The 72,089-nt window shown below is 35.6% G+C and overlaps 1 protein-coding gene and 1 non-coding gene across 3 annotated transcripts; one reads left to right on the top strand and one right to left on the bottom strand.

Annotated features, from left to right (window-relative positions):
* Positions 1–37,527: 37,527 nt before the first annotated feature.
* Positions 37,528–37,634, bottom strand: LOC141688345 (small nucleolar RNA R71). Its single transcript, XR_012561792.1, has one exon. It is a non-coding gene; the product is annotated as a small nucleolar RNA R71 (small nucleolar RNA).
* A 5,549-nt stretch (positions 37,635–43,183) lies between these two features.
* On the top strand, positions 43,184–46,971 carry LOC141686887 (uncharacterized). 2 transcript variants are annotated; one of them, XR_012560841.1, is made up of 11 exons: positions 43,184–43,310; positions 43,747–43,893; positions 44,348–44,420; positions 44,504–44,579; positions 45,058–45,488; positions 45,568–45,733; positions 45,817–45,921; positions 46,005–46,077; positions 46,162–46,266; positions 46,350–46,440; positions 46,671–46,971. XR_012560841.1 is itself a non-coding variant. In XM_074491980.1 (7 exons), the coding sequence occupies exons 2-6, from the start codon at positions 45,681–45,683 to the stop codon at positions 46,423–46,425; spliced, it is 309 nt and encodes a 102-aa protein (XP_074348081.1). In that variant the 5' UTR covers positions 44,818–45,488; positions 45,568–45,680; the 3' UTR covers positions 46,426–46,440; positions 46,671–46,971. The 2 variants fall into 2 exon arrangements, 1 of the variants encoding a protein (XP_074348081.1); XM_074491980.1 differs by lacking the exons at positions 43,184–43,310; positions 43,747–43,893; positions 44,348–44,420; positions 44,504–44,579 and having other exon boundaries at positions 44,818–45,488; positions 45,568–45,688; positions 46,162–46,208.
* The last annotated feature ends 25,118 nt before the right edge of the window (positions 46,972–72,089 follow it).

Below are 72,089 nucleotides of genomic sequence, written 5' to 3'. Positions count from 1 at the left end.
GATAAAGGCCAATTTTACAAGTATGCCGGACCCAGCCAAGCTTGGGTTCCGAAGAAGTTCTAATCCATTTGTATTGCAGGGCATTAAACAGGTACAACCGGTAGTGTGGATTCTTGACAGTGGATCGTCAAGACATATGACCGGAGATAGAGCCCTGCTATCAAATGTGGTTGAGAAAGCTGGCCCAGTGGTTACCTTTGGAGATAACAGCAAAGGTTTAACGGAGGGATATGGCTGTTTGCAAGCTGGAAATGTTATCATTGAAAATGTATCTCTTGTGCAAGGACTTGAACACAATCTGCTTAGCATTAGTCAGTTCTGTGACAACGGCTACAATGTTTTATTCGACAAGCTGAAGTGTCAGATTCTGCACAAGAAAAGTGAAAAACCCTCCTTAATGGGAATACGGAAAGGAAATCTGTTCGTAGCTGACATGAACTCTGGAAGCAATCTTGAAGTCAATTGTTTCTATGCAAAAGCATCGTCAAATGAGAGTTGGCTATGGCACAAGAGACTTTCCCATCTCAATTTCAAGACAATGAATTCTCTTGTCAAAAGAGAATTGGTAAGAGGTCTGCCTCAGCTGGAATTCTCTCCAGAAGGACTATGTGAGGCTTGCCAGAAAGGAAAGTCAAAGAAAGCAAGTCACAAAGGCACTGACACATCTTCCATAACTGGTGTTCTGCAATTATTGCACATGGATTTATTTGGTCCAGTTAATATCCTTTCTATGTCAAAGAAGTGTTACTGTCTTGTGATAGTTGATGACTATTCCAAGTATACGTGGGTTTTATTTCTTCACTCTAAGGATGAAACACCACAAGTTGTGATTGATCATATCAAGATGATTGAGTTAGATTCTAACGTCCCTGTTAGAGCAATAAGGTCAGATAATGGAACAGAATTCAAGAATGCACTTCTAAATGGATTCTGTACAGACAAAGGGATTACCAGACAATTTTCAGCTCCTAGAACCCCTCAGCAAAATGGAGTGGTAGAAAGGAAGAATCGTACATTGATTGAAGCTGCAAGAACGATGTTAAATGAATCAGGTCTTCCAATGTACTTTTGGGCTGAAGCTGTCAATACTGCATGTTATACTCAGAATCGAACTCTAATCAACAAAGACTTCATGAAAACTCCTTATGAGATTTTGAATGAACAGAAACCTTCTATCAAATACTTTCATGTATTTGGTGCCAGATGCTTCGTGCTCAAGGATGGAGATGATTGTCGTGGTAAGTTCGAGGCAAAGGCCCTATACTAAGGGTATATGGAAATTACCGCTATCCTCTAGCATAGGTATTATCAACAATTATATATGGAAAGAATACGAAACAGGCATGGATATATATATACCATAGCAGCATGCTTCAATATATAACAACATTTGCTAATTAACCAACATGCATCTATCGCAAGATAATGCAAATACATATATTCATCACAACAACAGTTATAACGGGTAGAAAACTTGCCTGAGCGACTTGGGGTGATAAAAGGCTCGGGACGAGTCTGGTAACCTATAAACAACAAGCAAGTTGAAATTAAACCAAAGTCACTTGTAAATCTATACTTTAACTAACTTAGACTCTAACGCTTGTTTTGCGCTTACTGGTTCGCTTAAGTCACTCGAGTACGCTCGGCTCCATCATTTTTAATAATTTAACCTTTATGAGTTTTAAGACGATTCCTTCGCGAGTGTCTTACCAACTGCCTAACACACTTACCATAAATGTTTCATACATTAATTAACCCTTTTTGGTCTTTAACCTATGTTTCAAAGTAAGGCGAGGGGAAAAGTTTCGTTCGCGAAACGCCGTTACTTGAAACGGTCGTTTCTCCTAAACCGTGCATCGGAATCGAACGAACTACATATCAAAACGAAGCTCGTAACATGAGATATCTAAACATGGCAATGGTCATAATCTAGCAGGGGGTTCTCGGGTCCTAATGTTATGCACAAAAACAGTCTAAAGAAAATCGGACGTTACGACGGCTATGTTTACGCGATTTCCCAATTTTAAACCATTCAAAACCATCCCAATTCAACCTCAAATCCAACATACAACCAACATCCATCCTTATCACATCATAACAACCCCAACCAATTAAATTTAATCATTCATACTTATGCCTAAGCTTAACTTTAACCATACTTAAGTTCTTTTAATCAAAACAACAACATTTACCATTCCATTTCAATACCAATTCAATTCCAAACTCTAAATCACCAACATCAAGCTACAATATCATCCTACTAATCAAAATCATCTTATAATACATAGGAATCTAGGGTTTGGAGATGGTATACCTTCCTTGAAGTGGTGGGAGGAGCTAGGAAGCCTTAAGAAGCTTTGAGAAGTCTTAGGAATGCTTGGATCTTCAAGGAAAACAAGAAAAACTTCAAGTTAAAAACTTGAAAACACTATTCATAGTCTTCTTCTTTGATTAAATGAAGAAGATGGAGAAGGAATTGATGGCTTAAACTCATGTTATAGCCCTAACTAAGCATGAAGATGATTAGGGAATTAACTCACCAATTTAGGAAGCTTGGATCTTTGATTTTGAAATTCTTGCTCTTTTGAATAGTAAAAAGCCGAGAGCTTCTCAAGAACAAAGCCTTGGTTCTTTTTGATTTTGATGAAAAATGATTTTGCTTGGCTTGGTTGCTTTGTTTTTGTGTTTGATTTAGTTAATTACCTTGTTGCCCTTGAATTTGTGTGGTTAAAAAGCCACCACACCTCCTTCCTTCCCATGTCATGCTTGTGTCATCCTCATGATGTCATCCTCCCCTCCTTGTCCCCTTCTCATTGGTTGGGTGACATCACTCCCTCTAATCCCTTTGCTTAACTTCCTAATCATTTGCCTAATGACCGCTGATCTGTTATACGGTTCGCTTAACTTTCGTTCTCGTTTATCGTTTGAAGGATCATATCCGGGATCTTATTACTTAGGTTCCCTTAACCTTTCTCAATACATTATATTCCTTTTTATGATCCTCTATTATAATCCTTTACTTTAAATCCTTTTTAGCTTGTTACCTTATACTCAATCCTTTCCGTATCTAGTGGATTTCCGGGAAAAACCAAAGTGTTCGGAAATTGGATTCTGACGATCTTTACATACACTTATATACCACATAGAGTACTAATAATACCCCAGAATATCCATAACAGAACCCCTACATAGTGTGGCATGAAAAGTTTTCTCATTCAGCTAAAACACTATTCACAAGGGTTACAAAAAGTTGAAAATTTTGGGGGTTATTACAAATTAGTCATTTAAGGGCCTTAACCAAGGTTTCAAAGTAAGGCGAGGGGTAATGGTTCGTTCGCGAAATGCTGTTACTTAAAACGATCGTTTCTCCTAAACCGTACATCGGATTCAAGCGAACCACATATCAAAACGAAGCTTACGACATAATCTAACTAAACATGGAAAAGTCACAGATTCAATAGTTAGCTCTGTGTCCCGAACATTAAGAACAAGCAGTTGTATGAAATTGGGCATTACGACGGCTATGTTTACGCGATTACCAAGTTTTAAACCACTCCAAACAACCACCATTCAACTCACAACCAACAATACAACCAACCCTTATCCAAACCTTACTACATCAGTCCCCAAACCTCAAGATTTTCCAATTTATACAACCCCACACATGAACTACTAGCTATACTTAAGTTTCATTAACTATAAACAAGATTTCAACATCCAAATCACTACAAATCCAATCCAAACTCTAAACACACAAGCATCATGCTTCTCATTTACTATAACCATCAAAACCATCTTAATACTCAAAGTAAAGTTAGGGTTTGGAGGTGTTATACCTTCTTTGGAGTGATAGAGTAGCTAGGAAGTCTTAGGGAGGCTCCTACAAGCTTGATCTTTCCAAAGAAATCAAGAACACAAAGTTAGGTTTTGAAGTTTCTAAAAGTCAGATTGAAAGAACTGTCAAAACGAGGGTCTTACCATGCTTATTTGGACGAGACTTGCGAACAAGAGTTGTAGACCATCTCAATACCTTTCCAAAGAGCTATAGAACATACTATTTGAGTGAGTATTGAAGGAGATATGGTAGTTTGAAGTTGCTGATCTGGTTTTTGGACGAGAGCTTCTTGTGGAAAAACAAAGTCAACTTCTCAATTTTTGTGTTATGATTTCTTTTGGCTTGGTTGCTTCTCTTGTTTGCTAATTAAATTTACCATGGTAAAAATTACATGGCTCACAATCAACCGACTAACCTTTCTATTTGTCATGCTTATGTCGCCATGCATATGTCATCTTTCTTATGTCATCTTCTTACACTTGTTTTCTTCTTATTGGTATGATGACATCATCACCCACTAACCTCTTTTATTAACCCCTAATTACTTGGCTAATGACCGCTTATCTGTTATACGGTTCGCTTAACTTTCGTTCTCGTTTATCGTTTGAGGGATCATACCTGGGATCTCATTACTTAGGTTCCCCCTTAAACCTTTCTCAATATTTTATATTCCTTTTATGATCCTCTCTTATAATCCTTGAATTAAAATCCTTTTAATCATGTTACCTTATACTCAATTCTTTCTGTATCTGGTGGGTTTTCAGGAAAAATCAAAGTGTTCGAATTTGGATTCTGACGATCTTTACGTACACTTATATACCATATAGAGTACTAATAAGATCTCAGAATATCAATAAAAGAACCCCTACATAGTGTGGCATGAAAAGTTTTCTTATTCAGCATAATTAGCAAAATCACTATTCATAAGGGTTACAAAAAGTTCAATTTTTTTTTGGGGGTTATTACACGTTATTTCTAAAAACTCCACAGTCCAATTACCATTGCTTCATCTCCACTTATGTTCCCGTATTAAACTTTCGTCACTGACCGGGTTGTCGGTGTATCCATTCTTCTTTGCTTGCAAATGTCCCTCCTTTAGTGACTTGCAATCACATTCTCCTTTGACACGTAATTCTATCTGTTGCACAGAGCTACTTTATTTCTTTTGTAATCGTCAACGAACAGACTCGATGTCAGAGGAGAGTTCATGAACATGATTTTGATTGAAAAATGGAATAAGGAATAACAATGCAGCAACTGATTGGAAGAATTTGTAACTCAGAAAATTGAAGGAAGAAAAATGAGTGAAGAATGAGACAACCACATTCGTACTTAAGATGGCCAGTCTTTCATACTATATGGCATACGACACATGATTAGGTGGCGTACCACCCGACTTTTCATCATTTCGACAAAGCGTCATACCATAACACTGTTGTCTCAATCAGGAATCAAGAAATTGGTGAATGGAAACAATTCAGAAGGGATACAAGAATGTTCTTTCGTTTCCGCCTCATATGATTTATCAACAGAAGAAGCTCATACATATTCAAAATTCGAGAAGAACATATGCTATCGTATTGGAAGAAAAGATATCAGTGTCGATCACCTTCCACCCTTCGCCTACATCTGCCTTCAGGATCGTTCGGATACAGGTTTACAATTTAGGTTACCTCATTGCTTCGAAATGATGCCTGGAAATACCTTTACACCAAATGCTTCAATAATTTGATCTTAATCGCGTCGTTCCGAAATTTAAAATTACGACTCCAGATTTCATCTATGTCGTGTAAAATACCCATCGATCATGCAATGCCTCAATTTCGTCGATAAAAATACGATTCTTCTCCAATCATCTGGAAGATTCTGCCATTTCCTTCAATCATCCTCCGACCATTCGAATCACAAATCTCGTTAACTTTTAATAATTTTATAAATTGGGTAAATAATATTTTAATATGTTGATTCAATTATTGATTTTATTAAATAACGTTTACTTCATTTTTCACAGCAAACTTTAAACCTTCTCCCTGCTGGGATTTACTTGGCCCTTCGAATTAACAACACTGAGCCTAATTATATTCTTCTTTTTAGGTCATTTTATGTTTATAATAACAAGAACATAAATAGTAATTTAACAACCAATTTGTAAAACTCATTTTATGCCAAAAATCTTCTGAAAGTTGATTAAGAAATCTCATTTCGAAAGTTTTAGAAGTCAAATATTTGGTCATCATTACTATATGAGTTACTTGTTATTTTCCTAATTTACCAATGAAATGTCTAATTAAAAGACAACTCATATAAGGGTCTCTCCACTTTGGTACCTTTTCCATTTTTCCTTGGATTATGCTCGCACTTATTGATTGATGAAACTTCATTTACCGTCGTATATCATTTTATTCCTAACTCAAACACAATGCTAACGCCTGCCATTTTCTTTCATATTCTCGTCGTCGTCCTTGATGTTATGCTTACAATCACGTATGTGATTCGATGTTCTGTCGGTAGATAGGGTCACCTCTTTTTGCTAATCTTACCTATCTCTAAAAAGGTAGATATCATTCCTTGCTCAGCGTCCGGTATGTGATAAAAATCTTCATGCAACGATAATGCCTTTGAAATATGCAATGTTGGTGCTTCATCAGCTTCCATCAACTGGTTGCCTCCGGCGTGAAGCTCGTCCTACTCCCCAATTCTAAGTTATATCATACCGAAATTCACCTAACATGCCTTTCACAAGTTCTCACAAGAATCAATCGCATTTTTCTCAAACCCGCATGAACAGTTGGGTAACATACCCAATCTTCGTCGATCTGTCGATCCTTCATTACTGTAAGATCTAAGAATTCAATATACCTATAGCGTTGCGACATTCGCCTTACACTTTCTCAGCAATCCTATCTTAGCAACTCCATCTCGGATCTACTAACCCTAATTCACACTCAACTCAATTTATCCTGAATATACCTAGGGTCTTTCCTATCCTGTATGACCTATCATTCCTATCTTACCCTCGCCTATTCTTATTTCAGTGACCAATAACCTGCAGCTCTGATACCAAACTGTAACATCCCAAATCCGGGGTCAAGATTTGGTGTCACGAAACAATCTTTACATAAAATAAAAGAATATTCAATTAACCCCATTTTATCCTGATCGTTTACAGGTTATGGTATAAAACAAGAATCTAATCTTCTACAACTTTCGACAACTAAAATACAAATGTAAATACCTCTGAACTAATGCTCGTATCATGTTCTTTTAACTTCTTTAACCTCTCGCAGCGGAGATTTCTTGAACTTCTGATGTCTATCTAAGCTATTCATTTCTATCCTCAGTTATTTCTGGCAGAAATAAGAATTGACAAAGCAAGAATGAGCCAAAAATGCCCAGCAAGTATATAATTTAAATTTCAAACATTAATTTAAAAGAAAACTTCCGGACAAAATCTTAAAATAATTTTAAACAATTCTCTTTATCAGAATGAGTGGAGCGAATAAACGTTGGCTGTCACCAGCCTTTAAATATAAATTCAAAAATGACATGCGATTTCCCGATTCATCTCCTGAATCAGGGTTCTGTCCGGTTTTGGAATCATGAAAACCTTTCGAGAGAGAATGTCGTTAATGGCGATCAACAACAAATTAGACTGGACACTAGTTCGCATCTATATTCTGCTGATCAGTCATAATATAATGCAGACCTATATCTCAATATATAGATCTAGTCGGGTCCCCAGGCACTACGACCCATCTCGAGGCACCAGTCATCCCGGTCCTCAGGATTAAGTAAAACTCAATCCCCAAAATATCACTATCCAGCCCGTAGAGTGTTTTGATGTCAAACCATTTTGAATTCAAAACATCCCAATTCAGGGTTCGTAAATAACCCGAAAGAATGGGTATTTGCTCACGAAAGCAATCGAATTATAGGAACAATAATGAAAGGAACATGCATAATCAGAGTAATTGCAGCGAAATGTAAAACAGTTAATTATTCTGAACTTAGAATAGGAGCGAATAAATATTTGCAGTATTTAAAAGAAAATTCAAGAATATTTGTAGTATTTAAAGAAAATCACGAATACTTGCAGTATTTCAAAGGAAAATCCAGAATACTTGCAGTATTTGAAAGAAAATTCGGGAATACTTGCCTCAATAAGCTTTAACCGTTATTACTGGTTGACTTTAGTTCGACTTCGATCGTTCGGCTTTATCGTCCACCTACTATCCTATTCTGGATACAATACCAATATTCAGACCCTTCTGTTGGAACTTCGTTGATCTCGACGTCTAATCACTAGATCGTTCCTAGTCCGATGTCACGTCTCGGGTTTTCCATCTAAACCTACGCGGTTGAAATACCCTAATTCAGATAACCGCTTAAGCTTAACATCAAATCATTATCCTATTCTACCCATATGATTTTATCACCGTATTCATATTTATATGCATTATCGAAATACACATAGCAATTATGGTTCACGTCTTCGAAATTCGGTTCGGTATTTATTTTCAGAAAATACGTATACTCGTCGTTTTGAAAAATAGGGTAATCGATCATTCACGAAATATCTTGTCACGTTACGTAAATAGGTTTCATAAAGTTCAATCATATCTTCGTTCGACGTTTCCGATAATTACACGTTACGTCCCCGTATTTTCGGAATTAATTTTCCCGAAAATCGGGCAGCGTTTCCTCTATTTATCGGCCTACCCGTCGAATCATTTCGACGTCAAATCACAACCACAACACAATCCACAATTCAATAAACAATCCCAACCACCGATAGGTATTCAATTATTATGTATTGTTATTCGTATTTTATTTCTCATTTCGAAATTTATTTCACAAAATAATTTTAATTTTTATTGAGTTATAATTGAGGACTCAGATAGAAATCATCATCGCCCACCGTCGGCTCGCCGAGGCTCATCGCCGACGGCGGTAAAATTTTGCGGGTACCCGAAAAAATTTCGGGTTTCCAACGCAAAATTCCACCGATTAATTTAATTTCTTTTCCACACGAATTTATTTATTTCACGAATATTATTCAATTATTTCCTGTAGAAAACAAATTTAAAATAATAAAAATTCTGGAATCAAACAGGCCACACGCGTATATGCGCGTATAACCCAAAAACAGAACACAGGAACAGAGCACCACCACACTTGCCAACCACGCGCCATCGCGCACACCAAACACACACATAATTACACGCACGCACACATAGTTACACACACAACTATACATACACATATATACTTATATGTATATATAATTTTGAAGAAACCAAGCTGACGACAGTATACCGAAGAGAACCCGGTGGAAAACAGCGAAAGGATCACGGAACAAGCCACGGGAAAAGAACCCCTCCCCCACGCGCCACCACCACCTCGCCGGAGAGGGGCGGCGGTGAGAGAGAAAGGAACAGGCGGCATCAGAACAGAGAAAAGAATGGCACATCACGCAAAAGAAATAAGAGAGGAAGGAGAGATTTAGAGATATAGAAAGAAGAGAGATGTGTGAGAGAAGAAAGTGAAGAATTACTAAGAAAGAAAAGGGGAAGACAGTCGATTGAGAGAGAGAGATAGATGTAAAATGGGTACACGCGAGAGGGAGAGACACAGGGTGCTGTGTTCTCTCTTTTATTTTGTCATCATTTTTTTTCTGTAATTTCATATTTGGTACATTTCTGTTTATTTCGCGAAATCCAAGCCTAATTTTTATTCGTTATTTGCGATTTGACATCATATTTTACAGACAAAAACAATTCGAAATAATTTCAAATAACCCTTAAAATCCTCCAAATATTTAAGAATTAACAAAATAAAGTTTTCATAATTTCTTTTTAAAACATTTTTAAATTTGCACATCAGACCCACATTTAATGAGTTAATGGATACATGTGCGGTTAAATAAAAGTCAGAAAATTTCTGAAACAATTTTAAAACTCTCGAAATATTTAAAATTAATAAAAATAAAATTTTCATGATTTTTAAAATATCTTGGAATTAAATATTGATTTTACAATTAAATGGAGTTAGAAAATCATTTAAAATTAAATAGTAAATAAAATATTGATCTCTAAATTTTATAAACTCCTAAAAATAATAAATAAAATTATAAAACAACAAAAATAATTTTAGGAGCAATTTTTAGCATTTACAAGAATAAATATTCAGAAAAATCATTTTAAAATGAATTAAATGTATACAGCTCCGTAATTAATTATGAAATTAATCTTCGCGTTCAACAAATCACAAATAATTAAGAATACAGCCACATGTAGCCGACAGACCCATCACATATTTTATTTATTTAATAATTTGCTAATTACATTTACAGATCGGTTCCGAAAATAGGTTACTTAGCCGCTAAGTAACTGAAAAGACGATACGATTTTAATACCAAATTTGGATAATTATCAAAATAGAGCTTCCTATAAAATTCTTTATACGAAATTAAGGTGATAATGTCTCGCCTTTTGAGAATACGGATTTTTATCGATGTATAAAATGCTTTGCGTATCGAAAATTTCACACCGGGACTCGTACAGGTCAAACCGTACCCCGGATCGAAAAAGTCAAAACATGAAAAGTGTTTAGAATTATCAGATTAGGTTAGGAAGGAGTTTTCGGAAGAGTTTCGGGTTGTAAAAACGCAAAAACGATTGAAGTGGGACAATTTCTGATTCTAAAAAGTAATTTTATAATTATGCAAAAATAATCATTGATAATTCTATAAATCCTTATAAAATCATATGATTATCCAAAAATTACCAGAAAAATACCAAAAATTATCTAGATTTAATTCTGGATAATTGGAAATTAGAATATCTAAATTTTATCAGAAATAAACATTCAAATATTATTATCCATCATCAAATAATTCACCAAAATTCACACAAAACTCACATAATAATTATTTATTGATAAAAATAATTACATAATATTTCCCAGGCGTTACTCTATAATCCTTATCCGTCGAGTGCTACATTTTTCACTAAGTAAAATCTACTAAGGTGTTTTGTTAATGAAATCATCAAGTTCACAACATATCCACAACAATCTCCCCCAATTTATGTTTACTGGAATTGTAGCCATAAATTAAGAGAAACTTAATGATAACAAAACACCCTAAAAATACAACTTTAAAAGTAAGTAGATAAAACTGTAAAGTGCTTCAAATAACAAAATGCACAAAAATTAGCTCACGGTCATTTTCAAGGTGCTCCTCTAGCCTGAGCAGTTTAATCTAATTCCTTGAAGGTCTGGATCTCTTTCCAAGCTTTCTGTTGTTTTCTTCTATCTGATTTTGGAGCTGTCTGTGGAATTTAAGTTCATCAGATTCTGAGAGATTTAGCTTTTCTTGCATTTCCAAAAGAGTTTCATTGCTAGAGATGCTCAATTGGTCTTCTAATCTGAAAAATCTTCTACTCCTTTGTCATCCATGAACTCCATCAGCCAGTAGGGCCTTAGATGCACTCTTCTCCCTGTGTAAGGAATAGTTAGAGTCTTTGGGAGTGTATCTTTAGCTCTAATACTCCTCAGCTCTTCAATCTTCTTTAGAACAAGTCTTCTTGCAGTTACATTGAATCCAAAGTTCTTCTTGAATGATGAATAAACCTTTATCAGGACATATTGGCTTTCTTGAAGGATCCTGTGAAGTGGCCATTGAATCTCCTTTCCTCCCTTGTACTTGAAAACTAACCTTTCAGGTAGATTCCTGTAGGCATCAATCCCTCTAACTTCTTCCAGTTCATCTAGATAGAGGTTTAGATCAGAGAATTCCTTGATGTCACATAAGTACATGTAATCTCCCTTGTTCACTTTGGATTGAGCTTTGATTAGAGATTTGGATTTGAGAGGTGACAACTTCAGTTTCTTGACTGCTCTTGACTTTGTTCTCTTTGGCTTGTTAAGGATTGGCAAATTGAAGTCAGGAATTGGTAGACTCTCGCAGTCTATTGGTTCATCCTTAGGCACAATAGGTTCACCATGAATGTTCTTGTAAGGATCCACCACCTTAATGTCTTCAAATACCACTGAGGGTTTTGATGCTTGAGTTGTAGTTGGAATAGATTCCTTGGGAAACTGATCCTCCAATTCTTTACCAACAAAGTTCAATTTCCTTTTGGTTCTTTTGACCAATTCCTTGTATCTGTGAGATTTCTTCTGTTGTGGTTCAACTTGCTTCTTTGGATCTTGAGATTCAGTGATTTCAGATGACTGAGCAGTAATCTGTTGTGTTGGTTTCACAGCTTGTAGCTTGGCCAAGATAGCAGCTTGCTCTTTCTTTTGTTTAACCTTTTTAGCATCTAGAGCAGCTTGTTTCTTTTCTTGCTTCAATCTTGCCTTTTCTTCTCTCTTTGCTTCAGCAAATTGAGGATGTCCAGCCACCATACAAATTTCTTTACCATTCCTGAAAACTTTCAACCAGCCTTGCTTTATTCCTTGTTATTATGCCATCACTGTCAGTTTTGTTTCTGAACACCCACTTTGTACCAACAACAGACCTGTTCTTTGGTCTTGGCACTAGGGTCCAGACTTTATTTCTTTCAAATTCATTTAACTCTTCCTGCATTGCTTGCACCCAATCAGCATCTTGAAGAGCTTCTTCCACTTTCTTTGGTTCAGTCTGATATAGAAAAGAATGATAGAGATCCTTTTAGAAGGCAATGGATCTTGACAACAATTTCTTCTCATCAGGCTTTGGTGTCTCATACACTGTATCCAAAGGGTTCTTTAGTGACGATTTTGGATAGTTCACCCTTGGCTTCAAAAGTACTTCAGCCTTTGGAGATTTGATGCAGGATGGTTGTCCTCTTTCCAGATAGTTCATGCTCATTTCATTCACAGAGATTTGCTGACTTGAGAGTGATGAATGGCTGACTTTTCTGGCTTCTTTGCTAGCCCAAACTTCTTTTGAATATCCTCATCAATTTTCTCCCAGTTGATTGGATTCAACTGTTCCTTTTCAGCTGCTCTTAAATTGGCTGCTGCTTCATTTATCAGATCAATGCTATCTTTGGCTGGTGGCTTGGTGAAAGTAATTGAAGGCACAATTACTTTGCTAACTTCAATGTTGAGCACTTTTTGCTCCCATCACTCCTAGAACTCTCTTTTTCCCCCTTTTTGTTATCATCAAGCTGAGTAGAGGAGGAGGTTTATGCAGCCACCAGTTTCTGAAGTAAGTCTGTTTGTTGAGCTTGGTGTAGATGAATTGCTGTAAGAGATGCTTCCATAGCAAACATTGTTTTGTCCAAGGCATCAACTTTGGTGGCAAGATCTGAGTTTTTCTTGAGCTGTCTCTTGATGTCTGTAATTGTTGTCCCTGGAAGTCTAGCTTCCAATTTCTCATAAAATTTTTGCTTGAGTTCACCAATTTCCTGTTTGAGAGTGGAGACATTGAGGGTTTGTTGATAGCCTTGAATTTGATGTAGTTGGAGAGAAGCAAGATGTGCTTGCAGAAGCTTCTTGGTGCTAGCATGTGTGGATAATTGAAGTGCAGACTGTGTTTGACTGATTAGATGGATGAGAGTAGATTTGAAGTGATGTTCATCACATTTCTTGGAAAAGGCCCATGATGGCATGCTTGACCTTGAACTAGGGCCAGCTTCTCCCCTTAAGTTCAATAGCTCTTCTCCACTTTCTGCATTCTCACCTTCAAAGAAATATTCTGAACCACCAGTCTCATAATCAACATCACCAGCTGATGAGGGCAAAGCTGTGATGGCATCTTTAGCTCTTAGCATTGACTGTGTGGTGTGCACCAAGTTGAGCATCTTTTCTGCATTTTCATTGCCCTGTTCAGCTAGAAGTTGATATGCTGGAACAGGGTGAGTAAATGTCTCAGCATCAAGGAAGGTAGAATCTATAACATCTTGAGGTTGCTGAGATAGTCCCTCCCTGTCTGCATCCTGGACATTCATTAACTCATTTGTAATGACATACACCCTTATATCTCCTGTACCTGCATTTCTCTCATTATCTCTTTTTTGTTGCATCAAGGTCTCACCTTGGCTCCCCACCCTCATACCCTCACCTTAACCATCTAAGGTGGGACTCCTCACACTCTCTTTTGCCAATCCTGAAGAACTGGATTGCATATTTTCACTCTTTTCCTCTCCTTTTTACTGGGAGTAACCCAGACTCTCACTCATAACACTCTCTTCCCTCAATACTAGGAGTTATTGTACTACCACTAAGTCTTCTGCACTTGAGATAATTGATGAAATTTGAAGCTGTGCAGAGACACTCGACAGATAAGGGATATCCGTCGGGTTAGCAGTTTGACTATCCGACGGATAACTGCAGTTAAGCTTATCCGTCGGGATACAATCACTACTCGACGGATGAACAATATCCATCGAGAGAGTAGGAATAAATGAGTTAGTTATCTGTCGGGATACAATCACTACTCGACGGATGAACAATATTCATCGAGAGAGTAGGAATAAATGAGTTTGGAGCGGAAACTATTGTGGACTCTGTGCAGATTGATGAGAGTTTTGGCATAGATATCTCAACAGTTCCTGAAAGAATTGGCAAGTGAGCCAACATATCATCCAAAAGATGATTCTCACTTGCACTAGATTTTGGCTTCCCCAACAGAGTTAAAGAAGGGGAATCAGGAATTGATGTGTTGATCATATCCACATCCAGAGAGTTTGTGGGAGAATTTGGTGTTTAAGATGCTTCTATAACTAAAGATTTTGGCTGTGACTCCATATTTATTGGAGCCACATCAAACTGACCTTGAAAAGGTACAGTGATTGTGTCTTTAGCACCAGTTTGCACAGTGTGTGAACCCTGTTCATCCCCAAGGGTTTTTGGTTTCTTCTTTCTACTATAGGTTTGGGGTGAGCTTGTGTCCCTTACCCTTTTGGCCTGTGCTCTTGGCTGAGAGCTTTGTTCAATAGTCACATCCTTTTGGGAGGATGCAACTAGCAATGAGCTTATGTCCTTATTAAGCACTGCAGTCTATTGGGAAACTGCAGTGTGGCTAGGCTGGGAAACACTCACCTCTCCAACCTTATCCTTAGGGTTTCTTTTATTTTCACCTTGTCCCTCACCTACCTTACCCATCTTCACACTCCCCTCTTTAGATTTGGTGGATTTTGCAACTGGCATCTTTTGAGAGATACCAGAGGGGGCTTTCTTTGACTTGGATTTAGAAATTTTTGATGGTTTGGTAGCTTGGGTAGGCAACTGTTGGGTCATTGACACAGTTACCATAGCTACACTAGAATGCAAAGAAATTTGTGAGGTTGGAAGAGTAGAGACAGATGAACTTACCTCACTTACTTGAGGTGCTTCCATTACAGGAAAATAGAAGAGTGGCACCTCTTTGTGATGGTTTGACCTGTTCAAATATGCAATAATTCTTCTCTCTTGAACCCAACAATCTAATTTGTTGGTTGGGTTCTCAAGCACAATTTCCTCAGAGAGGTGGTTAGCAAGCATCATGAAAAATCTAGCATAATAAACATTTTTACCCCTCTTATTTAACTCCCCTAACTTAAACCCCAACTCAAACAAAAAACAAGATCACTAAAGTTAAAGAACTTATCAGTAACTAGCATGTAAAGCATGTTAAGCATAGAGATATTAACAGAATCAAAATTACAGATTTTACCAGAAAAGACCTTGGTAACTACATCACACAGGTAACTCCATTCCTTTCTAAGAGCCAACCTCCTAATTTCACTTAATTTAGAAGTAGAGAGTGCGTAGTTCATGGAGTTAAGCATATTAACAATGTCAGTGACTGTGGGTGGTGAAGGTACAGTATTATCAGGAATTTTGAAACATGCTTTAATAACATCACTATTAATACAGAATTCCTTACCTTTAATAGTGAGTGTGATGGTCTTATCAGTTGAGTTGTACACAGCAGTTGACCACATTTCTTCAACAACCTCACAGAAGATGGTGGGTGATTCTAGCATGGCATAGTTGAGTTTGCAGTTCTTCACAAAATCCATCATCTTGTGGTAGTCACCAGACTGTTAAATCCCCTTGTTTACTAGAGCCGAGAAGTTATTCTTCTCATAGATAAATCCAGTTTGTGACATGATCTTGGCGACTGGTGCCATTGTTAGAGAGTGGAAATTGCAGAGATAGAGATGATAATTGCTTTTGAGAAAGAGAGAATTTAGAGCAGATGATTTGAGAAAGATAAAAGAAAAGTAATGGAAATGAATTAAGCTTTTATACTATCTCAAGAATAACTGTCAAAAATAGTAAAGTAAAATAAAGTAACCAATAAGAATTTCCCAAAATAGCCGTTTAAAAATAAACTGTAAAAATTCCTTCAATTATCCGTCGTGTTATACTTATACACTGTAAGTATACTCGATGGATAATGTTCAGGGAGTTAGCGGCTAGGATTCAGACAATTTGACGGATGAGAATAAATAGTTATCCATCGAGTCATGAAATATTCCAGAAAAATAATTGATTTTATTAACAAAACGTATACCGACGGATGATCAAACTCGATGGATAATGATCATCCGTCGAGATGTAAATTTTGACTTGGCCAAAATTTCATTTAAGACTGTAAATATATCTGCAAGTTGCTTCTCACTTGAAACAAAATGTAGTTCCACAGTACCATTCATTACATGTTCCCTTATGAAGTGGTACTTGATGTCTATGTGCTTTGTCCTTGAATGTTGTACTGGATTTTCAGTGATGGCAATTGCACTTGTGTTATCACAGAAAATGGGAATCCTTTCAACTTGCAAACCATAGTCTAGCAATTGGTTTTTCATCCACAAAATTTGTGCATAACAACTGCCAGCAGCAATATATTCAGCTTCAGCTATAAAAGTAGAAACTGAATTTTTGCTTTTTACTGAACCCGGACACAAGCTTGTTTCCTAGAAATTGACAGGTTCCTGTTGTACTTTTTCTATCAATTCTACAACCTATATAATCTGTATCTGAATAACCAGTTAGATCAAAACCAGAATCTCTTGGGTACCAAATGCCAAGTTTTGGTGTTCCCTTGAGATATCTGAAAATTCTCTTAATAGCTACTAAGTGAGATTCTCTAGGATCAGCCTGAAATCTAGCACACAAACATGTAGCAAACATTATATCTGGCCTACTAGCTGTTAAGTACAGAAGTGAGCCAACCATGCCCCTATAACTTGAAATATCCACAGACTTTTCAGTAGTGTTTAATTCAAGCTTAGTTGAAGTGGCCATGGGAGTTTTTGCAGATGTGCAATCCATTAGATCAAACTTCTTTAAAAGATCATAAATGTATTTAGTTTGACTAATGATTATTCCATTACTAACTTGCTTAACTTGCAAACCAAGAAAGTAAGGTAGTTCTCCCATCATACTCATTTCATAATTACTTTGCATCAATTTGGCAAACTTTTTGCAAAGTTTATCATTTGTAGAGCCAAAAAAAATGTCATCTGCATAAATTTGAACAAGTATACTAGAGCCATTAACATTTCTAAAGAAAAGAGTTTTGTCTACAGTACCTCTAGTGAAGTAATTCTCTAAAAGAAACTTTGACAAAGTGTTATACCAGGCTCTAGGTGCTTGCTTCAGTCCATAAAGTGCTTTCAAAAGATAGTAAACATATTCTGGAAAGTTTGGATCTTTAAAACCAGGAGGCTGACTGACATAGACTTCCTCCTCCAAGTCTCCATTCAAAAAGGCACTTTTCACATCCATTTGATAGACTTTGAAATTGGCATGGGCTGCATAGGCTAAGAAGATTCTGATGGCTTCAAGTCTTGCAACAGGAGCAAATGTTTCATCAAAATCTATTCCTTCTTGTTGACAATAGCCCTTAGCAATCAATCTAGCTTTGTTCCTAACTACTATGCCATTTTCATCCATCTTGTTTCTGAATACTCATTTGGTGTCTATGGATTCTTTCCTTTAGGCTTGGGCACCAGCTTCCATTCCTTATTCCTCTCAAATTGGTTTAGCTCCTCCTGCATAGCTAAAATCCAATCAGGATCCAACAAAGCTTCTTCTACCTTCTTTGGTTCTTCCTTAGAAAGAAAGTTGTTGTATAGACATTCTTCTTGAGTTGCTCTCCTTGTTTGAACTCTAGAAGATACATCACCAATGATGAGCTCAAAGGGGTGATCCTTTCTCCATTTCCTTCGTTGAGGTAGATTAGCTCTAGATGAAGAGGCCTCATTGTTGTCTTGATGTGTGATTGAATTTAGATTATTAAAAACTCCCCCCGAGTCAATGGATCTTTGATTTGAGAAAGGGGAAATTTCTGTAAGTGATCTATTCTGATCTCCAGCTTCTTTTGATGACCCGACGGATGGTGAATTTGGAGTACAGACGGATGAAGCTGGTTGTCTCCCGACGGATGAAGCATTATGCAACTCGACAGATGTTGAATTTTGTGCTTCATTGGTAGTGGATTTTTTTGTATTATCCTTTGATACTATTTCTTGATCACTTTCATCATCACTGTCATCACTAACCATCTCCACATTGTCAAATTTGAGGCTCTCATGGTAATCTCCATCTTGCAGTCCTTCAATCTTTTTATCATCAAACACAACATGTATTAATTCCACAACAATGTTGGTTCTTAGATTCTAGACTCTATATGCTTTACCAATAACATATCCAACAAAAATTCCTTCATCTGCTTTAGCATCAAACTTCCCATTCTGATCAGTTTGATTTCTCAAGATATAATATTTGCAGCCAAAGACATGAAGAAAATTTAGAGTTGGCTTCTTGTTCTTAAACAATTGATAGGGAGTCATGCATTTTGCTTGATTAACCAGAGATATATTCTGAGTGTAACATGCAGTATTTACAGCTTCAGCCCAGAAATATGTTAGTAACTTAGACTCTTCAAGCATTGTCCTTGCAGCTTCAATAAGTAATATGTTCTTCCTTTTTACTAATCCATTTTGTTATGGAGTTCTTGCTGTTGAAAACTCATGCAAAATCCCATTTTCTTCACAAAATGCTCTCATGACTGAATTCTTGAGCTCAGTTCCATTGTCACTCCTGATTATTCTAACTTTGAAATCAGGATGATTATTGACTTGCCTTATGTGATTGATGATGATTTCACTAGCCTCATCTTTAGACTTTAGGAAATATGTCCAAGAGAACTTTGAGAAATCATCTACAATTACTAGGCAAAATCTTTTCCTTGAGATGGACAACACATTGACTGGTCCAAACAAATCCATGTGAAGCAGTTGCAAAGGTTCTTCAATTGTTGAATCAAGCTTCTTTATGAATGATGCTTTAATTTGCTTTCCCTTCTGGCAAGCATCACACAGTCCATTCTTAGAAAACTCCACTTGAGGAATGCCTCTAACCAGTTCTTTCTTTACAACACTTGTAGAACCCAGATCTACAGTCAAAATAATATTGAGAAACGATTTCTAACCAGTCATAATTAATCCATGATATAACTTGTAAAAATCATAATTAATTCATACAAGCACATAAAATTCTGAAAATTTTACCACAGATCTATATGCATACAACCTATGCTCTGATACCTTTGTAGGATTTTATCATTCACAGAAGCATGGTAAAACAATTTTACACATATAAAATCCAAATAAAAGCATATAAATCGTGATTAAAATCGAGGGATCGATTTCTAACCTTTAAAAGCGATCCAAGAACCACGAGCGGAGATCCTTGGCAGCCGCTCCTCAAGTGTGAAGCACTCCACAGGTATCCACCAAGAAAACGATGTAATGAATGAGGAGGAGGTGGAGAGAATTAGGGTTTTTGTAAAACTTTGGGTTGAGGCAAAAATAGGGTTTATAATAGTATATTTATAGGCAAAATTTTCAGCTAAAAATTTTCCCATAAAATATTATTATTATTAACCCTTTATTATTCTCACTAATAATTAAAACACCTTTTAATTATTTATCCTTTTTCTAAACTCTTTAGAAATAATTCTCTCACTTGATTTAATTTCCAAAAATTAAATTCTTAATTAATAATATTAAGAACCTTTTCTTAATTAATTTATAATCAATTAAATCTCATTTAATCAATTATTAAATTTGCCAATTAATTATTTATTTCATAAATAAATAATTATCAGCCATTATTAATTAATTCCTCTACCATTATATCATTCTCTTTTATGGTGTGACCCTGTAGGTTCAATATTAAGCCGGTAGTAGAAATAAATAATAATAAAACTATTTTATCATTATTTATATAAATTCTCTAATTCATTAAATATGATTAATTAATTAATCATATTTATTCTACATCGTGAGGGATACTTCTCAGCATATCGCGACTATCCGGATAATACGAATTCACTGCTTAGAATACCAAGAACATATTCAGTGAATATTTACCGTACAATTAATTCCTTCTACCCTGTAATATCATGATTAAATTCAAGACATGGCACTTGTGTCAAGCCTATCTTATTTAATCACTTGCTTTCCCATTCACTATGCTTAGTTCTATTTAATGTAAACTAGAAACTCCTTTCTAATTTCATTCACTCTGGCCAGAGATTCCAGAACTAGCATAAGTGGATCAGCATTGAACATTCTCTTCCTTCACTGGAAGGGGTAGATCCTTTATTGATCATACACTATCTTCGTATACAAATTCCTATACCCAGTAGAGCCCTTATAATTGTCCCTGGAGACTAAGAACTAAACCAAAGCATAGTTCAATGTACACAAGATTACTATGATGACCTCAAATCTAAGGATACTTGTACAACTATCACTATGTGAACAACTGCTAACACGTGAGTGAACTCCATCAGTTGTTCATCTGTGCGAGTCATGTTCAGTGAACTTATTCTATAATAAGCACCTACATACTAGCTATAGTGTCACCACACAAATGTCTATGAGAATAGACATCCTTCATAATGAAGCAAGCATAGTATGTACCGATCTTTGCGGATTATTAATTACCAGTTAGTAATCCTATGACCAGGAACTATTTAAGTTTAGAGTTATCATCTTTTAGGTCTCATTATTATGATCTCATCACAATCCATAAAAAGCTTTACTCTAAACTGTGGTATATCTTATTCAAACACTTAAAATAGATAGAGCCCGTAATAAAAATAAAACAAGTCTTTTATTAATATCAATGAAATCAAAATAGATTACATAAAACTTATTCTTAAATTCTCATACATGATTGGACTTAGGACATATCTCTTTCAATCTCCCACTTGTACTAAAGCCAATCACTCTGGTATCTAATACCCATCTTGTTTTTATGACGATCAAAGTGACTTTGAGAAAGTGGCTTTGTGAGTGGGTCTGCTACGTTGTTATGTGTATCAACTCTCTCGATGTTGACATCTTCTCTTTCAACAATCTCCCTAATCAGATGAAAGCGCCGCAGGACATGTTTGGAATTATTATGAGACCTAGGTTCCTTGGCTTGTGCTATTGCTGTGTTGTTATCATAATACAACACAATAGGCTTTTCAACGCTAGGAACAACTCCCAACTCAGAAACAAATTTCCTCATCCAAACGGCTTCTTTTGCAGCCTCACTTGCAGCTATATATTCTGTTTCCACTGTGGAGTCAGTAGACTGTTTGGAACTCTTCCAACTAATCACACCACCATTCAGAGTAAACACATACCCTGACATGGATTTGCTATCACTTTCTGATTGAAAACTAGAGTCAGTATAACCCTCTATTTTCAACTCAGTTTCACCACCAAAAACAAGAAAAATGTCCTGAGTCCTTCGCAAGTACTTAAGGATGTTTTTCACTGCTTTCCAGTGGTCTTCACCTGGATTGGACTGATATCTGCTCGTCACACTAATTGAATAGGCAACATCAGGCCTTGTATATAACATCACATTCATGATAGATCCTATTGCTGAAGCATAAGGAATCTTACTCATACGCTCTCTTTCCTCATGTGTTTTAGGAGACATTTTTTCGGAAAGGGACACTCCATGGCTCATCGGTATGAGACCTCTTTTGGAGTTTTCCATGCTAAACCTTTTAAGAACTTTCTGGATGTATGTACCCTGGGTAAGACCTATCATTCTTCTAGTTCTATCTCTATAGATCTTCATACCGAGAATGTAGGATGCTTCTCCCAAGTCCTTCATGGTGAAGTTCTTTGATAGCCATACTTTGACTGATTGTAGCATCGGTATATCATTTCCTATAAGAAGTATGTCATCCACATACAATACAAGAAATGTTACCGCGCTCCCACTAACCTTCTTGTAGACACATGGTTCATCTATGTTTTTAATAAAACCAAACTTTTTGATTGTCTCATCAAAATGGATGTTCCATCTACGAGAAGCTTGCCTTAAACCATATATGGTTCGCAACATTTTACACACTAGGTGTTCATTTCCCTTGGAAAGAAAACCCTCTGGCTGTGTCATATACACTTCCTCCTCAAGTTCCCCATTGAGGAAGGCCATTTTCATGTCAATTTTCCAGATCTCATAGTCGTAGTAAGCAGCAATCGCAAGCAAAATCCGAATTGATTTAACAGGGCTACAGGCAAAAAAGTTTCATCAAATTCAATCCCTTTCCTTTGTTTGAATCCTTTTGCCACGAGCCTGGCCTTATAGGTCTCCACCTGGCCATCTCCTCCAATCTTTCTCTTGTATACCCACTTGCACCCAATAGGCTTAACACCTTCAGGCGCCTCAACTAGAGTCCATACTTAGTTGGTATACATAGATTCCATTTTGGATTTCATGGCACTATGCCATTTCTCTGAGTCAACACTACTCATAGCCTCATTATAGGTCACAGGGTCGTCATCATCAATGATTGACAACTCATTGCCATTCTCAATGACAAGGCCATAATACCTCTCAGGTTGGCAAGACACTCTCCCTGTCGTATGAATGGGTTGTTCCACAGAAGGTTTTTCAGTCTGAACAGGTGTTTCCACTTGATCCATAGTAGTTTGTGCTTCTTGAACTTCATCAAGTTCAATTTTGCTCCCACTGTTTCCTTCAAGGATAAACTCCTTTCCAAGAAGGTAGCATGTCTGGAGACAAACACCCGATGATCGGTGTAAAAGTAATACCCCAAAGTCTCTTTAGGATATCCCACAAAATTACATTTTACATATCGAGATTCCAACTTATCTGGGTCAACTTTCTTGACATAAGCTGGACATCCCCAAATCTTAACGTGTTTAAGACTCGGTTTCCTTTCTTTTCATATCTCATATGGAGTTTGAGGAACAGATTTGGAAGGCACCTTATTCAGCAAATATGCTGAGGTTTCCAATGCATAACCCCATAAGAATACTGGAAGATTCGCATAGCTCATCATGGACCGAACCATGTCTAACAAATTCGATTTCTCCTTTCAGATACCCCATTTAACTGTGGAGTATATGGAGGAGTCCACTGGGAGACTATACCATTTTCTTTGAGAGAATCTAGAAACTCTCCATTCAAGTATTCACCACCTCGATCTGATCGAAGAGTTATAATAATGTGTTTGGTTTGTTTCTCCACTTCATATTTATATTCTTTGAACTTTTCAAAGGCTTCAAACTTGTGTTTCATCAAATACACATATCCGAATCTAGATCTATCATCTATGAAAGTAATGAAGTACGAAAATCCACCCATGACATGCGTAGACATTGGTCCACATACATCTGTGTGTACCAATCCTAGCAAATCTGCAGCCCTCTCTCCATGTCCACTAAATGGAGATTTGGTCATTTTACCCAATAGACAAGACTCGCATGTAGGATATGATTCAAAATCAAAGGGGTCAAGTAACCCTTCCTTATGCAATGTCCGCAGTCTATTTTCACTAATATGACCTAGCCTACAGTGCCATAAATACGTCAGATTTTCATCATCTCGTTTTCTTTTATTAGTTTGTTCAATCTGAAGTAAATCATGCTCTATGTCGCATACATACAGACCATTATTTAAAATTCTACGTCCATAAGGAACATTATCTCTAAGGATAGAACATTCATTATTCTTAATAATAAATGAAAAACCATCCAAATCCAACATAGGGATGGAAACAATATTCCTCACAATAGAGGGAACGTAATAACAATTATTCAAAATAATAGTCTTGCCCGTAGGCATATATAAACTAAATGATCCTACAGATATGGCCGCAACCCTTGCACCATTGCCCATACGTAGAATCACCTCATCCTTTTCAAGAGTCCTACTTCCCTTTAGTCCTAGCAACAAATTGCAAATATGAGAACCACAGGCGGTATCTAATACCCAAGTAGAAATTTGACCTAGTGACATATTAACTTCGATCATGAACATGCCTGAATCAGAAGCGGTAGTCTTACTACCCTTCCTCTTCTTCAATTCTGCAAGGTAAACCTTGCAGTTTCTCTGCCAGTGCCCTAACTTGTTATAGTGAAAGCAAACAGCTAAATTAGGATCAGTCAACTTGTGAGCATCTAGTATGCTCCGGGGTGATAGTGCAGAAGACATGACGAATATAGTAACACATAATAACACTTAGAAAATATTCAATTTCATTTCAAAACACTATATGAATCGGGTCTTTATTCATAAGTTTCTCCCACTAGTTTATCTAATTTATTCAACCCCCTAAGTGAAAATTAAGCATTCATAATGCTAATGGGAATAGGGATCCTACATTCCATCACACAACCTCGGCTGTGGCACGAAACGTCATGTGATGTTCAATAGGCAGACAACTCTTGTCAATTACATCTTATGTTATTCCCTAATATAACTTTAGCCTCTTAAATAATTGAGTCACGGCTGTGGCACGACAAACTCAATATTCTAAGTCAAGTCTAACCCAACATTTCGTACAATTGAATCAGTATCCAACGGCCCACGGCTGTAGCACGTACCGACCTTTAGATTCTAATTCAATGTACACATCTCTATGTAATAGACAAGTATTTCTTATTTCGAAATCAAAGCCCTCGGCTATAGCACGAAACGATAATGATTTAAAAATAAGAACCATTTTCTACCATGTTGGAAGGCTATGACCGACACAAGCCAGTTGTGTGATTGGCCAATTACTACTTGATATTATTTAATTTTAGAGGGATTATATTACGTTACAATCATAATCATATTATAAAGAGATTCTTCCTTTTAAATTAAATATTTCAAATCAATAATCGATAATCAGATGATTCCCAGATCGGGTGGAGCATTGTCAAGAGACGTCACTTAATAACCCTTTCTTACAGATAGAAATCTGTTGTTGACAGAACCATCCTTTCTCTCAATATTAAAAATTCATATTCAATTACGTGTTTCATAAACACAAGAATCTCATGATCGTATTCATAATATTTATATTAAGGTCATGAAACAATTTTACTATACTAGATTGTCTAACAAACGCCTTATGTTGATTTAAGTTCACCTAAATCTATCACCGCATGGTAAACATAGGCATATATCTCATATATAAAATTAAATAAACAACAAGGTAGGCATGTTACATCATGTAGCATATTGGTCTAAGCATTATACATCTCTATGTATCACATGAGGCATTTAAAAGCAATTAAAACGGTCAAAAACAACTTTAAAACACTTCTGTTAGCTAAAAACAGTTCGAAACAATTTCAGAAAATATCATATAATATACCATTAGATGCGTCTCGAAAAGACGAATCCAACGGCACCAAGCACGCCCCGTTCTGAGCAGCCACGCACCCTCACACGCGGGAAGAAGCAAATCCACGCGCTGACATGCGCACACGCGCTGTCAGGCGCGTGTCTGACATCCGCCTACGCGCCCCACACGCTTCAAGCGCCTTAAACCCTAAGCTGACGTCAGCATGACGTTATCTGATGACGTCAGCATGACATCAGCACTGGTTGACCGTTGACCCGCGCGTGTCTGACATGCGCCGCGCGTGACACACGAGCGCGTGTGCCCCACGCGCGCATGTCAGACGCGCGCTCCTCCCCTTCTGTTCCTGACAGCCGCCGCATTCTTCTTGCACGGAATTCCGTGTCGCCGTCCCTGTTCTTTTCTCTTTTCCGTGCCACCATTACACCACAGCAGCAACACATATATATATGTATACTTTAAAAGATTATATATATATATTTAATAACTTATATATTTAATTACGAATTTAATTGAAATAACTTCAAAATTTTATAACAATTAATCCATACATCATAAAATTATGAAAAAAATACCCAGGCGATCTACAACACTTGTAGAACCCAGATCTACAGTCAAAATAATACTGAGAAATAATTTCTAACCAGTCATAATTAATCCATAATATAACTTGTAAAAATCATAATTAATTCATACAAGCACATAAAATTCTGAAATTTTTACCACAGATCTATATGCATACAACCTATGCTTTCATACCATTGTAGGATTTTATCTATCACAGAAGCATGGTAAAACAATTTTACACATATAAAATCCAAATAAAAGCATATAAATCATGATTAAAATCGAGGGTTCGATTTCTAACCTTTAAAAGCGATCCAAGAACCACGAGCGGAGATCCTTAGCAGCTGCTCCTCAAGTGTGAAGCACTCCACCGGTATCCACCAAGAAAACGATGTAATGAATGAGGAGGAGGTGGAGAGAATTAGGGTTTTTGTCAAACTTTGGGTTGAGGCAAAAATAGGGTTTATAATAGTATATTTATAGGCAAAATTTTCAGCTAAAAATTTTCCCATAAAATATTATTATTATTTACCCTTTATTATTCTCACTAATAATTAAAACACCTTTTAATTATTAATCCTTTTTCTAAACTCTTTAGAAATAATTCTCTCACTTGATTTAATTTCTAAAAATTAAATTCTTAATTAATAATATTAAGAACCTTTTCTTAATTAATTTATAATCAATTAAATCTCATTTAATAAATTATTAAATTTTCCAATCAATTATTTATTTCATAAATAAATAATTATCAACCATTATTAATTAATTCCTCCACCATTAAATCATTCTCTTTTATGGTGTGACCCTGTAGGTTCAATATTAAGCCGGTAGTAGAAATAAATAATAATAAAACTATTTTATCATTATTTATATAAATTCTCTAATTCATTAAATATGATTAATTAATTAATCATATTTATTCTACATCGTGAGGGATACTTCTCAGCATATCGCGACTATCCGGATAATACGAATTCACTGCTTAGAATAACAAGAACATATTCAGTGAATAGTTACCGTACAATTAATTCCTTCTACCCTGCAATGTCACGATTAAATACAAGGCATGGAACTTGTGTCAAGCCTATCTTATTTAATCACTTGCTTTCCCATTCACTATGCTTAGTTCTATTTATTGTAAATTAGAAACTCCTTTCTAATTTCAGTCACTCTGGCCAGAGATTCCAGAACTAGCATAAGTGGATCAGCATTGAACATTCTCTTCCTTCACTGGAAGGGGTAGATCATTTATTAATCATACACTATCTTCGTATACAAATTCCTATACCCAGTAGAGCCCTTATAATTGTCCCTGGAGACTAAGAACTAAACCAAAGCATAGTTCAATATACACAAGTTTACTATGATGACCTCAATTCTAAGGATACTTGTACAACTATCACTATATGAACAACTGCTGACACGTGAGTAAACTCCATCAGTTGTTCATCTGTGCGAGTCATGTTCAATGAACTTATTCTATAATAAGCACCTACATACTAGCTATAGTGTCACCACACAAATGTCTATGAGAACAGATATCCTCCATAATGAAGCAAGCATAGTATGTACCGATCTTTGCGGATTATTAATTACTAGTTAGAAATCCTACGACCAGGAACTATTTAAGTTTAGAGTTATCATCTTTTAGGTCTCATTATTATGATCTCATCACAATCCATAAAAAGCTTTACTCTAAACTGTGGTATATCTTATTCAAACACTTAAAATAGATAGAGCCCGTAATAAAAACAAAACAAGTCTTTTATTAATATTAATGAAATCAAAACAAATTACATAAAAGTTATTCCTAAATCCTCATACATGATTGGACTTAGGATATATCGCTTTCACACTATCCAAGTACCATAGATTCTTTCTGTTTCCCTGCACACATCAAAATCAAATCAAGTTAATTTTGGTACCCAAGTTTCCTTGGGTCCTGCCTTGTTAGCTTTCTTTTTCTGTTTCTTAGGCTTTATCTCATTTGACTTGGGGATATCAGATTCTTCCTTAGTTATTTGAGTTGAACCTTTGAAACCATTCATTACAACAGAATTATCATGCATATTTTGATTAACAGGAAATGACATGCTATTAGTAAACATGTTATTCCAGTAAGGCATACTAAATGGCATTTATGGCATACTAAATGCAACATAATAAGGATTAGGTGCAAATGGCATATTAGCAAACTGTGCATTCATATTCGGTGTAGACATAGCATTCATAGGCATAGAGGGCATGACATTTATGTTTGGAAAATGAGGTGGCACAGATATGGAAGTAGGCATGGCAGTTTTGCAATTAACAGACAAATGATTTACACTACCACACTTGACACAGATTTTTCTAGGAGCATATTTATCAGGTGTGTAGTTGTTATGCTTGTTAATTCCTACTTTACCATTTCTATTATTTTTCTTTTTAGCCACTATTTTAACCTCAATCTTTTCCAGTCTGTCACTCAATTGCTTGACAGTCATATGACCAATATTAGCCTTTTTCTCCTTCTTCACTTGTCTGGATTTTCCTGGAACAAAATTCCTGGAAACTGATCCATATTTCTCATTTAACTTGATAAGTTTGGCTTTACTCACAGGTTTGCTCACAGTCGACGGATGAGGATTTATATCACTCGATGGATAACCCTTTTTGTTATTCGATGGATGATCCTCATCATCCATCGAGTCTACATCTGTTAGCAATCGTTCAACCAAATTGGATTCCAGCTTCTCCTTATTCTTCTTCCAGGCTGCATCACAAAAGGACTCAATACCTTGAACTTTGGTGATTTGAGCATGAACATCTCTAGATGTTTTCCATGCCTTAATCACCTCTTGTTCTCATTCAAGCTGCTTCTTCAAGATCTCTTCTTTCTTCAAGGACTCGGTTAATTCATCCTTAGCAATTTTACACTTAATTCTTAATTTTTCAAATTCAATGAACTGAGACTCTAGCACATTATTCCTCTCACTTAAAAACAAATTGTTTTCTTTGATTTTAGCATTTTCCTTAGTAAGAGACTTAAGTATAACACACAAATGATATAATTCTGTAGACATGTCATTTATGGCATCATTACACTCAGCTTTAGATAAATGTGCAAGGTTTGTGGTGATTACCTGATTACTTGAAGAACTTATCTCTGTTTCATCAGACTTGGCCATTAGGGCTAGATTGACATAGCTGACATCCTCATCCTCATCCAGACCATCTGCTGGCCAGTCATTTTCTTGTGTAATGAAAGCCCTTTCCTTTTGTTTGAGCAACTCAAAGTATTTATGTTAATAATCCACAGGCTCAAACTTCTTTTTGATGGAATCTGACTTTCTACACTCACTGGCAAAGTGCCCTGCTAAGTCACATTTGAAACATTTGAATTTTGATTTATCCACCATGTTTCTATTTGGCTTAGCTGCTCCAAAGTTCTTCTTGAACTTGAGCTTGGCAAATCTTCTGGAAAGAAATGCTAGATGTTCATCAATATCTTCCATTTAATCTTGGCTCAAAGAATCTTCATTTTCTGCTACCAGCCCCTTGCCCTTGTTTTCACAGACCTTTGAAGTTGATTCAACAGCTTCCATCTTCATCTCCTTCTCTTTCTCTAACTCAGCAACTAGTGCAATGGATCTTCCTTTCTTCTTTCCTCTCTCCATCCTCTCATCTTGCTCTATTTCAAACTCATAAGTTTTCAGGATGCCATACAGTCTCTCCAAAGTAAAATCCTTGTAATCTTGAGAGTTTCTCAATGAGACTGTCATAGGTTTCCATTCCTTTGGAAGAGATTTAAGGAACTTAAGATTGGAGTCTTTTGTCTGATAGACCCTCCCATGCAACTTCAGAGCATTTAGTAGTTTTTGAAATCTACTAAAAATGTCAGTGAGAGACTCACTATCTTCACTATGAAAGTTCTCATATTGCTGAATTAGCAGTTGCATCTTATTTTCCCTGACTTGTTCAGTGCCATCACAGATAATCTGTATTGTATCCTAAACTTCCAAGGCAGTTTTGCAATTGATGATGTTGTCAAACATATCATCATCAACTTCATTGAACAGAATATTCATGGCCTTCTTATCCTTCCTGACTTGTTCAATATCAGGATCTGACCATTCATGCCTTGGCTTGGGAACTGATGGCTCATTTCCAGTTGTAGCTCTCATTGGTACATGAGGGCCTCTTTCTATACAATCTACATAGGCCTCATCTTGAGAAAGTAAATGAAGATGCATCTTTACCTTCCAGTGATGGTAATTATCTTTGTCCAGAAAAGGAATCTTGACTCCAACATCCTTCTTGTTCATCTTGCTATTTTGTTTTGATCTTTAAACTCTTTGTTTATCAAGAGCTTGCTCTGATACCAATTGTTAGTCCCTAACAATGCAACAAGAACTATAGAAGGGGGTTGAATGGAATTCTTATACCTTTTTCACGAATTATAAAATGTTCTATCTTAATAATATATAAGTGTTTGATTTGCAAAGTGCGGAATAAGAAGTTAGTAAAATCAAAACACAAGTAATTAAAAACACAAGTCTTTAAAAACTTTCTGGTGGATTTGAATGTATCCACCAGAGATATATATTATATCAAGAGAACTCTGTGTAGCAAGATTAGCTCACAGCTGCGTACAAATATGAACAACTAAGTTTACAGAGAAATTATAAGGATGCAGCTTACAATTGTTTCTCTGAAAGATAATGTTCTTGCTTAGTTATTTTTCTATTTGCTACTTCTTGGTTTATATATCACCAAGATTACAAAGTAATAAGACAAGATAATAAAACAAAACCTATCAAGTCTAATACTATGTTGCTTCATTACTCTATTCCAGCATATTTTAATATCTTCTAAATAGCATGGAAATGGCAATGCTTCTTTGTTCTCTAAAACCCAGTTGAATAGGCTTCCACATTCCTTTTGCATACACTCGATGCATGTGACTGTGTTGTCACTGTCAACAAATGTTTGAATTGATTATCCGTCGGGTACATGATCATCTGTCGGGTTGCCTTGTTGATCATTCGTCGAGTGGCATTGTTGTTTATCCGTCGGGTAGCTATCTGGCACTTGACTTTATTTCATTTATGCAGAATTACAAGACATCATCTATGTACAATTAATCAACCTATTCTGCATATCTAATTAAAGTCAACATGACTTGAGTGCTACTACAGAATCTAAACAAGGTGTATGCAGAAATGTGCTACAGACTCAATATTACGCAAGCTACTCACTCGATGGATAATAAGTCATCATCCGTCGGGACTATATTGAGTCATCCGTCGAGACTATAATCCTTATCCGTCGAGTGCTACATTTTTCACTAAGTAAAATCTACTAAGGTGTTTTGTTAATGAAATCATCAAGTTCACAACATATCCACAACATCTCTCACTCTCTATTATTCTCTGAAGCTATTTTCTCACAGGCATTTTATCAAACACTCTATACACACACAACTTTTCACTTAATTTTCACAAAAATGGTACCAAAGGATGTTATCTTTAATGGAGCGAAGTTCGTCCCTAACAACTATATGGCTATTCTCAGCAAGGACGATGCTCCTTCAGATCTTCACTTCATTCAAGATTTTCTTACTCGCAGTGAGATTGAGTATGCTTTGACTCAACCACAAGCACTCTCAGGAACACAAATACTGGAGTTTTGGAGTTCTGGAGTCTATGATAATGGTGGAGAAGATGGGTCTCCAAGCATCATTTTCACAACTGGGGAAGATGAGCACCTGGTTACCCTGTCTACTGTTCGACAAGCTCTACATTTACCAGAAAATTGTACTCTCAGATTAGGGATCCACTTCTACAAAGCATGATGGCCAATCTTGGCTATGAGAAAAGTCTGTCCAAGCTGGGACAACTGAAGAGGCCCTACATCCGAAGGGAGTGGAACTTCTTTTTCGATTACATCGTCGGAACCTTTGCCAACAAATGCTCAAATGTTGATGATATTCCAATTCTGAGTCAGCAAATAGGATATGCACTTTTTAATCAAACTCATTTTGATTATGCTACTACTATTTTGGGTTTTATTGGGGATAGGATGAAAGAGGACCCAAATACTGTTTATTTTGCTAGGTTCTGTCAGCTTATTTACAATTTTTGTTGTTCTGATAAGCCCCAAGCCTTTAGTGACTTGATTCAACCTTTTCAACTTCATAAAAGGGCCTTCACAGACTTGTTATCTGCTAATAATAAGAAAGACATACGAAGACCTCTTCAAATTCCTCTATCTGTAAAACAGTTCTTAGTAAACTCTGACCCCAACATATACATACCCAAATTTCCTGAAGTTGCTACTTCTCAACCTCCACCAACCCAACCTTCCAATACTCAACCACAACCTACTATCAGAACCTACTATCAACCAGCACAATCCTCTCAACCACAACCATCAGCACCTACTATCGAAAGCTCACCTCTCAAATCCAAAACCAAACCAACCTCTGGTACTTCTCAAAAGGTGCCAGTTATAAAATCTGACACATCCTCTAGGCCCAAAACCAAAAGAAATATCTATGTGCCTAAATCACCATCAAGGAGAAGAAGAAGGATGATTCTGAGAGATGAATCTGATGAGGAAGAACAAGTCCAGGTTCCTGCATCAGAAACTGTGACATTAGAAGCTGAAGAGTCAACTCTTTAGAAGGAGAATGAAGCTGAGGGTTCTGGGATTTTGAAAAGGAAAAGACCTTTAAATTCTGATACAGATCATATCACTCCACCATCTAGAAGATCAAGGAAGACTAGAGCAGGTGTGCATATTGCACAAATTCAATTTGAGGATGCTGTAGATGCTGAGAAAGGGGATCAGGAATCTCTGATCTCATCAGAACCTACAGTCATTGAAGCTTTGACAGCTCCACCTCAACCTGAAGACACTGTTCAAGACACAGTGGTCACACCTCCTATCTCTCCATTCAAAGAAACTGCCTCAGTTGGAGGTTCAGGGTTAAGTCCTAAAATTGATATTCACAGGTTGAATATTCCAACTATTTTGTATCTGAAAGCACCACCAGCAAAAGAGGCAACTTCACCTATTTCTCCAATACTAAATGCTGAAATTCCTACTACACCAATTATGGATTTAGAACCTGAAGATCAGAATTTGGAAATAGAAGCTCCAGAATCTCCTACAGTTACACAAACTCTGGTGTTATCAGAAGATGATGAGATTTTATCAAATTCTGGAGACAGTGCTCCAGTCAATGCTCCAATTCTTGGCAAGGAGGCATTGTTTAAATTTGTTGAAGAAGATACTCATGTTCCTTGGGAGGACACTTACAGAGGAGTTGAATGGACAAAGAAGTGGAACGATACTGATTTTATTCCAAGCCCACATGTTCTGTCAGAACATGTTTCAAAAGCTGATGAGTTGCTGATAAATTCTGACTTCAAAACACAACTTAAAGTCACTGCTCTCAGTACTAAAACACTTCAAGGTCAACACTCCAAGACTCATAAAAAGGCTGATAAACTTCTGGAAATAGTTGATAAGATGGACATGATGTACAAACTAGAAAAGAACAGGTTTATCAGACCAATTCAAGAAAAAATGGAAGCTATTGAGCAAGTTCAAATCAAGCAGCAGGCCCATCTGGATGAGGTATTGTAGAATCAAGCCTCTCAACAAATACAGCTCAATGAAATCCAATCTTCAGTGGAACTTCTTCTTTCACTACTTCTGCCAGATGATTCCAAAAAGGGGGAGAAGGTAGTTAAGTCCAAATGCTCACCAATCAAGACACTAAAGAAAAAGGATGATCATGGTGATGACCAGGGAAACTCTGATAAGAGTAGAGGTCAGAGTCAAAGAGAGCAATTGAGCAGGATTCCTTCTCAACAGATAGGTTCTCATCAGAGATTGTCTGGTTCTACTAAAAGGAGGGATAAGGAACGAAAGAAGCCTAAAAATCAGGATGTTCCTTTGTTGATCACAAATTCTGATGATCAAGTTCTGACAACTACTTCTGATGTAATGATTCAAGCTGGAAGCCAAGATTCACAGAAGTTTTTGCAGACTCTGAAGTTTATCGGAAATAAGGCAACCTTCTTTTACAAGGATCCTAAGATTCAAGCCCTAGATGTGGAACTTGTAAAGAAGTTGTTCGTTAAGGATAATCCAGGAGTGGATTTAGAGGAACTTAGAAAAGAAGAAGTAAGGTTTAATGCTGAAAAGTCAAAACTACAGCCTAAAGCTTCTAATACAAAGAAGCCTCCCAAACCTAAGGAGAAAGGTATTGTGATAAAAGAAAGATCTGCCACAGAGATTCCTAGATCAAGTACTAGATCTCAAAGTATTACTGATCCCAAAGATAAGGGAAAAGGAAAAGTTGGGGAGACAGTCAAGAAACAGAAGATGAAGATTCCTCAAATTCTGATGAATCCTGTGTGCAAGATGGTTTAAGTATTTGATGATACTGCTGTTGAAGATGAAACTGTTGAAACTATGAAAAGAAGAAAGATGACAGAAGAATCTAAGACGACCTCTGACACAACTCAAGTTGTTCAGAGTGAAGAAATTTCAGAATAGAAAGCTACAGAAGAATCTGTAAATCCTGAACAAGTCATCAAGACATCAACCTCTGACAGAGCTCAAGTTGATTTGGAACAAAGCTACTCCAGTGGAACCTAAGACCAACTTAATGCTGAATCAACTTGCAACATTTGGGTTAAAAGCCAAGCAAGCTAGAGACAGATCTGGGTTAGGTTCGGACAAAGAAAAGATACAAACAGGAGTAGAAGTTACTCTCAGAGATCCATTCATTTTGACAGACAAACCATATGAAGAAATCGAATAAAAGCACCTTGACAAAGTGTTGTCTGCTCAAATTGTCATGGATACTCATGATGAAGATGAAGTTAAAGAGAAATTGATCCTGTTTCTCAATGATGGTAGAACTTACAGACTAGCAGATTCTGATGTGCTAAAGAAGTCTGTCTATGAGCTTCAACATATTCACTATCTTTTGGAAATAAAATCTGATGTTACAAGAAGATGGTCAGATTATATCTTGAAGGCTATAAGAGATCTTCTCAGAATCTTTGGTACAAAAGCTTCTGAATATATTCTAAAAATCACTGAGGATGATGGAAGAGAAATTCCTATGAGGAAGAATTCTGCTAAGGTAGAAGTACTTTTGAAAGGAACATGCTTATGCTACAATGAATACTCTTCACATCCCAGAGTTATCAGACTTGGAGATGGACTTGAAAGAACATCAATTCCTGCACTCAGAGCAGCCATTTATCAGATTGATGGTAATAAAGATAAAGAACTGATGCAAGTCAAAGCACAGTTAGTTGAAGTTTTGAGAAATGCTGAGGACAACTGGTAACAGACTTTACAAGGAATCACTATGGATTCAGATTGATCCAGTGATATTGGTAAAGCTACATGTACTGTAAGTTGTATTTAGCTGTTTAAAATAATATCTCATTGCATTTGTACTTAAATGCTTTTGACATCATCAAATCTATTAACTTGTATATTTTTCATAATTTACAAGTTGGGGGAGATTGTTAGATATATTTGTGATATCATGTCTAATCTGATTTGTTTAGTTTCAGAACTTATTATCAGAATATCAGAACTTAACTGGAAATCTGAACTTACTGAAGACAAGAAGTTATCAGAACTTAAGGTGTCAGAACTTATATCAAGACTTAAGTGCGGATACACTTCAGGGATGAAAAGCGGCCGATTTACAGGAGAGGATCTGGATTAAACAAGTAAAAATATGCATAAAGAATTGGACAACTATAGGACTGCAGTAGATAATCTCTGATTGATATATTCTAGGAAACAGAATCATTATCATATCAATTGGTAGTTATCTTGTAATTGTGTAATATATAAACAAAGATTAGGGTTTACACTATAGGTGTTATCATTCACGAGAATATTATTCATTGTAACCCTAGAAGCTCTTAGTGATATCTTACATCACTGAGAAAGTAGATTAACCTACTGTAACAGAGTTTGATATATTGAATAAACTTGTTTTCTGTTACATACGTGTGTTCATGATCGAATTAATTGTAGATACTATATTCAACCCCCTTTTATAGTATCATTGAGGCCTAACAGTGTTTTTATAGTGTTTTTACATTTCAGGCATTTGTTAGGATTACAGGTGAATTAGCATTGTCTTGATGTTAATATGGTGTTAGGAGGATGTCTAGAATAAAAGCTCGGGAAAAGACCATCTCAAATCAGCAAGGAAAAGAAGAAGTAAGAAGTTTCTCCAGAGAAACGGCGCGCTCGCGCTGTGATAATGCGCGCCCGCACCCAAAGAGCAGAATGTTAGTGCGCCCGCGCTGGTCAAGCGCGTGGCCGCACTAGGTCGGGAAAATTAAATCCTATTTCTTCTGGAATTTTGATCCGTTGGACTTCTAATCTGCATGGGCTTCTATATAAACATAACTTATGCTCATTTTACATAAGAAGACGTACCAGAGCCTAAGGAGAGGCGTAAGAAGACCGAAGAGCACAATTCAACCAAGGCGAAGAAGATCTAGTTTATACTTGTAATTCTTTGTTTTAAGTTGTAAAAGGCTATTGAATGAAGTATCCAACGAAGATAGAATCCCATGTTTATGTCATATAGTATTCAACTCTCTTTACTCTCTTAGTTAATGTTCTTTAGTTTAATCTCTTAGTTAATGATAGTGATAAGAACCTCAATTTGTTAATCATCTAGCATTGGAAAATTATTATACCATTGTTGCATAGATGCATTGATTAAAGTTAACCTAAACGTGTCCCTGAGGGAACGGACTAGAAATGATTCTATATTACTTGGAAATGTGTATACTTGCGTGAATTTTAGCGCGTGTTTAGTGACTAACAAGTTTTTGGCGCCACTCCCGGGGATCACGGTGTTAATTTTTAGTTTATGTGTTTGTCATCAGTGGTCGTTAAATTTCATTGACTCGGATATTGTTACTTATTTGTTTCCTTGTCTTGTTTCATGTACTCTAGCGAGTGTGTATGCATACGCATTCTCGGACTCGTAAGAGAACTCTGGCTCAAGTTGAGGAAGAAGTTGTAGTAGTTAGAGAGAAAGTTGAAGAAGAGATCTTAGTTGAGAAAAAAAGAAGCACTTGTTGCAATGGGAGAACCAGAAGCGAATCTGAAGGCTTTGATGGACTACTCTCAACCGAAGATCAATGATATTCAGTCTAGCATTATTCGACCAACCATCTCGGCTAATAGTTTTGAGATTAAGTCGAGCATGATTCAGATGATATAGAACTCAGTTCAGTTTGGGGGTTCTCCGACAAAAGACCCCAACATGCACATCAGAGATTTCATCGAGATCTGTGACACTTTCAAGTTCAATAGAGTTTCTGAAGATGTTATTAAGTTGAGGCTTTTCCCATTCTCTCTACGGGATAAAGCTAAGTGTTGGTTACACTCTCTATCACCAGGGTATATCACCAATTGGGAGGATCTTGCTCAAAAGTTTTTAACTAAATTATTTCCTATGGCGAAGACTGCGGCAATCAGAAACGCACTTACTCAATTTGCTCAGCAATCTGGAGAATCTTTGTGTGAGGCTTGGGATCGCTACAAGGAGATGCTTAGAAAGTGTCCTCACCATGGGATGCCTGACTGGATGATCATTAACTGCTTCTATAATGGATTGGGTGCTACTTCTAGACCCATGCTGGATGCAGCATCAGGAGGAGCCTTATGGGCTAAAAGCTATGATGAAGCTTATGAATTGATCGAACTGATGGTTGCGAATGAATACCAGAATCCTTCTCAGAGACTAACTCAGGGCAAGGTAGCGGGAATTCTGAAGTTGGATGCAGCTACTGCTATAGCTGCTCAACTTAAGGCTTTGACGATGAAGGTGGATTCTTTGGGTAATTATGTAGTTCATCAAATCACTAGTGTCTGTGACTTTGTGCTGGTGCCCATGAGACTGATTAATGTGTTATTTCTAGTGAATCAGCTCAGTTCGTGAGCAACTTTCAGAGGTAGCAGCAACCTGTACTAGCCACCTATCATCCCAACAACCGCAATCATCCTAACTTCAGTTGGAGAAACACTCAGAATGCGGTTCAACAGCCTTATCAACATTATCCAACAAAGCAGTACAACCCCCCTGGTTTTCAGCAACCGCAATATGCACCAAGGCAGCAACTCCAGCTACAACATTCTAATGAAAAATCTAAATTGGAGGAGTTGAAGATTTTGTATAAGAGCCAAGCGGTTTCTATCAAGACCTTGGAAAATCAAATTGGACAAATTGCCAATGCCTTGCTGAATCGTCAACCTGGTACACTCCCGAGTGACACTGAAGTACCAGGAAAGAGGGAAGCTAAAGAGCAGGTAAAGGCAATCACATTGAGGTCTGGGAAAGTTGCAAATCCTGAACAATCTCAAGTTTCAGATGAATAAGCTGTGGCTGAAGAAGAAGTATAGAAGGAAGCAGAAGTGGAACCAAGGAAGACTACTGTTGAGCACACTCCTCCTGAGGGTAATACATGGGAGAAATATATCTATCCTCCACCGCCCTTTCCTAAGAGGCTGCAGAAGAAAATGTTGGATAAGCAATTTGAGAAGTTTCTGGAGGTGTTCAAGAAACTTCATATCAACATACCTTTCTCTGAAGCTCTTGAACAGATGCCTAGTTATGCAAAGTTTATGAAAGGTATTCTTTCTTGGAAAGTGAAGCTTGATGACTTAAAGACCTTTTCTCTTACGAAGGAATGTAGTGCTGTGCTGTAACAGAAGTTTCCTCCAAAGCTTAAAGATCCTGGAAGCTTCACTATTCTATGCACTATTGGAAAAGTATCATTTGACAAATGCTTATGTGACTTGGGAGCTAGCATTAATCTGATGCCCTTGTCAATCTTCAAGAAGTTGGACTTACCTGATCCAAAGCCAACTTATCTGACCTTGCAGTTAGCTGATCGTTCTATTACTTACCCACGTGGCATTGTGGAGGATGTTTTGGTCAAGGTGGATAATGTAATATCCGGGATATCGCGTGTAAATATTTTTATCAATAAATGATTATTATATGATTTTTGGTAAGTTACCAGATGATTGGTCTGGATATGTGGATGCTTACTTGTGGTAAAGTATAAGTGTGTTAATTTTATTATGACCAGAATAAAATATAGGTAATTAAGGTATTTTTCGGTAATTTTTGGACTATTATTTAATTTTATATTGATTTATGAATTTATTAATTATTTTCTGAATAATTACAAAATTATTTTATAAAGCCGGGAATCGTCCAACCTCAACCGTTTTTACATTTTTACAACCCGAAAATCTTCCGAAAACTCCTTCCTAACCTAGTCTGGTAATTCCTGACATTTTCCGTGTTTTGACTTTTTCAATCCGGATTACGGTTTGACCTGTGCGCGGCCCGACGCAAGATTTTCGATACGATAATCATTTCGGTGAATCAATAAAACTCGTATTCCCGAAAGACGGGGTATTATTACATTATTTTCGTATAAAGTGTTTTATAAAAAGCCCGGTTTGAATAATTATCCAATACGGGTATCAAATTGGATCATTTTTGCAGTTACTTAGCGGCTAAGTAACTAATTTATTGATCCAAAATGATCCAACATGAACCAATATTCCATAAATATATCTAGCCCTTTTATTATTTCATTGTATTCGTATAATCATAATCGATCAGTAGAAATATAGAATTTACAGAGAAAAACCCTAAAAATGTCGTGTTCTTCATAATCAAATGCACAAACGAAGGCGTTATCGAACTCCAATTCAAGCGTGCCATATATCAAAACGAAGCTCTCGAAAAGTTCTTTCTAAATCAATCAACCATTTTAGTGCAGAAGTCAAGGTGATTTTCTTATTTAATTATTTTAATTTGAATTATTTAGTAATTTAAATATGAATTTTTGTTCTTGATGTTGTTTGTGTGATCTTCCTGCTCATTTTGGTATATTATATGACTAATTTGGAGTTCAATAACATGTCCAAATTGATGTTTGATTCTCGGATTGTTAAATAAGTGTTTAAACCATTTGAATGTTCTTAATTAAATTTGGGAGCTTTTGATCTATTGATTCTGGGTTGAAATTGAAAGCACCATCCTATAGATCGTTTCATTTCCAATCAAATTATGTAAGCAAATCAGATATTGGAGGCCGGAATTGAGTCGCCGAAAAACCTCGAACCCAGCCGGTTTTCATGGCGGATTTAGCCAGAATCGGAGTTATATGAGTGTTTGTGATCTTTTAAAGTATTGTTAATGATGTTGTAGTAGTTTAAAATGTATTGGCATCAAGAAATCAGCTGGAAACGGAAGGGTGAGGCCGGGGACGGCGTTGCCGGAAAACAGGGTCGCCGGATTCTGCCAATTTTCTGGCTGATCTCAGCTACCCAATTATGCGACTCGTCGACCCGCCTTCCCGACCCGGTTTCAATCCAGATTCTCCTAAATCAATTCTTAAAAATATGTTAGCGCATATTTCTTTTTAAAATAATTTTAAAAAGAAACACTTTTTGCATCAGTTGAATATAGAACCGACGCTTAAACATACTTTAAGCATCGGTTGTAACTTTAACCGACGCCTTAAGGCATTTGTGCATGATCTGTTGCGTCGGTCTTTTATACAACCGACGCTTTTGACAATCTGTAGCGTCGGGTTTTAAAACGCCGACGCCTAAAATCTTATACAACGTCGGTCTTTATAATGCCGATGATATAGCTTCTACGTACAACATCATCATTTAAAATACCGACGCTATAGGTTTGGTTTAAAGCGTCGGCTTGTAAATACCGACGCTACAAATTTGGTTTGAAGCGTCGACGTTTAATTGCCGACGCTGTAGATTTGGTTTAAAGCATCGTCTTTTGAATGCCGACGCTATAGGTTGTGATTTTTTTTAAATAATTTTAACAAAAAATTTAAATAATAGTAGGAAATTATTAAAATCATTAAAAATAGTAGGAAATTAAATATATAGGATATACTGAACTTTAAATTCTTTTAAAATATAAAAGAAATTAAATAAAATAATTTTATAATTACAAAAGAATTGATATTTCACTGAAAAATTCTAATAATTGAATTAACTAATTAATTTAAATGTTAATAATTAGTAGATTTGAAATGTTATTTTTCAAATTTTAAAAATTAATTGAAATTTTAATTTTATATAAAAAAACTTAGGTGTTAAGAGTGGATAGTGCATGCACTAATGCAAATACTCCATAATAAGTGTATTTTTTGAAAAAAATCTTCCATATTAAATTTTTTTAAATAACATGAATCAAAATTTTTATTTTTATCTACATTAGTTATAATATATTTTGATTTGAAAAATAAATACAAAATTATTACTAAGCGAGTATAATATACAAAAAAAAACGTTGATATTTATCGAATAAGCAAAATAAATAACAATAATGACAATTAATCATATAATTGTATAGAGAATAGATATTTACAAGTATTGTGCGATAAATAAGCTCCAAGGGATCTAGTATTTGAAAAATATTTTGAAAAATAAAATTGAAAATAACTAACGTATCGCAAAGAAACTAATAAATAATATTTATAAAAGAAGAAACAATACAATTTTGGTTGGTAGTCGGTTTGGTCATATTTATTATATTTAAAATAAAACACATATCTGCATATTATATTTGAAATAGAAAAAAAAAATAGAACACTTGTGTGCATATTATATTTGAAATAGAAAACAATTTTTATTTGAAATAGAAATCAATCTAAAATTTAACACATATATGCATATTATATTTGAAATAGAAAATAATTTTTATTTGAAATAGAAAACAGTTTAAAATAGAACATATATGTATATATTAAATTTGAAATAGAGAACAATTTAAAATAGAACATCTCCTTCTATATATTAAAGGGAAACATGGGCAAATTGCTGTAAAATTACTAGTTTACCCTTTTATTTTCAAAAATTACAAAAGTGACACTCTATATATAATTTAAGCTAAAATTAGGAAATTGTGTATACAAAGAGATAGCTAAAATTAGGAAATTATGTATACAAGGAGATTCGAACCCATAACCTTATGTTGTCAAAATACATATCACTACCATTATTCTACATGTCTCATTGATTCCTTTTTAAAAATCTTATTAGATAAACCAGATCACCTCTTTCAATCATAATCCTTTTTCATTATTTTAACTTTAGAGTAAATAAAATGTTGCTTTACATTATTTAATTAATGTTATTTTTTTAATTTTCGTAGTTTAACTTATATTATATCTCCCTCTATATATTAAAAGAGGATTATGGATAAATTTAGACATTTTAATAGTGGTAAAAATACAATGTTGCCCTTTTATGTTGGAAAATTATAAAATGTCATTTCTCACACAATTTTTGTTAAAAATAGGTATATTGTTGTATCTACTAAACCCCAAATCTCCTACTCAAAAATTTTATGTCACTACCATTGTACTACATATATTCTTGAGTTTACATTAAAATTTTTATTAGATGAGCTACATCCTTTTTTTTAACAAATTCTTTTTTATTAATTTAATTTTTGAGTAAGTAAAATATTAGTTTATATTATTTACGGGTCTCCTTTTTATTTAGTTTTTGTAGTTTTATTATAAAATTTTAAAACTGTCACCACTTCATATTTTTTTCACTCACTTCACATTTAAAAATTCTCTTAGTCAACCCCGATACTTTATATATATATTTTATTAAATTTTTTTTATAAAAATAGTATTTTAAAAAATAATAATAATTTTCAAATAATCTATAATTTTATTATTCAATTTTTTTACATTATGATATAATATATATTTTTAATTTGTCATTCATTTACATTATAAATAAATTTTAATATAATTTGATATTAAAAATATTAGATATAATCAATGTTTTTATATAACGGATCAGTAGACTTTTTTTAAAAAAAAAATACTAAAAATGTAAAATTGTTTTTTTAAATTATTCCCTACATCTCCTGCATCCCCGCGAGAATCCCGATCCGGCGGGGACGGCGGGGATCGGTGATAAAAAAAATTTTCTTTTAGGATTCAAAGAAAAGAAAGTAAGACAATTCAATGAAAAGTTAAAATAATCATTTATCGTATTTAAAAATTATTTTTGTATAGACGGCCGTTAAGCGAGACAAAAAATCAATACCACGGAGAGATACAGACACCCAAACCGACACACCCAGTTATTCCTATTCCTCGATACCCTATTCTGTTGCGAATTCGATACCCTATCCAATAGGACCGAGGCGATCACTCATTAAAATAGAACGAACTTCAGGTAAATTTACAATACAGAGTCGTATGTATCTATGTATCTAGATATACAATTTGACTGCAAACTATTTGATAAAAGTCTCGTGAGAAAAAAAAATCTGAATTTGAGATTCAAGGAAGTGTCTTGGTATGTATCTTGGTATATTAGTTGTAAATAGGAAAAAAACTGAGTTAAAGATTTGATCAGGAATCAAGACAGACAGTACTCTGGCTGTACTAAATGACTGTAATGTCTAGTATGCTTCTTTGTTTTATAGTCTTGGACACATTCGACAGTGAGCTTTGTTCGAATATTTTAATATAAAATAAGCTATTTTCTAGGTTATATTAAAATAAGCTATTTTCTAGGTTATATTTTTATATTTTTTATTAACTTGGCTACTGTTATCAAGAAAGTGTTACTTAACCTTCTTTTTTTTTGCTTCTGGTATTTGATGCAGCTATTTTATAAAGCTTTTAGTTGAGAAGAAGTATACTTTGCCATATCGTGTCCTTGATGCCTTAGTTGAACATTTTATGGCCTTCCTTAATGATGAAAGGACAATGCCTGTGATCTGGCATCAATCACTTCTTGCCCTCGTGCAAAGGTTGATTCCATATTCTAATGGTGTTGTGATTTATTTCATATTCCTGTGCCGTGATTTACTTTCTTAAGTGCCCAAAAGTGCCAAAGCTAAGTTCTGCACTAGCTAGCCATATAATCAATTAGTATGTTTTTTGCTGAAATTAGTTTAATATTTGAAATACTAACTGCACTTGAAGTAATGCATTGATGTCATGCTCATTCATATATCAACAAGCTTTACTCTCTCACTTTTGCTGTGTGTCTACTGTTAGTGACATTTTGTTCATAAACAAATCAGGATTTGAGTTGTCCAATGCCTCTCAGCCGTAACTAATGCAAAATAATGTTATGCAGGCTTAAGATTAGTTATTGTTTAACTTACTTTCATCATAATATGTTTGCCCTTGTTCTCCCTTTAATATCATTGTAGTAGTTTTACTTTTGTTTTATGTGTTTGCTTACAACCGTCATTACAGGTATAAAAATGAGTTGGTGAAAGAAGACAAACTCAACCTTAACACTCTTGTAGAAAGACAATGGCATAGATTAGTAAGGATAGTAACTTTTGCAACTTTTCTATGAATTTCTTCTAAACATGAAATTGCAAGTAATTGTATTTTGTTTAAATACAGGTTACTCCTGAAATATGTAGGGAGCTGAAGAACAGTCGGAATCGTGGAGAGAAAGAGGATGACCTTATGTCAATATATATCCTTTTGTTTTTGCAGAATAATACTCCTTAAGTTCTCATATCTAGATTGTTCTCGTGTTCTCGACAAATTAAAATCTTAATCTAAATGTTTAATTGGTAGTCAAGGTTACTAATAGAAGTAATGGGGAAATATGTATATGTATAAGCTATGTTTTAGTCAGTAAAAAATTGAACAGGCACTTCGTATCTGCTTTTAACTTTTTCTGTCTAGAAGTCTTTGCTGGATTGCTATCTGTTGATTAGGTGAGATAATTTTGTAAATATAATAAAGCCAAAGAGCTCTAATTTTCATTGGCTCTATTATCTTCACTAGAAATGTTACCATGTATACTACCTGTAGACCCAATTTGCTGTACCGTTAAATTAAGTAAGCATACATGTTCTACAAGTTGTTCCCTGTTAGTTAGATTATCCTTTGTATTTTAGGCATAGATACCACAAACATAAATTCATACTTCCTTAACTTATTCTCACCTTCTCCTGCTTATGTGATTAACAAAACAATTGAAGAAGATAGGTTTGATATTCCAGAGGTGCCAATAGAGGAGGATTGAATAAGCCTGCACTATTTCTCACCAGCCAGGTTAGACCTATACACCCAGTGACAGATACACATGCATATTGAATATTGTGTTGTATTAATGTCCAGGTGTCAAAAAAAGTTGAAAGTAACGGTTCAGGGACTCCTATAAAGAAAACCACACCATTGTTTAATGATGACATACACTCAAGTGAGCATTGTCCATCTCTACGTTTCTTGTTTAATAAGAGGCCTCCCACTAAAAAAGTGAGGTCTTTAAGTATGAAGAAAATGGAGAGGATCCAATATACATCACGCCTGAAGATGTTGATCAGTTTTTGAAAATGAGTTGGTTAAACATATCCGTTTTGGAAATATTTCTAAAGTAAGACCAAGCTTTTTCTTCCTTAATTACTGTAAAATCTATCAACACACATGCCTATTGTGATAAGTAATTTTTGTAGGTACGTTAGCACTTTGTGCAAGGATACATTTGGATTCATGTTGCCATCTTGATTAGTCATAACACATAATCGTGACTATCAACGTCAACGGGAAGCAGCTGATTATATGGCAAATGCTTTGGTAGAAAATAAAAAAACCTTTTATCCTAGCACCATATATTCAAGAGTACGAACAAAATAAGTCTCTATCACTAATTTTATTACTAGTGTAATCCAAAATATTTATTACATATGTTTGTATCATTGTAGCAACCATTGGATATTGCTTCTGTTTTGTCTCAAGGAAAGTGCTATATATGTGTTTGATCCATCGAAACAAGAACGGAAAATACGTTTGGCAAAACCTGCCCTGACGTAAGTTAAATATGAATTTTAGTTTTGCATAATGTATTGTTCTAATTTCATAATAAATGTGAATATGTATGCTTAATTCACAGGGCGTATAAATTATACGTAAGAGAAGGTGGATTAATGAATAATAGAAAAGAATTTCTCTGGCATCATTCTGAGGTTCAAGTATTAATTGTTTACATATTTGATTTTTTTTTTGTTTTTTTATACATAACTTGAAAAATGATGTTGCTTTATGCGCAGTATCCTCGACAAGAAGGAGGCACGGAGTGTGGTTTTTTCGTTATGAGGTACATGCACGACATAATCATGCTTTCTCAAAAAAATTCCATTATAAATTGAAAAGTGGTAAGAAAAATAATCTCCACATTGTTTTACAAATATTGATCAAATAGAGAATTTTTTAATACTTTGTCTTTCATATTTTGAAGGGTCTTGGTTCAAGGAACTATACCAAAAAGGAAATTAAAGAGATACGAGAGCTTTGGGCACAATTTTTTACTTTAGAATGTTTCTAGCAAGGTAATTTCTTTTAAACTTTTAGATCCTCCATTTGTGCTATAAGTACTTGATAGAAGCATATAACCATTTTATAATTGGATGTGTTGTTGATTTTATTTGTTTACAATATGTGTGAAGAAGCATAAAAGCATTTCTTACCTTGCTATTTCAAACATTTAACTGAAATATAGAATCTTCGTGTTGGTTATAATTTGCATGATTGTGAATTTATTTTTTATTGAACATTTCAGAGAAAAATGAGAACGGATGGTCAAGCATTTAAAAGCATCTCATGTTCGTGTCAAAAGACAATATGTAGTTTTGCTATCTCGATTTACAGAAAAAAAAGGGGGACTTGGAGATTTTGAAGTACTTGTTAGGGGAGACACATTATGTGTTATTTTATCTGTAAGGTAAACATAATAGAAAGAGTTGGATGGTATTTGTAATTCAATATATACTTTTCTTCCAAGATTGGTATATTTAAATTTTCTAAATTTATTGTAATATATAATTTTTAAGTTGTACAATTTAATTTTTTGTTGTACTGTACTTTTGGGATTTTAGTATTAATTGTATTATGAAACAGGTTTATAGAAAATATATAAAATATCAATAGAAAACAGGAAAAAATCTATTTTTCAGTGACAAAAAGCGTCGGCATTCTATCTAACCGACGCTATTGATGAGAAGCAAGTGTGTCGACATTTCTGCTAACTGATGCATTTGGTGAGAAGCAATAGCGTCGGTTAACAAACAGGTGAACCAGCGCAACAGGTGACAAGCAAGTGCATCGGCATTTTAGTGAACCAAGGCAACAAGTTAGAACCAATAGCGTCGGCATTGGATATAACCGACGTAATTAATCAAACCAAAAGCGTCGGCATTTTGTCCAACCGACGCATTGCAAGGCGACAAATAGTGTCGGTTATATCTATAACACCGACGCTATAAGTCAACCTACAGCGTCGGTTGATTAACTTATGACGTGTGTCTTTTAACTGACGCAATTAATGTTTCTGTGTCGCTCGTTCAACCGACGCTGTAGGTCCATACCTATAGCGTCTCCCACACTTACTTCGCCACTTGACCGACGCCTTAGTGCTATTTAAACCGACGCTAAAAGTCCAGTCTGCACTAGTGAAGAACATTTTGACCCTGAATCTTCTTTGAAAAAATATTTTAATTGAATATCTGACATGCTACGTGTTATATATGATCTGATTGATGTATAATATGACTGTATGTGCATTGTTTGATGGTTTTGCTCATAACTTTCCGTCCGTAAATCGGATTTGGGTAAAACGAAGGGTAGATAAAGCTTATGACGTCTATATGATGATTAGAATAATATGAGATTTAATATTGAAATATACTTGTGATGCCTAGCAGAGTAAGCGAGACATAGAAAAGAAAGTCTGTGTTCAGTAAATAGAACTGAAGCGTAGGAAAAGAAAGCAAGTGATTGCGAGTCATCTATGACAAGGCAAGTACTTCTGAACCTTCTTCAAGATATATTGCAAATATTTTCAAATTTTCTCATAACATGTTGCTAGTATTCAAAATAAATCTTGTTTTATATTGCAAGCGCTTAAAACTATTCAACCTTAAACCCTGATACTTATTGATCTTGAGCCATAAGCCTTATTCTTCATAAACCATTGATTGTTAAATTCTCATATACGAGCCAGACACATACGATACTACTCCACAAATACATATCTACCACATACTGATTTCTGATATTGAATTGCATGACATACCACCCTTATTCCTTGTTGAACAGAAGACCAATCCTTGTAACCCTTGAATCCTTGGTCTTCTACTTTATGATTCTTTCCTTGATTGAAAGCCAATCATTTGAATTCCTTGTTATACCTTCATGGTATTGTGAATCACCCTATGCTTCATGATAAATGTTGTTTATGATTCAGCTTATTGAATTACATTGGTTATCATATTGAATTGTTTTAAAATTGGATGGTTTTATAAATATGGATCAGATTCGTGGTCAGACCAGATTCGTGGTCATAATAGGCAAATGTGTGCCTTGGATCCAGTATATAGAGCGAAGCTGGGAGCCTTGCTCGGGGTTAGTGTGTGCCTGATCAGCAGCCTAACCTTGGTTTTTAAAATAAAAAGTGAATATCCAATTCTAATCATTGCTTATTCAGAAACTTGATTCTTCTGAATCATTTCAATTGGTTATTGTTTAACATCAGTTATTTTCTATTATGACTTGCTGAGCTAGTTAGCTCACTCTTGCAAATCTTTTTATGTTTTCAACAGTTGAAAAGGAAATTGTTGGTAACGAGGATTCCCTGTCCAGTGTGCGAGCTAGGGTTCCCGGTTAAGTTGGATCAAGCTAGCAGGAGCTTTATATTGTAAATGAGTTATGTAAGATTGTAAGAACGATATCATTATCAATTGTAAGTTGAAGTAGTTGGGATTTGGTACGATATAATAAAAGTTAAGGTTGTGGCTTATTTTCATACTTTAACATGTTACGATCCGTGGTTGTGTAAAGAAGGGTCAATGCATATAATATTTAACATACAGGTTTATATATTGGGTGTGTATTGTGAACCCCAAACTTCTGACCCGGGTTTGGAGGGCGTTACAGATAAACTCATATTTCCTGCTAATTTTGTAATTCTTGATTTCGAGGAGGATAAGAAGATTCCCATAATCTTTGGAAGACCTTTCTTGGCTACTGGTCGTACCTTGATAGATGTGCAGAAGGGTGAGCTTACTATGCGAGTGCTGGATTAGGATGTGACTTTTAATGTGTTCACTGCCATGAAAAATCCTACGGATAATGAGGAGTGCTTAAAGGTAGAATTGGTCGATTATGTGGTTACTTCATAACTTGATCAATTGCTAAGGTTTGATGCCTTAGAGAAGGGCTTGTTGGGGAATTCAGATAGTAAAGATGATGAAGGTGATGAGAAATTGCAATATTTGAATGCTTCTCCCTGGAAGCAGAAGATGGATATGCCTTTTTAATCTCTTGAAATGGAGGAGCTGAACAAATCTCCAAAATGCCTCAAGCCATCTATTAAGGAAGCTTCTACACTTGAGTTTAAACCATTACCTGAACACTTAAGGTTGCTTTTTTAGGTGATGCATCTACTTTGCTTGTGATTATTGCATCTGACCTTTCAGATAGTGATGATGAAAAACTCTTAAGGATTCTGAGAGAGTTCAAATCCGCAATTGGGTAGACTATAGCAATTATTAGGGGAATCAGCCCTTCTTATTGCATGCATAAAATTCTGCTAGAGGAAGGTAGCAAGCCTACTGTTGAGCAATAAAGATTGCTTAATCCTATCATGAAAGAAGTGGTGAAAAGGAAAATTCTCAAGTGGCTAGATGCAGGGATTATCTATCCCATTTCCGACAGTTCTTGGGTGAGTCCAGTTCAGTGTGTACCGAAGAAATGAGGTATCACCGTTGTTGCTAATGAGAATAATGAGCTCTTTCCTACTCGAACAGTCACGGGGTGGAGAGTTTGTATGGACTACAGGAAGATGAACAAGGCCACAAGGAAAGATCACTTCCCTCTGCCTTTTATTGATCAGATGCTCGATAGGTTGGCTGGGCATGAGTACTACTATCTTCTGGATGGTTATTCGGGTTATAATCAGATTTGTATCACTCCAGAAGATCAGGAAAAGACTACCTTCACTTGTCCATTTGTTACCTTCACCTTCAGACGAGTTTCTTTTGGTCTGTGTGGTGCACCTGCCACATTTTAGAGATGCATGGTGGCCATCTTTTCTGATATGATTGGTCAGAATATGGAGGTGTTCATGGACGACTTCTCTATGTTTGGCGATTCTTTTGATGAGTGCTTGCAGAATACTGGTAACGTTCTTAAAAGGTGTGTTGAGACCATTCCGGTTCTTAATTGGTAAAAATATCACTTTATGGGGCGACAAGGCATTATTCTTGGTCGCAAGGTCTCTAGTAAAGGTCTGGAGGTGGACAAAGCCAAGGTGGGGGTCATTGAAAATCTTCCTTCACCAATTTATGTTAAAGGAGTTCGCAGCTTTCTTGGACATGCGGGTTTCTATAGACGGTCCATCAAGGATTTCTCAAAAATTTCTAAACCCTTGTGCAATCTGCCAGAGAAGGATGTCCCATTCAAGTTTGATGATGAGAGCCTAGCTGCTTTTGAGTTCTTGAAAAAGAGTTTGATCACAATATCTGTCATAACTGCACCTGATTGGAATGAACCTTTTGAGATGATGTGCGATGCAAGTGACTATGCAGTTGGAGCAGTTTTTGGGTAGAGAAAGAACAACATATTTCATGTGGTCTACTATGTTAGTAAGACCCTCAATGGTGCTCAAATGAATTACAATATTACTGAAAAAGAACTCTTAGCCATTGTTTACGGTTTTGAGAAATTTCGATCATATTTGCTTGGGACAAAAGTTACAGTTTTCACTGATCACGCAGCAATTCGATATGTTGTCTCAAAGAAGGACTCGAAGCCTAGATTGATTAGGTGGGTTCTTTTGCTTCAGGATTTTAAATTAGAGATCAAGGACATAAAGGGTACTGAGAATCAAGTAGCTGATCATCTTTCTGGTTTGGAAGATCCTAGTGCAACTTCACAGGATAAGACATTGATAAATGAGTCTTTACCTGATGAGCAGTTGTTTGGAGTGCAGGAGGAAGAGCCGTGGTTTGCAGACATTGTGAACTACCTTGTGAGTAATATTTTGCCTCCAGACTTGTCTTATGCTCAAAGGAAGAAGTTTCTTCATGAGATGAAGTGGTATGTGTGGGATGAACCATATCTGTTTAGGCAAGGAGCTAACCAAATCATCAGAAGATGTATTCCATACAGCTAAACAGGGGCGATCTTGCAAGAATGTCATTCGACTGTGTATTAAGGCCACTATGGTGGAGAGAAGATAATAGCTCGTGTCCTTCAAGCGGGGTTCTTATGGCCTACTTTGTTTAAGGATACGCATTAATTTGTTTTGAAGTGTGGTCGGTGCCAACGTGTAGGTAATATGTCTAAAAAGGATGAGATGCCTCTTAATGTGCTTCTCGAGGTTGGAGTCTTTGATGTTTGGGGAATCGACTTCATCGGGCCATTCGTATCATCTTGTAATAATCAGTATATCTTGCTGGCGGTCGATTATGTGTCGAAATAGGTTGAAGTCAATGTTTTGCCGATAAATGATGCGAATGTAGTGCTTAATTTTCTTCATAAGCAGATATTCACACGATTTGGGACTCCAAGAGTCATAATCAGTGATGAGGGATCATTTTTACAATCGTAAGTTCACTGCCATGATGCAAAGATATAATGTGAATCATTGCATTGCTACAGCCTACCATCCTCAGATGAATGGTCAAGCTGAGGTGTCTAACAGAGAGATCAAACGTATTCTAGAGAAAGTTGTGTGTCCATCAAGGAAGGATTGGTCTTTGAAGCCTGATGAAGCTGTTTGGGCGTATAGAACAATATACAAGACTCCGTTAGGAATGTCGCCATTTCAGTTAGTTTACGGTAAGGGGTATCATTTTCTTGTGGAGCTCGAGCATAAAGCGTATTGGGCTTTGAAGAAGTTGAACCTTAATTTGGATGCAACTGGTAAGAAAAGAATGCTTCAATTGAATGAACTCGACGAATTTCGGCTTCAAGCATATGAGAATAACAAAATGTTCAAGGAGAAAGTCAAGAGGTGGCACGATAAGGGTCTAGTGCTCAAATCATTTGTGTCGGGGCAGCAAGTTCTTTTGTTTAACTCTCGTCTCCGTCTTTTTCCTGAAAAGTTGAAGTCGAGATGGTCCGGGCCTTTCATAATCAAAATTGTGTTTCCGCCGCTGTGGAGATTTTTGAGAATAATCCAGGCCATGCATTTAAAGTAAATGGTTAGAGGTTGAAGCACTACTATGTGAATACGACAAACCGCGAGGTGGTTAGTGCCGTTTTATTGTCTACTTGATCTTGAAATTCTACGTCAAGCTAACGACGTAAACCAAGCGCTTCCTGGGAGGCAACCCAAGTTTGTTGTACATTAGTAGCTAGAGGAAAAAGAAAGAAAGGAAAAAATCAGGAAACAAAAAATTTAGTGCCAACTATAGTAGCACGGCGCACCCGCGCTGAAAAGCAGGGCAGCCGCGATGCTTTTCCAGAAATTGGGCGCGGCCGCGCTAACCTGGCATGCGGCCACGCTGATTTAACAGAAGTACGGCGCCTGTCACACCCCCAACTTAACAAACAAAATAAATATAACTATTACAATATTTAGATGAAAGTAAACATAACCGAATCCAAGATCTTACAGTTTAGGGTTTGGAACAGCCCAACACTACCATCTATTACAACTGATTTTAATATCGAGTCCTCACACAAAACTATCTCTTATTCTACCTGAGCTCGGACATACGCATCGGCGTCACAGGTCTTACGTGCTATCTGCTTGAATCTAACCATAGTTGCTAGCTGTAATATCAAGGTAAAGCAAGGAGTGAGCCAAATGCTCAACAAGTGCTAAACAATACGATACAAAACATAAATCGAGATATATATTAAAGAATGACAATGTGAAGATATAATTGATAATAATCAGAGATGAAATTTTTGGGTGATGGCATCCTTTGCTTGTATCAAAACATTTTCAAAATCATATCTTAATCAAAATCATTTTATGACGCTACGGATTACAGCCGGTGATCAGCCGCGAAGTAATCCCGAACCTCACTGGGTTCTAAAACATTAATGGGATCCCTAGGCAACTTTTAAGCCTACAATATAAGTGTGGAAAAGACTCGCGTCTCAGTCCAGATCCACTATTCAAAGAAAATATTTATACCCCTTTGGGACTGAAAATCCACATTTTAATCATTTCAAAAACTGATGCTGATTTATAACAAAATCTCTTAAGTAGTAAACATTTTTATCAAGGGATTATAGATCAATTTGAAACACTGGAAATATGTCACCAAATTTCAGGGCCATGATCCACTAGACTTTACTTTATTAGGGTAATTGAAAGGTTTCCATATACAAGAACTTTGACAAGGAGATTTAGCAAGGCTATTGGATAATATGAAAGAGTAATGCCAAACTAGGCTTAAAGCAATGGTTTTCAACAAGTTACAAGTGCTAGAACATCAAGAAGATAAGCTTCATGAATACTAAGGGTGTTAAGGTATGAAGAAATGATCTTCAGCTCAAGGTATATCAGGATTGTCAAACTTTAGGGTAAGAAAGAGGGGTATCAATCAATTATGGACAACTTTGATGAATATCTGGCTTTTAGGTATCAAGGTAAAGTTTCTATAGGGGTTCAAGCATCAGGGTGAGATATCAATACTTTGGGAATCATTAGCATGTTAATCAAGAGGATCAATCAAGTATTATAACAACTCTTTATTTTATCATGGCATTCCAATTACTTTAATATACTAACGTGATATGACCTTTAATCTACTTGCAATACGTACTTGAGGGTTCATGGCATTTCTATATAATTCAAAGATAGACTTAAGAATCGCTTGGTTCAAGTATAACAAAATGACTCAGGATAATCGCATTAATATATATATGAACTAATTCTTACACATTTGCAGTGAGTACAAAAGACAGGTTGAATCACTTGCCATGAGAAAGGCTGGTCTGGTCTGGCTGGTAGGAGCAACTGGAAGCTTCACTCGACCTTTATGGCAAGTTTACCCTCGTCTCGAGATCCTACATAAATAATAATAATCCTCATTATAATATATTATCACCAACTTAACCTATTTACAACACAAATGGCACTTAGGCCTATATGCACGCAATTTATATTCACCTTATAAATATAATTGTACACATAGCCACATATTCTCACATATCATATTTTAATACCAAATAATATCACACACACCATAATGCAACACTAGGCTTGGATGATCTCGATCTCCAACTTAAGTCACTTGGTCGCTAAACTAGACAAAATCTCTAAATTTTGGCTTCCTTACTCAATGTGCCTTTACTTAACTATCCAAAACCTATTGACCCACACTTGGGCGTTTTACTCTACTAGATTTATACTATATTTCCACCATAGTGGTCAACCTAGGTCTCACTCCTAAGTGTTCTAAAACTATGTGATAAGTGAAAGTGCTCACTAAGGAAAATTTCAGAATGACATCTATGGTTTCTTGAGTGTATTAGACACTCTTAAACTACAAGTTTACCTCCAAAACTTCTACACTAGGCTCTTCTGACCTTAAGGCATCTCCCAAACTTGATGTGGCTCAAGGGTCTAGCTTGGGCCTCCTTGAGCCTAAGCTTAAAGTCCATGGTTCCCCTGTTTTTCTGGGCAGAAAATGCCCTAACTTGAACTAACTTGTGACACATGGTTCTAAATCAAATTCTATTAACTATGGCTGGAAAACTCCTCTGACACTCCCTCTAAGTAAGGCCCAACAGGGCCTAATGAGGGCCTACCCATGACATGGTCAAAACTTCCTATTTCTAAGTTGCAACAAAATTGTCCCCTGCTGGATAGATTTTATGATTTCGCTCGTGCACCTAATCAAACGACTTACAAACCTCCACCAAACACCTAAAACCTTTTATATACTCCTAATGCTAGCTTTTGGTGGCTTGGGCCTCAAAGTGCACAACAAATGCTCATTCAAAACTTTCCCATAACTAGTGCATCAAATCTGGAAAAATGCAAACACTAACTAATCCCTTTCCACCTTAACCCCCACTTAATAACCAAGCATCCAACTCTTTCCAAAGCAAACCTAGTGTCTTAATGTCCTAAAATAGTGCCTCAATAGAAGGGGAGATCATCCATGCCCAAGAATCAACAACATGCAACTAAAAAAATATAACATGCGACTCATGGAAAACACATAACAAGATTTCAGCTAGGCATAAAGTTTAAATGCTTGCAAATTCGACTTGTACCTATTACTCATCCTTAATAATCATGAAATATATCTTCTCTTAGCTATTAATAAGAAATTTATCATGAAAACAATCTATTTTAAGCACACATATTTTGAATTTATAGATTTTTAGACATAACAACATGATTTCAAAAAGAGTAGCATGAAAAGCATGGTTGATCATCATTTTAATGGCTTAAAACTAGCATGCATGGCTAAACATAAATATATAATGAAATTTCAGTAGCATGCAAAGGATTTTAAAGCATGATATCTTCATAAAACACTTAGTTAGCACAAATATAAAATATATCTCATAGAGGGCTCTTGAATTCACATGAATCAAAAGTTTCTCTTTGGAGATCACATAAGAACTACACATGCATCCATGGAACTTCAACTTCCAAGTATGACAATGTGAAGATATAATTGATAATAATCAGAGATGAATTTTTTGGGTGATGGCATCATTTGCTTGTATCAAAATATTTTCAAAATCATATCTTAATCAAAATCATTTTATGACGCTACGGATTACAGCCGGTGATCAGCCGCGAAGTAATCCCGAACCTCGCTGGGTTCTAAAACATTAATGGGATCCCTAGGCAACTTTTAAGCCTACAATATAAGTGTGGAAAGGACTCGCGTCTCAGTCCAGATCCACTATTCAAAGAAAACATTTATCCCCCTTTGGGACTGAAAATCCACATTTTAATCATTTCAAAAACTGATGCTGATTTATAACAAAATCTCTTAAGTAGTAAACATTTTTATCAAGGGATTATAGATCAACTTGAAACACTGGAAATATGTCACCAAATTTCAGGGCCATGATCCACTAGACTTTACTATATTAGGGTAATTGAAAGGTTTCCATATACAAGAACTTTGACAAGGAGATTTAGCAAGGCTATTGGATAATATGAAAGAGTAATGCCAAACTAGGCTTAAAGCAATGGTTTTCAACAAGGTACAAGTGCTAGAACATCAAGAAGATAAGCTTCATGAATACTAAGGGTGTTAAGGTATGAAGAAATGATCTTTAGCTCAAGGTATATCATGATTGTCAAACTTTAGGGTAAGAAAGAGGGGTATCAATAAATTATGGACAACTTTAATGAATATCTGGCTTTTAGGTATCAAGGTAAAGTTTCTATAGGGGTTCAAGCATCAGGGTGAGATATCAATACTTTGGGAATCATTAGCATGTTAATCAAGAGGATCAATCAAGTATTATAACAACTCTTTATTTTATCATGGCATTCCAATTACTTTAATATACTAACGTGATATGACCTTTAATCTACTTGCAATACGTACTTGAGGGTTCATGGTATTTCTATATAATTCAAAGATAGACTTAAGAATCGCTTGGTTCAAGTATAACAAAATGACTCAGGATAATCGCATCAATATATATATGAACTAATTCTTACACATTTGCAGTGAGTACAAAAGACAGGTTGAATCACTTGCCATGAGAAAGGCTGGTCTGGTCTGGCTGGTAGGAGCAACTGGAAGCTTCACTCGACCTTTATGGCAAGTTTACCCTCGTCTCGAGATCCTACATAAATAATAATAATCCTCATTATAATATATTCTCACCAACTTAACCTATTTACAACATAAATGGCACTTAGGCCTATATGCACGCAATTTATATTCACCATATAAATATAATTGTACACATAGCCACATATTCTCACATATCATATTTTAATACCAAATAATATCACACACACCATAATGCAACACTAGGCTTGGATGATCTCGATCTCCAACTTAAGTCACTTGGTCGCTAAACTAGACAAAATCTCTAAATTTTGGCTTCCTTACTCAATGTGCCTTTACTTAACTATCCAAAACCTATTGACCCACACTTGGGCGTTTTACTCTACTAGATTTATACTATATTTCCACCATAGTGGTCAACCTAGGTCTCACTCCTAAGTGTTCTAAAACTATGTGATAAGTGAAAGTGCTCACTAAGGAAAATTTCAGAATGACATCTATGGTTTCTTGAGTATATTAGACACTCTTAAACTACAAGTTTACCTCCAAAACTTCTACACTAGGCTCTTCTGACCTTAAGGCATCTCCCAAACTTAATGTGGCTCAATGGTCTAGCTTGGGCCTCCTTGAGCCTAAGCTTAAAGTCCATGGTTCCCCTGTTTTTCTGGGCAGAAAATGCCCTGACTTGAACTAACTTGTGACACATGGTTCTAAATCAAATTCTATTAACTATGGCTGGAAAACTCCTCTGACACTCCCTCTAAGTAAGGCCCAACAGGGCCTAATGAGGGCCTACCCAAGACATGGTCAAAACTTCCTATTTCTAAGTTGCAACAAAACTGTCCCCTGCTGGATAGATTTTATGATTTCGCTCGTGCACCTAATCAAACGACTTACAAACCTCCACCAAACACCTAAAACCTTTTATATAATCCTAATGCTAGCTTCTGGTGGCTTGGGCCTCAAAGTGCACAACAAATGCTCATTCAAAACTTTCCCATAACTAGTGCATCAAATCTGGAAAAATGCAAACACTAACTAATCCCTTTCCACCTTAACCCCCACTTAATAACCAAGCATCCAACTCTTTCCAAAGCAAACCTAGTGTCTTAATGTCCTAAAATAGTGCCTCAATAGAAGGGGAGATCATCCATGCCCAAGAATCAACAACATGCAACTAAAAAAATATAACATGCGACTCATGGAAAACACATAACAAGATTTCAGCTAGGCATAAAGTTTAAATGTTTGCAAATTCGACTTGTACCTATTACTCATCCTTAATAATCATGAAATATATCTTCTCTTAACTATTAATAAGAAATTTATCATGAAAACAATCTATTTTAAGCATACATATTTCGAATTTATAGATTTTTAGACATAGCAACATGATTTCAAAAAGAGTAGCATGAAAAGCATGGTTGATCGTCATTTTAATGGCTTAAAACTAGCATGCATGGATAAACATAAATATATAATGAAATTTCAGTAGCATGCAAAGGATTTTAAAGCATGATATCTCCATAAAACACTTAGTTAGCACAAATATAAAATATATCTCATAGAGGGCTCTTGAATTCACAAGAATCAAGAGTTTCTCTTTGGAGATCACATTAGAACTACACATGCATCCATGGAACTTCAACTTCCAAGTCACAAAACTCTTGGAAAGTATATAAGATGAATATAGGTAGAAGATTTACACTTGGGAAGATGAAGAATGAAATGAAAAATGGAAGGGGGTAGGGGAATGGGGCTTCGGTCGAGAGCAATGGTGGGAGGGGGATGAGAGAAAAGAAATGTGGTGTGTTGGAGTGTGGAGTGAGTGGTATGACTTCTCCCACTTTGATTTTAGTTTTATGCTTTTTGGTTGACAAAATGATGAGTGGACGTGAGAATGTACAAAAATGTCATCTAGCTAAAGTTAGGCCATTTTGCATGCAAGGTTAGTGTGGTAATTTATTAATCAACAAATGAGTTAGTGGGGTTGGAAAGGTCTTATTTGCCCTTTGAGAGAATAGAAGGGTGATTTGCATGCAAGGTCTTCTATGTAATTTGCTAATTATAACAAATAAAATTTGTAAAGATTTATTTTTATAAAATAAAATACAAGTTCAAAAATTATAAAATTTATACCATAAAATAACTTGGATTTTTAGAAATTTTATAAAATCACTTTCGAAATTTGTGAACAAAATAACTTTTAAAAGAAAATTTATCCAAGGTTTAGAATATTCCTTATAAATCAAAAATAAGGGAAATAAATAAACTCTTGCTTTGAAAAATCATATACTACATAAAGCAAATTTAAAATGCAGAAATTTTTCATTCACACAAGGTACAACCATTAGTATATTTACTTTCGGCTTTAATATCACACAAAATCCACAGATAATATTACATAAAATGCCGGTCGTAACATCCTCTCCCCCTTAAGGGATTCTGTCCCAAGAATCTAAGAGAACAGATAAGGATACCGGGAACGCATATTAGACTCTAACTCCCAAGTTGATTCTTCGACCTTGGGGTTCGTCCAAAGTACTTTCACTAACTTTACCGACTTATTCCTAAGACTCTTTACTTGCCAGTCGAGTATTTTGACAGGTTGCTCCACAAATGACAGGTCTGCCTGAATTTCTACAGGTTCATATTCTATCACATGGCTGGCGTCAGGATTGTACTTCTTAAGCAACGACACATGGAACACATTATGCACATGCTGATACTGAGGTGGTAAGGCTAACTCGTAGGCTACCTTCCCCACTTGACTCAAAATTTTAAAAGGACCTATATATCTAGGTGCTAACTTCCCTTTCTTGCCAAATCTAGACAACCCTTTTCTTGGTGACACCTTCAACAAAATTGCTTCGCCAACTTGAAATCTAACATCCTTACGTGCTGGATCCGCATACTTCCTTTGTCTATCTTGAGCAGCAAGCAACCTTTTCTGAATTAACTTGACTGTCTCATGCAACTGTTGTACCAATTCCGAGCCTAGAATCCTTCCTTCTCATACCTCATCCCAACTTATCGGTGATCTACATTTTCGTCCATACAAAGCTTCGTATGGTGGCATGCCAATACTGGAGTGATAGCTGTTGTTGTAAGAGAATTCAATCAATGGCAAGTGGTCGTCCCAACTTCCTGCAAAATCGATTGCACAACTGCGCAACATGTCCTCGATTGTTTGAATTGTCATTTCGCTCTGACCATCAGTCTGCAGGTGGTACGCCGTACTCATGTTCAACTTCGTGCCAAGACTTTCTTGAAATTACTTCTAGAATCTCGAGTTAAATCGGGGATCTCTGTCTGAAACTATTGATACGGGTACTCCATGTCTTAGTACGATTTCACGCACGTACAGATGAACCAATTTGTCCAATGATGATTTCTCATTAATTGGAAGGAAATGCGCCGACTTCGTAAGGCGATCAACTATAACTCATATAGCGTCATGTCCGGATTTCGTTCGCGGTAGTCCCACTATAAAGTCCATAGCAATATTTTCCCATTTTCATTCTGGAAACTTTAGGGGCTGAATTAATCCGCTTGGTCGTTGATGTTCTGCCTTCACTTTTTGACAAGTATAACACTTTGCAACCCATTCTGCCACGTCTCGCTTCATATTTGGCCACCAAAAGTTCTGCTTTATGTCCCGATACATCTTGGTGCTTCCCGGGTGGATTGAAAATCTTGAATTGTGGGCTTCTTGTAGGATCTCATTCTTCAATTCAGGTACATGAGGAATCCAAATTCTTGAGGAAAACCTTAGTATACCTTGCTCATCCTTTTGAGTATCCTCTCCAGTTAGCTGATTATTCCCTTTCTCCATTACCTCTTCCTGACATTTCCTCATCATTTCCACTAGTGTTGGCTGAAAAGTCATTGCACGATAAACTTCTTCAACTATTCCACAATCAAAAAATTCTAATCCAAATTTCTTAATCTCTTCAGACAGTTCCTTTGGTGTTGCCATCATATTCAATCTTTCCTTCCTACTCAAAGCATCGACTACAACGTTCGCCTTTCCAGGATAATAGTTTATCGAGCAATCATAGTCTTTAATCAATTCCAACCATCTTCTTTGCCTCATATTGAGCTCCTTCTGAGTAAAAATGTACTTTAAACTCTTGTGATCCGTGTAGATTTCACACTTTTCTCCGTAGAGGTAATGTCTCCAAATCTTAAGTGCGAACACTGTGGCGGTTAGCTCCAAGTCATGCGTCGGGTACTTCAACTCATGCGCTTTCAACTGTCTTGACGCATACGCGATCACCTTACTGTGTTGCATTAACACATAGCCCAATCCTTTATGTGAAGCGTCGCTGAATATCACAAAGTTTCCTTGGTCATCTGGTAGTACTAACTGTTGGATTTTAAACGCAGCGGGGGCATGGCAAAACACTTTTTACACATATAAAATCCAAATAAAAGCATATAAATCGTGAATAAAAATTCGAGGGATCAAATCTAACCTTTTAAAATAATTCGGAGATAACGATCAGAGATCCTTAGCCGTTGCTCCTCAAGTGTGAAGCACTCCACCGGTATCCACCAAGAAAACGATGTTAAGGAGGAGGAAGGAGGTGGAGAGAATTGGGTTTTCCAAACTTTTTTGGGTTTTCGGGTTTCGATGGGGTTAGAATAAAATAGGGTCTATAATAGTGTATTTATAGGCAAAATTTTCAGCTGAAATTTTCCCATAAATATTATTATTATTATCCCATTTATTATTCTTATTAATAATTAAAACACCTTTTAATTATTAATCCTTTTTCTAAACACTTTAGAAATAATTCTCTCTCTTGATTTAATTTCCAAAAATTAAATCCTTTAATTAATAATATTAAGAACTTTTCTTTAATTAATTTATAATCAATTAAATCTCATTTAATCAATTATTAAATTTGCCAATTAATTATTTATTTCACAAATAAATAATTATTAGCCATTATTAATTAATTCCTCCACCATTAAATCATTCTCTTTTTATGGTGTGACCCTGTAGGTTCAATATTAAGTCGGTAGTAGAAATAAATAATAATAAAACTATTTTATCATTATTTATATAAATTCTCTAATTTATTAAATATGATTAATTAATTAATCACATTTATTCTACATCGTGAGTGATGCTTCTCAACATATCGCGACTATCCGGATAATATGAATTCACTGCTTAGAATACCAAGAACCTGTCAGTGAATAGTTACCGTACAATAAACTCCTTCTACCCTACAATGTTCCGATTAAATACAAGGCATGGATCTCGTGTCAAGCCTATCTAATTCAATCACTTGCTTACCATTTACTATGCGTAGTTCTATGCAAATTAGAAACTCCTTTCTAATTTCATTCACTCTGGCCAGAGATTCCTGAACTAGCATAAGTGGATCAGCCTTGAACATTCGCTTCCTTCACTGGAAGGGGTAGATCCTTTATTGATCGTACACTATCTTCGTGTACAAATTCCTATACCCAGAAGAGCCCTAATAATTGTCCCTGGAGACTAAGAACTAAACCAAAGCATAGTTCCGTGTACACAAGATGACTATGATGACCTCAAGTCTAAGGATACTTGTACAACTATCACTAGATGAACAACTGCTGACACGTGAGTGAACTCCATCAGTTGTTCAGCTGTGCGAGTCATGTTCAGTGAACTTATTCTATAATAAGCACATACATACTAGCTATAGTGTCACCACATAAATGTCTATGAGAACAGACATCCTTCATAATGAAGCAAGCATAGTATGTACCGATCTTTGCGGATTATTAATTACCAGTTAGTAATCCTATGACCAGGAACTATTTAAGTTTAGAGTTATCATCTTTTTAGGTCTCACTATTATGATCTCATCATAATCCATAAAAAGCTTTACTCTAAACTATGGTATATCTTATTTAAACACTTAAATAGATAAAGCCCGTAATAAAAACAAAACAAGTCTTTATTAATATCAATGAAATCAAAACAGATTACATAAAAGTTATTCCTAAATCCTAATACATGATTGGACTTAGGACATATTCCTTTCAATCTCCCACTTGTACTGAAGCCAATCACTCTGGTATCTAATACCCATCTCATCTTTATGACGATCAAAGTGACTTTCAAAAAGTAGCTTTGTGAGTGGGTCTGCTATGTTGTTATGTATGTCAACTCTATTTCAATACAATACAAGAAATGTTACCGTGCTCCCACTAACCCTTTTGTAGACGCATGGTTCATCTGCGTTTTTGATACAATCAAACTCTTTGATTGTCTCATCAAAATGAATGTTCCATCTTTCGAGAAGCTTGCTTTAAACCACATATGGTTCGCAGTAGCTTACACACTAGGTTTTCATTTCTCTTGGAAAGAAAACCATCTGGCTAATTGCCAAATCTCATAGTCGTAGTAAGCAGCAATCGCAAGCAAAATCCGAACTGATTTTAACAGGGCTACAGGTAAAAGGTTTCATCAAAGTCAATCCATTGCCTTTATTTGAATCCTTTTGCCAAAAGCCTGGCCTTAAAGGTCTCCACCTGGCCATCTGCTCTAATCATTCTTACGTATACCGTATACATAGATTCCATTCCGGATTTCATGGCACTATGCCATTTCTCTGAGTCAACACTACTCATAGCCTCATTATAGGTCACAGGGTCGTCATCATCAATGATCAACAACTCATTGTCATTCTCAATGACAAGGCCATCTTACCTCTCAGGTTGGCGAGACACTCTCCCTGATCTATGAATGGGCTGTTCCACAAAAGGTTGTTCAGTCAGAACAGGTGTTTCCATTCGATCTGTAGTAGTTTGTGCTTCTTGAACTTCATCAAGTTCAATTTTGCTCCCACTGTTTCCTTCAAGGATAAACTCCTTTTCCAAGAAGGTAGCATGTCTGGATACAAACACCCGATGATCGGTGTAAAAGTAATACCCTAAAGTCTCTTTAGGATATCCCATAAAACTACATTTTACGGATCGATATTCCAGCTTATCTGGGTCAACTTACTTGACATAAGCTGGACATCCCCAAATCTTAACGTGTTTAAGACTCGGTTTCCTTTCTTTCCATATCTCATACGAAGTTTGAGGAACAGATTTTGGAAGGCACCTTATTCAGTAAATATGCTGAGGTTTCCAATGCATAACCCCATAGGAATACTGGAAGATTTGCATAGCTCATCATGGACCGAACTATGTCTAACAAAGTTCGATTTCTCCTTTCAGATACCAATCTGGAGGAGTCCATTGGGAGACTATACCATTTACTTTGAGATAATCTAGAAACACTCCATTAAAGTATTCACCACCTCGATCTGATCGAAGAGTTATAATACTATGTTTGGTTGTTTCTCCACTTCATACTTATATTCTTTGAACTTTTCAAAGGCCTTAGACTTGTGTTTCATCAAACACATATCTGAATCCAGATCTATCATCTATGAAAGTAATGAAGTATGAAAATCCACCCATGGCTTGCGTAGACATTGGTCCACATACATCTGTGTGTACCATTCCTAGCAAATCTGCTGCCCTCTCTCCATGTCCACTAAATGGAGACTACAGTGCCACTATGAAGTGAGATTTTCATCATCCCTTTTCTTTTATTAGTTTGTTCAATCTGAAGTACATTATGTCACATTTATACAGACCATTATTTAAAGTACCACGTCCATAAAAATATTATCTCTAAGAATAGAACATTCATTATTCTCAATAATAAATGAAATCCAGCCAAGTCTAACATGGGAATAATATTCCTCACAATCGAGGGAACAAAATAACAATTATTTCAAACAATAGTCTTGCCCGTAGGCATATGTAAATGAAATGATTCTACATCTACAGCAGCAACTCTTGCTCCATATCCCATCAGTAGAATCACCTCCTCTTCCTCAAGAGTCCTACTTCTCCTTGGTCCCTGCAACAAATTGCAGATATGAGAACCACAGGCGGTATCTAATACCCAAGTAGAAATGACATATTCACTTCTATCATGAACATACCTGAATCAGAAGCGGTAGTCTCACTACCCTTCTTCTTCAATTCTGCAAGGTAAACCTTGCAGTTCCTCTTCCAGTGCCCCACCTTGTTACAGTGAAAGCAAACAACTTTGCTCTCGGGGTCTTCAGCTTTTGGTGGAACCGGCATTTTCTCACCTACTTTCTTCTTCTTGGAAGGGTTCCTCTTCCTTTTCTTAGGATTGGAACCTTCACCAATTAGAAGAACAGAACTCTTCTTAGGGGGAAAATTCGATTCCGCAGTCTTCAACATGTTGTGGAGTTCAGGCAGGCTGACATCCAACTTATTCATGTGAAAGTTCACAACAAACTGCGAGAACGAACTCGGAAGCGATTGTAAGACCAAGTCTTGGCTCAGCTCCCCATCCATGGCAAAACCAAGTTGTCCAAGACGTTCAATCAAATTGATCATCTTAAGTACATGGTCATTCACAGATGATCCCTCAAACATCCTACAACCGAACAGCTCCTTCGATATCTCATATCGAGCTGTCCTCCCTGCCACATCATACAACTCTTGTAGATGCATGAGGATAGTGTGAGCATCCATATGCTCATGTTGCTTCTGTAGCTCAATGTTCATGGAAGCTAGCATGATGCATTAAGCAACATTTGCATCATCTATCCACTTACGATACACAACATGTTCATCATTATGTGCATCACTAGCAGGTTCAATAGGCTTAGGTGAGTCAATCACGTATTCCAGCTTCTCAATCCTGAGAACAATTCTCAAGTTTCGAAGCCAGTCAGCATAATTAGGACCAGTCAATTTGTAAGCATCTAGTATGCTCCTAAGTGATAGTGCAGAAGACATAACGTACAAAGTAAATCTGTAAATGATAAACACATAACAACACTTAGAAAATATTCGATTTCATTTTAAAACACTATATGAATCGGGTCTTTATTCATAAGTGGCTCCCACTAGTTTATCTAATTTATTCAACCCCCTACGTGAAAAATTAAGCATTCATAATGCTAGTGGGAATAGGGATCCTACATTCCATTACACAACCCCGGCTGTAGCACGAACCGCCATGCAATGTTCAATAGGCAGACAACTCTTGTCAATTACATCTCATGTTATTCCCTAATCAAACTTTAGCCTCTTGAATAATTGAGTCTCGGCTGTAGCACGACAAACTCAATATTCTAAGTCAAGTCTAACCCAACATTCCGTACAGTTGAATCAGTCCCCGAAGGCCCACGACTGTAGCACGTACCGACCTTTAGATTCTTATTCAATGTACACATCTCTATGTAATAGACAAGTATTTCTTATTTCGAAATCAAAGCCCTCGGCTGTAGCACAAACCGACAATGATTCAAAAATAAGAACTACTTTCTACCATGTTGGAAGGCTATGACCGACACAAGCCCGTTGTATCATTGGCCAATTACTACTTGATATTATTTAATTTTAGAGGGATTATATTACGTTACAATCATAATCATATTATAAAGAGATTCTTCTTTTTAAATTAAATATTTCAAATCAATAATCAATAATCAGACGATTCCCAGATCGGGTGGAGCATTGTCAAGAGGCGTCACTTAATAACCCTTTCTTACAGATAGAAATCTGCTGTTGACAGAATCATCCTTTCTCTTATATCAAAAATTCATATTCAATTACGTGTTTCACAAACACAAGAATCTCATGATTGTATTCATAATATTGTTCTTAAGGTTATGAAACAATTTCACTATACTAGGTTGTCTAACAAACGCCTTATGTTCATTTAAGTTCACCTAAATCTATCATCGCATGATAAACTAAGCATATATCACATATATAAACATGAATAAACATCAAGGTAGGCATTTTACATCATCTAGCATATTGGTCTAAGCATTATACATCTCTATGTATCACATGAAGCATTTAAAAGCAACTAAAACAGCTTTAAAACACTTCATGGAAATATAAACAGTTCAAAACTTTTATATAAACTAAAATTAATCACTCCATTAGATCCGTCTCGGAAAAACGAATCCAACGGTATATTGCACGCCCAAAACGGAGTTACGAAACTCCCAGAAAATCAATTTTAAAATCAACAGAAGGGCTGTAACGCATTACAGGAACGCGTTACAAGACCTGTAACGCATTCCCGTGATGCGTTACACCCCTTTTAAGCCAAAAAGGGTGTAACGCATTCTACAAATGCGCAATAGGCCTTCTCGCGTGCGCTGCACATGCCTGATCCTGTTCGCCGCTTATCTGACCATCCGCCTGACATCTTTCCTTGGAAAACGTGCATGTCTTTTCTTCCGTGCAGAACTCAAACAACAGCAGTAGATGCAGAGCAGAAGTGCAGATGTACAGATAATACAAATATATATATATACTATATATACACATAATTATACTTATTAAATTATGAATTTTAATTGTAACAACTTCAAAAATTCATAATAAAAAATCTATACATCCTAAAATTATGAAAAAAATACCCAGACGATCTACAACACTTGTAGAACCCAGATCAACAATCAAAATTATTCTGAGAAATGATTTCTCATCAGACAAAATTAATCCATGATATAACTTGTAAAAATCATAATTAATTCATACAAGCACATAAAATTCTGAAATTTTTACCACAGATCTATATGCATGGAACCTATGCTCTGATACCAATGTTGGATTTTAAACGCAGCGGGGGCATGGCAAAACACTTTTTACACATATAAAATCCAAATAAAAGCATATAAATCGTGAATAAAAATTCGAGGGATCGAATCTAACCTTTTAAAATAATTCGGAGACAACGATCAGAGATCCTTAGCAGTTGCTCCTCAAGTGTGAAGCACTCCACCGGTATCCACCAAGAAAACGATGTTAAGGAGGAGGAAGGAGGTGGAGAGAATTGCGTTTTCCAAACTTTTTTGGGTTTTCGGGTTTCGATGGGGTTAGAATAAAATAGGGTCTATAATAGTGTATTTATAGGCAAAATTTTCAGCTGAAATTTTCCCATAAATATTATTATTATTATTATCCCATTTATTATTCTTATTAATAATTAAAACACCTTTTAATTATTAATCTTTTTTCTAAATACTTTAGAAATAATTCTCTCTCTTGATTTAATTTCCAAAAATTAAATCCTTTAATTAATAATATTAAGAACTTTTCTTAATTAATTTATAATCAATTAAATCTCATTTAATCAATTATTAAATTTTCCAATTAATTATTTATTTCACAAATAAATAATTATTAGCCATTATTAATTAATTCCTCCACCATTAAATCGTTCTCTTTTTATGGTGTGACCCTGTAGGTTCAATATTAAGCCGGTAGTAGAAATAAATAATAATAAAACTATTTTATCATTATTTATATAAATTCTCTAATTTATTAAATATGATTAATTAATTAATCACATTTATTCTACATCGTGAGTGATGCTTCTCAACATATCGCGACTATCCGGATAATATGAATTCACTGCTTAGAATACCAAGAACCTATCAGTGAATAGTTACCGTATAATAAACTCCTTCTACCCTACAATGTTCTGATTAAATACAAGGCATGGATCTCGTGTCAAGCCTATCTAATTCAATCACTTGCTTACCATTTACTATGTGTAGTTCTATGCAAATTAGAAACTCCTTTCTAATTTCATTCACTCTGGCCAGAGATTCCTGAACTAGCATAAGTGGATCAGCCTTGAACATTCGCTTCCTTCACTGGAAGGGGTAGATCCTTTATTGATCATACACTATCTTTGTGTACAAATTCCTATACCCAGAAGAGCCCTAATAATTGTCCCTGGAGACTAAGTGTAACGACCGAGGAATTACGCTTGTATTATATTATAATAATGATAAATTATGTGTATTATTATGTGGTTAAATGTGTTAAGTCGTTAAACCCTAACTGCTATGTGATATGTGTTGGCTGTTTTGATCCAAACGTGTTTTGGATATTTATTGAGCATTTTATCATCAGTTATATATATATATTATATCAAAACCTGTACAGCTCAAAACTATGTTTTAAAAGCCCGTATTTCAAACAGAATCATTGGCCCTATTTTTCCAAAATTGCCCTATCCCATATCGCTATTCTGAACCCCTAAACGTTTTACAAATTTACCTTTTTCGCGAAAAACGACTTTTCCGGACCCCTTCGGGTACCAAAAGCCCCACAAAAATCACATTTTTATTTTTATATGATCATGAAATTATCATATATTATTTTTCTTTGCATTTTTGTAATATTCACAATTTTTGGGAATTTTTGACATTAATTTTGTATTTATTGGATATTTAAAAATTCATTATTAATACCCAAAAATTATAAAAATTGGGGCCAAATATTTTTATTAGATGTATAATTAGACCCTTAATTTTATTTAGGGGTATTATTTTCATTAGTATAAATACCTATTTTATTATTAATTATTCATTAATTAATTGTTAAAAAATCAGAAAATAAAAATTAGAAAGTGTGGGTGAAGTTTGTGTTCTTGAAGAAGGGAGAAGATCAAACAGTGATTTTGGGAGATTTACTAATCCACTGAAAACGCTCGAGTAACCAATACAATCCTTGTGAAGAGACGAATCTATTGATAATAATATCAACAACTGAGGTTTGTTTAATCTCAAAATCGATTTTTATGTTCTTGGCATGAATTTCGGTTTTTTGATTTTGAAGAATCATTTGATTGTTTGGATTATGTAGTTAGTTTCGTTGTAGTCTTAGGAGTAATCAGGTATTTTTATTATGATTTTACAACCCCTGAATCGATATGTCGAGTTCTTGAGTTTAACTATTTTTGATTTTGTTTTTTTTAGATTTATATATGTTTTTGCTCGCGATTGATGTTAGAAAGTAATTGTAGAACTCTGTAGCTTTAATTTGACACCGGAATCACGTTGTTTGGTTTTGTATTCGTCAAAAACGATTTCGCCGGCCATGGAGTTGAAGGTCGCCGATTTTGGATCGGTTTTCGCCGGGAAAGATGAGACAGGCGACGGGGAAGGAGGAGAATGGCAGGGATGAATGGCTGGGATGGTGAGGAATTGATTTGCAGCAGGAACGAGTCGAACCACACGGTTTTTGGTCAGGAATTGGTATCGCCGGAGTTGGGCTCCGGTGGCCGGAACTTCGCCGTGTTCTGGAAACGTGAAGAACACCGGCGGGTGTTCTTGCCAACCCGGATCCGACCCGGTTGGGTTTTTATTTGACCCGGAGTTGATCCATATAACCCTAACCCTGTTTCTGTTTTCAGGTTTCTGGTTTTTTTTTTTTATTTTATTTTTCTAAAATCAGAAATTAGTTTTAGTAATTCTAAAAAGTAAATAAAAATCAGTTTTAAATTTTGAAAAATATTATAATTAATTTTTAAATTATTTTATTAATTTTGAAATTCGAATTTAATTATTTAATTAATTATTTAATTATTTATCTAATTATTTATTAGTTATCTAAGTAATTACTAATTAGGTAATTAATTAATAATTAGGTAATTAATTAATAAATAAGGATTAAATAATATGATTAATAATCCGATAATTAGTTAATATTACGAGTAACTTGTATTCATACGAGTAGTGATTCGTTAAGTTAGAATTATTAATCGAGCGATATTTATTCGAAGAATATCGTACTAATTATTCGTATCGAATAATTAAATATCGATAATTAATTAACGAATTGTATAAGTTATAATAATAATAATAACAGTTCGATAGTTATTCGAGAATTCGCGAGTAGCTCGTATTTATACGAGTAGTTGCTCGTTGAATTATGATTCGAATAATATTTATTTATTCGATAAGTATGGTATCAGTTAGTTGTATCGATTTTTATTTATAAATAATCGATTTGATCGAGTAAGTATTATTAATTTGTAAATAATTGTAATAAATAGTAATTAATCCTAATAATTAGGGATTAATTATTTTAAAATACAATAATTATTAGTTAATTATTTAAAAATGTAATTAAGGATTATTTAATTATAATTAATTATTAATTAATTAAATCTTGTTTAATTCATAATAATTCAACCGTTAATCCGATTTGAGCGAAACGAAGACCCCTAGACTCAGAAAAATGAAACGAATCCAATAAAAATAATTGTAAGTTATAATTTCCTCCAAAAGAGAATGGTTTGGTGATAATTAATAGTTCGTAGGCCCTAATAGGGGTATAATTTAATCGAATAATCCCGAAAAATTATAATAAAGTCAGATAAGGCTAGTTAATGCAGGTATGAGTCTAGAATCAATTCTAAAAATAATTATAAGTCTAAAAAAATTGATTATGTGCTTTATGTGCTATGTGTTTTATGTGATTATGTGAACCTATGTGCTATATCAATATATGTGTATATATATGCGAATCAGATAGAAACGCATGGGTAGACTGATAAGGTTACGTGATATCAATTCCAGATACACGTATATAGTAAGTTATCTAAACAACTATCTTTCCATGATTGGTTCAGTGTTAGCAAGGCAGAGTAAGCTAGGGACAGAAGTCGGTGAGTTGGATCAGGTTAAGTACGCGCGAGGCAAGTTTTTCCCCTATTCTAAATTCAGAATAGTGAATTATACCCCATTTTTCATATCAATTATACTTTGATAATTCTTGTTCATATGCACTGATACATATCTATTGATTCCTGTTTCTATTTCATTTCGATTTTGATTTCTCCCAATTTATTGAATCCTCTATTCATATTCCAATATTTTTACCCTTGTTACATATATTATGATATATCCTGATGTTGGGATACATCAAAAGCATTCCGATTGTTCCGGATGCTAAACTTCGGACTGGATGGTTACGATACAGGCTGGGTTTTACTCAGACCTTTAATTAATAGGCCATAGCTGCCTGAGTACTCTTTATGTTGGTTGGATCTATACAGTTGGGTATAGATTCGCACTGTATCCTGACTGATCAGCGGGTTATAGTGCATATGTTGGTTCTTATTTCCAGTCTTGTTCATTTGGCACTCGCCAGTATTGGCAAATTATTAGTCTATACAGACTCAGATGGTTGATCAAACCAGCAGCTTATTGGTTCACTTATTTCTCTCTCTTTATACTATCTATATTGTTGCAGGCTTGTTGAGCAATTTTGGCTCATCCTCTTTTATTGTTATTCCTATTGTCTTACAGTTAAGGTAGAGAATGAAACCCATCAGAACCCGCGTAGTCAAGAAGCGAGTCAAGCAGCGGGACCCTCTTATACCA

This window comes from Apium graveolens, chromosome 9, assembly GCF_009905375.1.
Source record: "Apium graveolens cultivar Ventura chromosome 9, ASM990537v1, whole genome shotgun sequence".
NCBI lineage: Eukaryota > Viridiplantae > Streptophyta > Magnoliopsida > Apiales > Apiaceae > Apium > Apium graveolens.
The sequence above is the reverse complement of the archived record's forward strand: the minus strand, read 5'-3'. Positions and strand labels throughout refer to the sequence as shown.

Coding starts and splice junctions, on each gene's coding strand:
- LOC141686887 (XM_074491980.1), top strand. Junction 45,922..46,004: donor TTGGCAAAACCTGCCCTGAC/GTAAGTTAAATA, acceptor CTTAATTCACAG/GGCGTATAAATTATACGTAA. Junction 46,078..46,161: donor TTCTCTGGCATCATTCTGAG/GTTCAAGTATTA, acceptor CTTTATGCGCAG/TATCCTCGACAAGAAGGAGG.